Below are 72,089 nucleotides of genomic sequence, written 5' to 3'. Positions count from 1 at the left end.
GACAGAAAATGCCTAAAGCAAGAAAGGAGAGGGAAGCGAAGCAGTCTGCTCAGGCAAGATCAGCTGGGAAATGGGAATGACTCCCCAGTGTGGGAAAAGAGTAAGTAATAGACCTGCAGTGGGCCACATTCCAACTGTGGACTCCTGCAGTCCCAAGCACGGGAGATCCCCAATCCCTATGCAAGCCCTGAAACTAATACATGGAGCTGCCTGGAGATTACACAATGAAACTGCTCCAGGGAATGAGTTTTTACTAGGTCCCCCACTTCCCCCAACTCCTAAGCATCGACAGCAAGGTGCCATTTTAAGAGCACAGCACATAACAGGCTGTGAACTATCCTGGGCCCAGCAGTAGTAGGGCTAAGTCATGAGCAAAGTGCAGGCTGCTGCTACTGCTGTGATTAAAATGCAGTGAAGGCAACGGCTGCTTCCAATGGGGCTGAGGCAAGAGCAGGGCCTGTGTTCCCTAGCCGCCAGCCTAGGTTGCCGTCACTGAAGGTGGCCCTATCCTCCTCAGTGACAGAAATGTAGTATGGCTGCTGCCACCCCCTACTTGAGCATTCTCCTGGAGGCCTGGGAATCTCCTCACCCCTACTTACCATAGCAAGTACCCGCACGCACCACTGTGGGGCCCTAAGTCAAGCCTGCTGAGCTAAGCTTGAACCCCCAGCATGCCAAAGCATGCAGTCCGGAGGCCTGGAGATTAACAAGCTCAGTCCATCAACACTGGCACCTGAGTATTTCTCCCATCGCCTTGAGGTTGAACCTACCCACCCTGTCACTACCACCACAGCTGGCACCTGCCTGCACATGCCATCTACGGGCACGGAGACTGGTCTGCCCAGCCCATTTCAGCCCCCATTAACAACAGCACATAGCCCTTGGGAACCAGAGTGGTACCATCATGCACACCATGCCAGCTACTGCCATCATGCATGCCATGCCAGCTAGCCAGTGGACAGAGAACACACCCACCTCCCCAGACCACTGCAGTTACTATTGTCATCCAAGTAAGCCATCTGGAGGCCCAAAAGTTGGCCTACCTGGACCCACCGACACTGGTGCCAGCATACTCCACCCTGGGGACCAATGAAGGGTCCAATTAACCCACTGCTGTTACCACTGGTAAATTCTTGTCTTAAAATAAATTAACTGATTGTTTAAAGAAAGGGATGTTTACAAGTCAGAAAGTTGAGGCAAGTCGAAGATTGTGAAAGTTGTGAAAAATGTTATAAAAGGGAATGTATGCAAGAAATGTTGTATAATTTAAAAGTAATTGGGCCTCTTGAATGTAAAACTACTGAAGAAACAGTTTATGTGCAAGCTGTGTAAGGAAAGTAAAATATACTTTTGGTAAAAGAATTATGAGGCATAAGAATATGGATTTTTATCTACATTAAAAGGTTAATATATATATTGTTTTGAAGGTATATATATTGTATATAGATATATATTTGAAGGTATATATATTGTTTTGAATATATATATTGTTTTGAAGGTGTAAGCAAGTTTTGAAACATTAATTGTAAAGGAAATGTTGTGTGTAAGCATACTGACTAAAGTTAAAAAGGTATCATCCCGTTTTTCTGTGAACTGGACATTAAAATAAAAGCATGACAGGTTTTTCTAAAGCACTAACCTGCTCTTTAAGAAAAATTATAAAGGGTTAAACAGAGTCTATAAAAATCTTACCTTATGGTCAGACATTAAAACTGGATAATGTCTACAAGGTTTTATTAAAATTGAGTTGAACATTAATAGCACACTAATATAAAGGTAAAATTTAGCTTATCTGGTATAAAATCACACAGGAAGCATTGTCAAATATAAAATGGCATTTGGCTTTATTTGGTCTAAAAATTAATAAAAATAGGTGCTAAAGAAAATTCAGAAGGAAAATGGAGAAATGTTATCCAAACCCCTTATGAGGGAAATCTTGTTCCAACTGCATCAAGGGACCCATTGGGGGCCCCAAGCCATGTGTGACGCAGTCCTCAGAGTTGATGGGTGCATAGAAATTTATACCCTAACCAATCAGGTTACAGACAGTTGCTTACTAAAAGATTACCCCTTAGGGGAAGGAGTCTAGGCTTAAGGCCATTTCAAAGTATCCAGATTGATTATACACAGATGCCTCCCATTGGTCATCTGAAGTATTTATTAGTGGTAGTAGATCACCTTACTCATTGGGTAGAATCTATTTCCTTTTCAAGTACAACTGCTAATAATGTAGTCAAGGCATTAGTTGAAAATATTATACCCAAGTTTAGATTAATAGAAAACATTGATTCAGATAATAGGACTCATTTCATTGCACATGTCATTAAGAAATTAGCCCAGATACTGGAGATAGCATGGGAATATCATACTCCCTGGCACTTCCCTTCATCAGGGAAAGTAGGAAGGCCTATTACCCTGTTGAAAGTCCAAACTGCTCCCTGAAAAGACATACACCTGTCCCTTTATGGGATGCTTTATGGATTGCCTTATCTACATTCTACTGCTGATCTCCTACATTTGAAACAAAAGGTCAGTTTCTAAGAAATTATATACTTGGTTTATCTCCCACTTTCCCCTCCCTTAGAACTAAAGTTCTTTTAGCACAGGTGCCACCCCTAGAGTTTCCAGCACACCAACATCAGCCTGGGGACCATGTCCTTGTCAAAAGTTGGAGAGAAGGAAAAACTTGAACCGGCCTGGGAAGGACCTTGCCTAGTGCTCCTATCTACTAAAATCGCAGTCCAGACAGCAGAAAAAGGATGGACCCATCACACCTGAGTCAAGAAAGTGCCACCCCCTCCACACTCTTGGGTCACAGTCCCAGGGGAAAACTCTACCAAACTAAAGCTAAGAAAAATTTAACTCTCTTTCACCTATACTATTACTCCTTCTTTCCTTGCTCTATTGCTGACCACCTAGTTATTAATGTAACCAAGCCAATTTTGCCTCAAACTATTACATTTGATGCTCACCTGGTTATACCCTGTGGAGACTTGACAAGTCAGAGGCAACTCTCCACTTCAGAAAAGTATCTTTATCCTTCCTAGTTCTCCTCAGACTAAAAATCTGTTAACTGGGATAAGTTAGTTTGAGAAGAGTTTGACAAATATTCCAGTACAAACTGGAAATCTTGTCCTCCTAGAGCAGAGCTTCTCTGCCAAAGTTGGTCCAATGCTCTATAAAATACTAAAAAGCAAAGAGAACCTCACATGGGTCCTTTGACCCCCATGTTTACATAAACGCTGTTGGAGTTCCATGAGGAGTACCAAATGAATTTAAAGCCCGAGATCAAATAGCTGCAGGATTTAAGTCAATAATTTCGTGGGTGACAATTAATAAAAATGTAGTTTAGATAAATTTTATCTATTATGATCAGCAGTAGTTTATTAATTACACCAGGGATGCTGTCAAAGGGATAGCAGAACAATTGGGGGCCACTAGCCAGATGGCCTGGAAAAACAGAATGGCCCTAGATATAATATTAGCTGCAAAAGGCAGTGTTTGTGTTATGATTAAAACTCAGTGTTGTACCTTTATCCCAAACAACACTGCCCGTACTAGGAGCATAACAAGGGCCTTACAAAGACTTACCACTTTATCCAATGAATTAGCTACAATTGTGGAGTCGATGACCCTTTCTCAGGGTGGCTAGAAAGGTGGTTCAGTAAATGGAAAGAAATCATAGCCTCAGTTCTTACTTACCTTTTAGCTGTAATAGGTATACTCATTCTTGTTAGATGTTGTGTCATACCATGCATCCGTGGGCTAGTGTAAAGACTGATAAAAACAGCACTTACTAAAACCTTCCTTAATTCTCCTCCACTTTATTCAGAGAAGCTTTTTCTTTTAGAGAATCAAGCAGAACTAAGCCAAGACATGTTAAGGAAGGTTGAAGAGAAAAACTGTAAATATTCAAGATGGAGGATTGTTAGATATAGTGAACTCCAAGTTTCTCTTCAAAGAATCAGTATGTCATTATGTTCATCTCTCTTATTCTTTGATTCTCCAGTTCTCTTCACCCCCTTGCCTCTAGTTTCAGTAAACAACTTTCCTGCCAGTTCTAATCACTAGTTCCCCTGGTCACCTGCTTTGACCTGAGTTAACCCTGGCTACCTGCTCTGTCTTGAGTCACCCCTGGTCACCTGCTCTTACCTGAATTATCCTGGGTCACCTGTTCTGTCACCACCCTTCCCATCAAACTACTCTGGCTTGTACCCTTGCTCTCTTTAAAATAGCCAGTCAAAATTAACTTAGACTGTGTGGGCCAACCCTAGCCAATAGGGGAATAACACAGCAGTAGGGGCAACCTGTGTCAGGAATAAGAAACCCTTCCCCTCCCTTGTCCAAGTGTGTTCTCGCCATTACTCCATCCATGAGTTGCACTCTTCTATAGAAGTAAAAATTGCCTTGCTGAGAAAATTAAATTTATGTTTGAGTGCTATTTCTTTGCAGCACCGAGGAACACGCATTTGTTTCTAACACAGGGCGGGGGCTTCCAGGTCAAGGTAGGTGAGAGACAAATGATTGCATTCTTTTGAGTTTCTGATAAGCCTTTCCAAAGGAGGCAATCAGAATATGCATCTATCTCAGTGAGCAAAAGGATGATTTTGAATAGAATGGGAGGCAGATTTGCCCTGCGCAGTTCCCAGCTTGAATTTTCCCTTTTGCTCAGTGATGTGGGGGACGCAAAATATTTTCCTTTCACACCATCAAAATTATCCTTCATGAATGAAGTAGAAATATAGTATTTCCCGAATGAGTAAAAGCTGAGGGAATCCATCACCACTTGACTGGACCCTACAAGAAATGCTTAGAGTTTTATTTCTTTTTTCCAAGATGGTGGATTAGAGGCTTTCAGCATGCCTCAGCCACTTGGAAATAGCAAGACAGTACATAAAGATAAACTCTGTGAGATTTAATTCAAGAAGGAAAATGGGAACCACTGGAATCATGAAGACACCCAGATCCCAGAGAGAATGGCAGCAAATTGTCCACATTATGGCATCCAGATGATAAAAGTGAGTGAAGCCCTAGGATATTAGAGGGGCAGTCAGCCTTCCTCTGTGATTCACCTTTCCACTGGGGTTCCCACTAACCCAGGTTGAGGAAGAGCAATGGTTTCTCCCAACCCCTGGAGCTAACTTGGGGAGAGGCTTGGAGACACTGTGAGGGAAAGACACCGCGAAAAGCTGCAGACGTTTTCTCAGACCTGGGACCAGGAGCAGGATGCCATTTTTAATCTAGGTGCATAAAAAGTCAGCCATTCTTTGGTAATCCAGAAGCGTGATTCTGTGGGCATTTTCATCTCGGGCCAGAGATTAGAGCTTGTTCTGAAGTGGAGTAGCCTTTCTACAGTTCTATAGCCAGAATTGTAGAAAGCACCTCAGCAGTAGGTTCTGAATATGTGCTTTCTCCCATTGCAAGCCTAGGACAAGAGGAGAGCTGCTACAGCTGCAGTTTCTCCTGGGCAGTGAGACAGCTAGGGCCAGCTTGGTGAACTAGAAGTAATCTGTGTGTGCCACTGCTGGGTACCCTAGCCTGATCCCCTGAGGTCATATACAGAAGGGCTCTCTGCACTCTATGCCCAGGCAGACCTCCAGTCATATGGAGCACTCATTCATTTGCTTCAGCAGCCTGAGCAATCCCATTCTTCCTGGGCATAGGTCATAGTGCAACAAGGCCCTCACTGTTCCACAGCCAGGCAGATCTCCAGGCATTTGAAGCACCAACCAGCTCACCTAGATTGGCAGCCTGAACTACCCTATCCTTCCTGAATAGAGATCCTGGTGCATAGAGGCCCTTTCTGTTTCACACCCAAGCAGATCTCCAGGCATTTGGAACACCAGCTTACCTACCTAGATCAGTAGCCTGAGCTGCCCCAAGCTTCCTGGACTGAGGTCTTGCTGCAGAGAGGCCCTGTCTGCTACACACCCAGACAAATAACAAGGCCTTCAGAGCATCTGCTTGCCTAGTTCAGCAGCTTGAGTCACCCCATTCCTGCTATGCAGAGATCATGGTGTAGAAGCCAGCCCAGGCAGATCTCCAGGCATCTGGAGCACCCACTGTCCTGGATTAGGAGTTTAGGCCACCCCGATTCCATGCAGAAAACATGGGGCTGAAGAGGTTTCCTAGCTCCACACCTAGGCACATCTATGGGCACTTGGTAGTTGCCAACTGGATTCTTCTTTAGCTCTGGTCCAGCTCCACCTTTCATTGCCCCTGATCCCCCAGGGCAGAACAGAAAGTTCAGAACAATGTGCATGTCCTGAATCAGCCCATTGCCTGAGGCAATAGATAGCCTCAGCCAGTAAATAAAGCATCGTGAAGCAGCCCATTGCCTGAGGCAATAGATAGCTTCAGCCAGTAAATAAAGCATCAAGTATATACCTACCATGTTGGCTGCAGCCAGCTCTTACTTATAAACACCATCTACTGGCTTGTAGATTGAACTGCACAGCCCAATGTAAAATCTGCCAGGAGAAGTTCATGGGGCTATAGAAGCAAAGCAAAAGGACCTTACCTATAATTCTCTACAATCATACTCTCAAGAGAGGAGCAAAAAGGGAAAGAAAAAGAATACAACAAGAATAATACTATAGGGAAAGAAGGAAAAAGAAAATTCCTACCCACACGAAAATAATTATGAAAATTAGAAGTGCTGGTCTCCAGATGAGAAGAAACCAGTGCAAGAATTCTGACACCATGAAAAATCTGAATGTAGTAACACCCCCCAAAGGATCACACTAGCAACCCAGCACTGGTCCATAACCAAAAATGGAAACCTAGAAATGACAAAGAATTCAAAAGCATGAATGGCAAGGAAGCTCAATGAGATCTAAGACAAGATTGAAAGTCAACATGAAGAAACTTCTAAAGCAATCTAGGAAATGAAGGAGGAGATGGCCTGGCACGGTGGCTCACACCTGTAATCCCAGCACTTTGGAAGACTGAGGCAGGCAGATCACGAGGTCAAGAGATCAAGATCATCCTGGCCAACAGGATGAAAACCCCATCTCTACTAAAAATACAAAAATTAGCTAGGCGTGGGTAGCACATGCCTACAGTCCCAGCTACTTGGGAGGTTGAGGCAGGAGAATTGCTTGAACCCTGGATGGGGAAGTGGAGGTTGCAATGAGTTACAATCACACCACTGCACTGCAGTCTGGTGACACAGCAAGACTCCATCTCAAAAAAAAAAAAAAAAAAGGAAATGAAGAAGGAAGATATAAGATCTTGAAAAGAAATCAATTAGAACTTTTTTTTAAATGAAAATATCCATAATTTATTGAGAACCTAATGAAGCTCAATGTTATCTTACTTGATTTTTTATTTATGTATTTGTTTAAGTAGCATTAGACAAATCATTGATGCAGAAGATTAACAAAGAAAACATAACTCCATCAAAAAGTGGGCAAAGGATATGAACAGACACTTTTCAAAAGAAGACATTTATGTGACCAACAAACATATGAAAAAAAGCTCATCACTGGTCATTAGAGAAGTGCAAATCAAAACCACAATGAGATACCATCTCATGCCAGTTAGAATGACGATCATTAAAAAGTCAGGAAACAATGGATGCTGGCGAGGCTGTGGGGAAATAGGAATGGTTTACATTGTTGATAGGAGTGTAAATTAGTACAAACATTGTGGAGGACAGTGTGGCAATTCCTCAAGGACCTCAAACCAGAAATACCATTTGACCCAGCAATCTCATTACTGGGTATATATCCAAAGGATTATAAATCATTTTACTATAAAAACACATGCACACATATGTCTACTGCAGCACTATTTACAACAGCAAAGACATGGAACTAACCCAAATGCCCATCAATGATAGACTGTATATGGAAAATGTGGCACATATACACCATGGAACACTATGTAGCCATAAAAAAGGATGAGTTCATGTCCTTTGCAGGGACATGGATGAAGCTAGAAACCATCATTCTCAGCAAACAAACACAGGGATAGAAAACCAAACAGCATGTTCTCACTCATAAGTGGGAGCTGAATAATGAGAACACACGGACACAGGGAGGGGAACATCATACACCAGGGCCTGTTGGGGGGTGGGGGGCAAAAGGAGGGAGAGCATTAGGACAAATTCCCAATGCATGTGGGGCTTAAAACCTAGATGACAGGTTGATAGGTGCAGCAAACCACCACGGCACAGGTATACCTATGTAACAAACCTGCATATTCTGCACATGTACCCAAAACAAAGTAAAATGTAAAAAAAAATTAAAACTGGAAATCAACTCCCAAGGGAACCTTCAAAACCATGCGAATACATAGAAATTAAATAACCTGCTCCTGAATGATCATTGGGTCAAAAGCAAAATCAACATGGAAATTAAAAAATTCTTCAAACTCAACAACAATAGTGACAAAACCTATCAAAACCTCTGGGATACAGCAAAGGTGGTGCTAAGAGGAAAGTTCATACCCCTAAATGCCTACATCAAAGAGACTGAAAAAGCACAAACTGACATTCTAAGGTTACACCTCAAGGAACCAGAGAAACAAGACCAAACCAAACCCAAACCCAGCAGAAGAAAGGAAATAACCAAGATCAGAGAAAAACTAAATGAAATTGAAGCAAAAAACATACAAAAGATAAATAAAACAAAAGTCTTGTTCTTTGAAAAGATAAATAAAATTGATAGATCATTAACAAAACTAACCAAGAAAAGAAGACACAATATCCAAATAACCTCAGTAAGAAACAAAACAGGAGATATTAAAATCGACACCACTCAAATACAAAAGATAATTCAAGGCTACTGTGAACACCTTTATATGCATAAACTAGAAAACCTAGAAGAGATGGATAAATTCCTGAAAAATACAACCCTCCTAACTTAAATATGGAAAAATTAGATACCCTGAACAGACCAATAACAAGCAGCAAGATTGAAATGGCAATTAAAAAATTACCAACAAATAAAAGTCCAAGACCAGATAGATTCACAGCAAAATTCTACCAGACATTCAAGTAATAATTGGTACCAATCTTATTGACACTATTCCATAAGATAGAGAAATAGGGAACCCTCCTTAATTCATTCTATGAAGCCAGCATCACCCTAATACCGAAACCAGGAAAGGACATAATCAAAATGGAAAACTATAGACCAATATCCCTGATGAACATAGATGCTAAAATCCTTAACAAAATACTAGCTAACTGAATCCAACAACATATCAAAAGGATAATCCGCTATAACCAAGTGGGTTTCATACCAGCGATTAGGGATGGTTTAACATATGCAAGTCAATAAATGTGATATAACACATAAACAGAATTAAAAGCAAAAATCACCTGATCATCTCAATAGATACAGAAAAAGCATTTGACAAAATCCAGCATTCCTTTTATTAAAACTCAGCAAAATTGGCATACAAGAGACATGCGTCAATGTAATAAAAGCCATCTATGACAAACCCACACCCAACATAATACTGAATGGGGAAAAATTAAAAGCATTACCTCTGGGAATGGGAACAAGACAAGGATGCCCACTCTCACCACTCCTTTTCAACACAGTACTGGAAGTCCTAGCCAGAACAATCAGATAAGAGAAAAAAATAAAGGGCATCCAAATCAGTAAAGAGGAATCAAACTGTCACTGTTTGTTGCTGACGATTGTTTACCTTGAAAACCCTAAAGACTCCTCCAGAAAGCTCCTAGTACTGATAAAAGCATTCAGCAAAGATTCTATATACAATATTAATGTACACAAATCAGTAGCTCTTCTATACACCAACAGTGACCAAGTTGACAATCAAATCAAGAACTCAACCCCTTTTCCAATAACTGCAAAAAATAAATAAATAAAGTACTTAGGAATATCCATAAGCAAGGAGTCAAAAGACCTCTACAAGGAAAACTATAAAATGCTGCTGGAAAAAATCATAGACAACACCAACAAATGGAAACACATCCCATGTTCATGGATGGGTAGAATCAATATTGTGAAAATTACCATAATGGCAAAAGCAATCTACAAATTTAATACAATCCTCATCAAAATACCATCATCATTCTTCAGAGAATTAGAAAAAAGCAATTATAAAATTTATATGGAACCAAAAAAGAGCCCACATAGCCAATGCAAGACTAAGCAAAAAACAAATCTGGAAGCATCACACTGCCTGATTTTGATTTTAAACTGTACTATAAGGCCATAGTCACCAAAACAGTGTAGTACTGGTATGAAAATAGGCACATATACCAACGGAACAGAATAGAGAACCCAGAAATAAACCCAAATACTTACACCCAACTGATCTTTGACAAAGCAAACAAAAATATAAAGTGGGGAAAGAACACTCTTTTCAACAAATGATGCTAGGATAATTGGCTAGCCACATGTAGGATAATGAAACCGAATCCTCATCTCTCACCTTATACAAAAATCAACTAAAGATGGATTAAGGACTTAAATCTAAAACTTGAAACTATAAACATTCTAGAAGATAACATTGGAAAAACCCTTCTAGACATTGGCTTAAGCAAGGATTTTATGACCAAGAACCCAAAGGCAAATCCAATAAAAACAAAGATAAATAGCTGGGACTTCAACTAAAGAGCTTTTATATGGCAAAAAGAAGGTAGCAAAATAAACAGACAACCCACAGAGTGGAAGAAAATCTTCACAATCTATACGTCTGACAAAACACTAATATCCAGAATCTATGACAAACTCAAACAAATCATCAAAAACAAAAACAAAAACAAAAACAAAAAACAAGCAACCCCATCAAAAAGTGGGCTAAGGACATGAATAGACAATTCTCAAAAGAAGACATACGAATGGAATGGCCAACAAACATATAAAAAATTCTCAACATCGCTATTAAGGAAATGCAAATCAAAACCACAATGTGATACCACCTTACTCCTGCGAGAATGGCCATAATTTAAAAATCAAAAAACAGTAGATACTGGCATGGATGGGGGGCATCAGGGAGCACTTCTACACTGCTGGTGAGAATGTAAACTAATACAACCACTACGGAAAACAGTGTGGAGATTCCTTAGAGAACTAAAAGTAGAACTACCATTTGATCCAGCAATCCTACTACTGGGTATCTACCCAGAGGAAAAGAAGTCATTATACGAAAAAGATACTTGCACATGCATGTTTACAGATGGACAATTCGCAATTACAAAATCGTGGAACCAACCCAAATGCCTATCAATAAATGAGTGGATAAAGAAACTGTGGTATATATATGCAATGGAATACTACTCTGTCATAAAAAGGAATAAACGAAGAACATTCACAGCCATCTGGATGAGATTGGAAACTATTATCCTAAGTGAGGTACCTGAAGAATGGAAAACCAAACATTGCATGATCTCACTGATATGTAGGAGCTAATTTATGAGGATGCAAAAGCATAAGAATGATACAATGGACTTTGGAAACTAAGGGGGAAGGGTGGGAGGAGGGTGAGGCATAAAAGACTACAAATAGGGTGCAGTGTATACTGACTGCTCAGGTGATGGGTGCACCAAAACCTCACAAAATTACCACTAAAGAATTTACTCATGTAACCAAACACTGCCTGTATCTCAACCTACAGAAAAATAAAATTTAAAAAAATTGAATCAGAAAGAAATTGAAACCCCGAAAAGACCCATAAGGAGTTCCTAAATGGAATCAGTAATAAAAAACCTTAAAAAGCCCCTGACCAGATGGATTCACAGCAGAATTCTACCAAACATATGAAAAAGAGCTGGTACCAATTCTACTGAAACTGTTCCCAAATATCAAGGAGCAAGAACTCTTCTCTAACGCATTTTATGAAGCCAGCATTACTCTGATACCAAAACTTGGCAAAGATACACACACAAAAGAAAACTACAGGCCAGTATCTCTAATGAACATAGACACAAAAATCTTTAACAAAATGAGTAAACAAAATTCAATAGGACATCAAAAAGTTAATTCACTATTATCGAGTGGGCTTCATTCCTGGGATGCAAGGTTGGTTCAACATAGGCCAATTATAAATGTGATTTATCACATAAACAAAATTAAAAACAAAAACTATATAATGTTCTCAATAGATACAGAAAAAGCTTCCGATAAAATTCAACATCCCTTCATGATAAAAAAACCCTTCAGAAATTAGGCGTTGAAGAAACATATCTCAAAATAGTAAGAGTCATCTATGACAAACCCAGAGCCAACATCCTGCTGAACCAGCAAAAACTGAAAGCCTTTCCTTTGAGAACTGGAAGAACACAAGGATGCCTACTTTCACCATTCCTATTCCACATAGTATACTGGAAATCTTAGCTAGAGCAATCAGGCAAGACAAAGATAAAAGGCATCCAAACAAGTAAAGAACTCAAAGTATGTCTCGTCATGGACAATACAGTTTTATACCTAGAAAACCCTAAAAGTCTCCTGGAACTGATAAACAACTTCAGTAAAGTCTCACAATACAATATCAATGTAGAAAATTCAGTTGCATTTCTACACACCAATATCATTCAAGCTGAGATTCAAATCAAGAATGTAATTCCATTTACAATATCAACACAAAAAAAATTCCTAGGAATACATTTAACCAAAGAGGTGGAAGTTCTTTACCAATGAGAATTATAAAACACTGTAAAAACATCATAGAGGACAGAAACAAGTAGAAAAACAATCCATGCTTACGGACTGGAAGAATCAATATCCAGAGTCTGTAAGGAACTTAAACAATTCAACAAGCAAAAATCAAATAACCCCCCTCACTCAAAAAATGGTCAAAAGACATGAACAGACGTTTCTCAAAAGGAAGCATACAAGCAACCAACAAACATTGGAAAAAATGCTCTAAATTACTAATCATAGAAAAATGCAAATCGAAATCACAGTGAGATACCATCTTACATCTGTCAGACTGACTATTATTTAAAAGTAAAACACACACACACAAACACACACATATTGGAGAGGCTATGGAGAAAAGGGAATGCTTAAACACTGTTGGTGGGAATGTAAATTAATTCAGCCACTAGAGAAAGCAGTTTGGAGATTACTCACAGAACTTAAAACGGAACTACCATTTGATACAGCAACCTCAATACCTGGTATATAGTGAAAAGAAAACAAATTATTCTCATAAAAAGACATATGCACAACAACAAAGACATGGAATTAAGCTAAGTTCCCATCAACAGTGGGTTGAGTAAAGAAAATGTGGTACATATATACCATGTAATATAACTTGGCTGTGTCCCCACCCAAATCTCAGCTTGAATTGTTGTTCCCATATTCCCCACGTGTCATGAGAGGGATCTGATGGTAGATAATTGAATCATGTGGGTGGTTTCCCCCATCCTGTTCTCATGATAGTGAGTTAGTTCTCACAAGATCTGCTGTTTTATAAGGGACTTCCCCCTTCGCTGGGCACTCATTCTTCTTCTTCCTGCTGCCATATTTGCTTCCCCTTCCACCATCATTGTAAGTTTCCTGAGGCCTCTCCAGCCATGCTGAACTCTAAGTACATTAAACCTCTTTCCTTTATAAATTACCCAGACTTGGGTATGTCTTTATTAGCAGTGTGAGAATGGACTAATACACCATGGAATACTATGCAGCCATAACAAAGAATAAAGCTGTCCTTTGCAACTGGATGCTATTATCCTAAGTTAATTAACACAGGATCAGAAAAATCAAGTACTGTAAATTCTCACTTATAAGTAAGAGCTAACCATTGGGTACTCATTGACATAAATACAAGCAATAGACACTGGTGACTCGTAGACAGGGGAGGGAGGACGGGGGAAAGGGTTGAAAAACTACGTATTGGGTACTATGCTTAGTACCTGGTTGACAGGAACGTTTGCACCCCAAACTTCAGCATCACATAACATACCCAGGTAATAAACCTGCACATAAAACCCCTGCATCTAAAATAAAAGTCAGAAACAAACAAACAAAAATATCCAGAAAACAGAAATGCTTAAGGGAGTGATACACCTGAAAGTGAAAGAAAATTATCTACTATCCATAAAAACATGAAAATATAAAAACCACTGGTAGAGCAAACACAAACAAAAAAAGAGAAAAGACTCAAATATTACCATTACAGAAAACCAGCAAGCCACGATGATAAGCAGAAAAAGAGAAAGAAACAAAGGATATACAAAACAACCAGAAAACACTGAATAAAATGACGGGAATAAAGCCTCACATATCAATAATCCTCAATGTAAATGGATTAAAACTTCTCACATAAAAGATATACACTGGCTGAATGGATTTTAAAAATGTGGCCCAACTCTATGCTAGCTACCTTTAAAGACACATATAAATTGAAAGTAAAGGGATGAAAAGAGATAGTGCATGAAAAGGAAAACCAAAAGCGAGCAGGAGTAGCTGTACTTCTATCAGAGGAAAAATAACATATTTTAAGTCAAAAACTGTAAAAAGAGACAGACAAGTTCATTATACAATGATAAAGGGATCAATTCAGCAAGGGCATATAACACTTCTAAACATAGGTGCACCCAACACCAGAGCATCCAGCTACATAAATCAAATATTAGATTTAGAGGGAGAGATAGTTTCCAATACATTGAGGATTTCAACACTGCACTCTCAGCATTAGACAGATTATCTAGACAGAAAATTAACAAATTAACAAAGAAACTCTGAATTCTGCATTAGACCAAATGGACCTAATAGACATTTGCAGAGCATTTCATCTAATAGCTACAGAACACACATTCTGCTCATCAGCCCATGGAACACTCTCTAGGATACATCATTCTCCAGGACAGAAAACAACCCTCAACAAATTTTTCAAAAATCAAAATTGTATTAAGTATATTCTCAGACCACAATGAAATAAACGTAGACTCCATTAACAAGAGGGGTTTCTGTTGTTGCTGTTTCCAAGATTGTGGATTAGAGGCTCTTAGCATACCTCAGTCACCTGGAAGTAGCAAAATAGTGCACAAAAATCAGTTTTTTGATATTTAATTCAAGAAGGAAAATGCGAATTCACCAGAATACTAGAGGACACTCCAAGCCCAGGGGAGAAGGTGGGCAATCAGACCCAGTGATAGCAATCAGCTTATAAAAGTGAGTGAAGCCCCAGTACAGGAGAGGGGCAGTCAGTCTCCCTCTGTGACTCACCTTCCACTGGCGACCTGTGTAATCAAGGCCATGAGAGAGCACAACTTTTCTCTCAAACCCTGGAACTAACTTGCATACAGTCTGAGAGACAAAGAGAGAGAGACCAGGAAAAGCTGCAGGCATTTTCCTAGATCTGAGAATGAGAGGAGGACTCCATTTATAATCCAGGCTTATACAAAGATAGTCATTGTTTGGCTACCTGGCAGCAGTAGCCATTGCAGGCACTGTGGTCTCAGCCCAGAGATTGGAGTGTCTGCTTTAGAGTAGGAGCCAGAATTGAGTGGCACATGTCACATACACTCTACCAGTAGGTGCTGGAATTAGACTCTCTCCCATTACAGGCCCACCGCAGCGGGAGCGTTGCCCAAGTTGAAGTTTCTCCTTGGTGGTGAGACTTGCAGCCACAAACAGCTTTTGCGACCTGTCTGCATGTGTCATTACTGGAACCTGTCTGCCTGTGTCATTACTGTGTTCCCCAGCCTGCTTCATTGACCAGATAGGGGACAGTGCCTCACTAGCTCTGAAGAGTAAGAGGGGGGCAGTCCCCACTTCCCCAGATATCTAAACTTCAGTGCAGACAACCCCTAAGAGAGGAGAACCACCCAACAAGGCATGCCTTGGGTCAAAGGAAGCACAAGTGTGATGCCAGTCACTGCATGGGGCACCATTAATGCCTGTGAACGAATCTGGGAAGAGGGTCATCCATCACTCAACCCTCGCTCCTCTCCCCATTCACTGCTGTGAATGTGGCAGGGCTCCTCCTATTGGGTCCTAGAGGTGATAGGCTGAAAGAGGCTACTTTTCCAGCTTCTCCAGCAGCTTCACCTCTGCCAAACGGAAGTATACACTGAGGGAGGGTGTTTTTCCTCACTTCTCTGTCACCATTGCCCAGGCCAATGGCAAGCACATGCAGAGTAAGAGTCAACCTGTTGGCTCGTAGTCTTTCTCAAGTGCCATCTACTGTACTGCAGCCTGAATTACACCACTATATATACTATATATAATAGTATATATAGAATATATAGTACACCTAATATATAGTATATATACATTAAATAGTGTATACATATTATATATAGTATATACATATTATATAGTGTATATTATATAGTATATATTATATATAGTATATATAATACATGTCATATATGATATATAGTATATATAATATATAGTATATGATATATATTTTATATATATATCTCTCTCTCACCACAAGAAAGTCACTGCACAAACCTAACTGCAGCCAAAAGACCCATACAGATATTTGGCCCTCTAAAAGCACCCAGAAACAAAACCAAGTGATTATACACACATACACCAGAGTCACACCCTCGAGGGAAAAAGAATAAAAAGTCAAAAATCCCAATCCAAATGATAGCAGCTTCCAAAAAGAAGTGTCAGCTCCCTGTGTTCAGAGGGAATCAGCACATGAACTCTGGCAATACAAAAACCCAGAGAGTTTGTCACCTCCAAAAGACTGTACTAGCTCCCTAGCAATGAATCTTTTTTTTTTTTTTTTTTTTTTTGAGACGGAGTCTCGCTCTGTCACCCAGGCTGGGGTGCAGTGGCGCGATCTTGGCTCACTGCAAGCTCCGCCTCCCGGGTTCGTGCCATTCTCCGGCCTCAGCCTCCCGAGTAGCTGGGACTACAGGCGCCCGCCACCTCGCCCGGCTAGTCTTTTGTATTTTTTAGTAGAGACGGGGTTTCACCATGTTAGCCAGGATGGTCTTGATCTCCTGACCTTGTGATCCGCCCACCTCGGCCTCCCAAAGTGCTGGGATTACAGGAGTGAGCCAACGCGCCGGGCCCCCTAGCAGTGAATCTTAACCAGAATGAAATGTCTGAAATGAGAGGTGCTGAATTCAGAATCCAACATAAAGAAAACAGGAAAATGATCCAGGATCTGAAAGACAACATAGCTATATAAGAAATAACCAAACAGAACTTCTCGAATGGCAAAATTCACTTAAGGAACTTCAAAATACAACTGAAAGCCTTAACAACAGACCAGACCAAGCAGAAGAAAGAATTTCAGAGCTCAAAGACCAGTCCTTCAAATCAGTTAAGTCAGACAAAAATAAAGAAAAAATAATTTTTTAAACGTGAGCAAAGTCTTTGAGAAATACAGAATTATGTCAAGTGACCAAATCTACAACTTGTTGGCATTTCTGAGAGAGAATAAGAGAAAGTAAGCAACTTGGAAAATATATTTGAGGATATAATTCAAAAAAATTTCCCCAGTCTTGCTAGAGAGGTCAACATGCAGATACAAGAAATCCAAGTGTATTAGTTAACTTTCATGCTGTTGATAAAGACATACCCAAAACTGGGAACAAAAAAGGTTTAATTGGACCTACAGTTCCACATGGCTGGGGAGGACTCAGAATCATGGTGGGAGGCAAAAGGCACTTCTTACATGGCGGCTGCAAGAGAAAAATGAAGAAGAAGCAAAAGCATAAACCCCTATGATATCCATCAGATCTCACGAGACTTATTCACTCCCATGAGAATAGCATGGGAAAGACTGGCCCACGATATTCAATTACCTCCCCTTGGGTCCCTTTCACAACATGTGGGAATTCTGGGAAATACAATTCAAGTTGTGATTTGGGTGGGGTCACAGCCAAACCATATCACCAAGGAACTCCAGTGAAACACTATAGATGATGACCATCCTGAAGGCACTTAATCATCAGACTATCCAAAGTCAACACAAGAGAAAAAATCTTAAAAGCAGTGAGAGAAAAGGACCATATTACCTATAAAAGAAAACCCATCAGACTAAGAGACAGGTTTCTAATTTTTAACATTCTTAATGAAAAGAAATATCAGCCAACCATTTTATATCCTGGCAATCTAAGCTTCATAAATGAAGAAGAACTAGAGTCTTTCCACACAAGCAATTGGTACCAGAAATTTTTACCACCAGATGAGTCCTATAATAGATACTTAAGGGAGTTTTAACCATGGAAGTGAAAGAATGATATTCACTACCAGAAAAGCAGATGTAAAAACATAGCACACAGATACTATAAAGCAACTATAAAATCAAGACTACAAAGCAACTAACTAACAACACTATGATAAGAACAAAACCTCACATATCAATACTAAGCTTAAATGTGAATGGCCTAAACACTCCACTTAAAAGACAGAGTGGCAAATTGGATTGAAAAACCACCCATCCTTCTGCTGTCTTCAAGACACCCATCTCACATGTAGTGACACTTACAGGCTCAAAGTAAAGGGATGAAGAAAGTTCTATCATGTAAATGAAAAACAAAAATAATAGAAATCTTTTTATTATACTTTAAGTTCTGGGATACATGTGCAGAACGTGCAGGTTTGTTACATAGGTATACACGTGCCATGGTGGTTTACTGCACCCATCAACCCATCATATACATTAGGTATTTCTCCTAATGCTATCCCTCCCCTAACCCCCCACCTGCTGAATGACCTTGGTCTGTGATGTTCCCCTCACTGTGTCCATGTGTTCTCATTGTTCCACTCCCACTTATGAGTGAGAAGACATGGTGTTTGGTTTTCTTTTCCTGTGTTAGTTTGCAGAGAATGATTTTTAGCTTCATCCATGTCCCTGCAAAGGACATGAACTTGTCCTTTTTAATAACTGCATGGTACTCCATGGTATATATGTGCCACATTTTCTTTATCCAGTCTATCATTGATGGGCATTTGCATTGGTTCCAAGACTTTGCTATTGTGAACAGTCTTGCAGTAAACATATGTGTGTATGTGTCTTTATAGCAGAATGATTTCTAATCCTTTGGGTACACACACAGTAATGGAATTGCTGGGTCAAATGGTATTTCTGGTTCTAGATCTTTGAGGAATCGCTACACTGTCTTCCACAATGACTAATTTACACTCTCACCAACACTGTAAAAGTGTTCCTATTTCTCCACATCCTCTCCGGCATTTGTTGTTTCCTGATATTTTAATGATCGCCATTCTGACTGGCATAAGATAGTATCTCATTGTGGTTTTGATTTGCATTGCTCTAATGACCAGTGATGACGAGCTTTTTGTCATATGTTTGTTGGCTGCATAAATGTCTTTTGAGAAGTGTCTGTTCATATCCTTTGCCTACTTTTTGATGGGGTTTCTTCTTGTAAATTTGTTTAAGTTCTTTGTAGATTCTGGATGTTAGCCCTTTGTCAGATGGATACATAGCAAAAATTTTCTCCCATTCTATAGTTGCCTGTTCAATCTGATGATAGTTTCTTTTACTGTGCAGAAGCTCTTTAGATTAATTAGATCCCATTTGTCAATTTTGGCTTTTGTTGCCATTGCTTTCGGTGTTTTAGTCATGAAGTCTTTGCCCATGCCTATGTCCTAAATGGTATTACCTAGATATTCTTCTAGGGTTTTTATGGTTTTAGGTCTTACCTTTAAGTCTTTAATCTATCTTGAGTTAATTTTTGTATAAGGTGTAAGGAGGGGGTCCAGTTTCAGTTTTCTACATATGGCTACCCAGTTTTCCCAACACTATTATTAAATAGGCAATCTTTTCTCCATTGCCTGTTTTTGTCAGGTTTGTCAAAGATCAGATTTTTGTAGATGTGTGACTTTATTTCTGAGGCCTCTGTTCTGTTACATTGGTCTATATATCTGTTTTGGTACCAGTACCATGCTGTTTTGGTTACTGTAGCCTTGCAGTATAGTTTGAAGTCAGGCAGCGTGATGCCTCCAGCTTTGTTCTCTTTGCTTAGCATTATCCTAGCCATACAGGCTCTTTTTTGGTTCCATATGAAATTTAAAGTAGTTTTTTCTAATTCTGTGAAGAAAGTCAATGGTAGTTTGATGGGGATAGCATTGAATCTATAAATTACTTTGGGCAGTATGGCCATTTTCACTATATTGATTCTTCTTATCCATGACCATGGATTGGTTTTCCATGGTTTGGGTCCTCTCTGATTTCCTTGAGCAGTGGTTTGTAGTCCTCCTTGAAGAGGTCCTTCACATCCCTTGTAATTTTTATTCCTAGGTATTTTATCGTCTTTGTAGCAATTGTGAATGAGAGTTCACTCATGATTTGGCTCTCTGTCTATTATGGGTGTATAGAAATCCTTGTGATTTTTGCACTTAATTTTGTCTCCTGAGACTTTGCTGAAGTTGCTTATCAGCTTAAGCAGATTTGGGGCTGAAACAATGGGGTTTTCTAAATATACAATCATGTCATCTGTAAACAGAGTCAATTTGACTTCCTCTCTTCCTATTTGAATACACTTTATTTATTTTTCTTGCATGATTCCCCTGGCCAGAACTTCCAATATTATGTTGACTGGGAGTGGTGAGAGAGGGCATCCTTGTCTTGTGCTGGTTTTCAAAAGGCATGCTTCCAGCTTTCTCCCATTTAGTATGATATACTGTGAGTTTGTCATAAATAGTTCTTATTATTTTGAGATAGGTTCCATCAATATCAAGTTTATTGAGAGTTTTTAGCATGAAACGGTGTTGAATTTTATTAAAGGCCTTTTCTGCCTGTACTGAGATAATCATAACTGATCCCAAAGAAATACAAACTACCATCAGAGAATACTAAAAACACCTCTATGCAAATAAATTTAAAAATCTAGAAGAAATGGATACATTCCTGGACACATACACCCTCCCAAGACTAAACCAGAAAGAAGTTGAATTCCTGAATAGACCAATAACAAGTTCTGAAATTGAGGCAGTAATTGTTAGCCTACCACCAAAAAAAGCCCAGGACCAGATGGATTCACAGCCAAATTCTACCAGAGCTACAAAGAGGAGCTGGTACCATTCCTTCTGAAACTATTCCAAACAATAGAAAAAGAGGAGCTCCTCTCTAACTCATTTTATGGAGACCAGCATCATCCTGATACCAAAACCTGGCAGATAACATGACAAAAAAAATTTCAGGCCAATATCCCTAATGAATATTGATGCAAAAATCCTCAATAAAATACCGGCAAACTGAATCCAGCAGCAAATCAAAAAGCTTATCCACCATGAGAAAGTCAGCTTCATCCCTGGGATGCAAGGCTGGTACAACATACACAAATCAATAAATGCAATCCATCACATAAACAGAACCAATGACAGGAGTCACTATTCCTATGTCAGATAAAACAGACTTTAAACCAACAACAGTAAAAAAGGACAATGAAGGGCATTGTGTAATGATAAAGCATTCAACTCAACAAGCAGATTTAACTATCCTAAATATATATGTACTCAACTGGAGCACCAGATCTGTAAAACAATTACTTCTAGACCCAAGAAAAGGCTTAAATTGCCACATGATAATCTTGGAAGACTTTAATACTTCACTGATAGCATTAGACAGATCATTGATGCAGAAAACAATGAAATCCTAAACTTAAATTTAACCCTTGACGTATGAGAGTTAATCGACATCTACAAAATACTCCATCCAGCAACCACAGAATATACATTCTTCTAATCTGCACATGGAACATAAACTAAGATTGACCACATCCTGAGTCTTAAAGTAAATCTCAATAAATTCAACAAAATTGAAATCATATCAAGCATCTTCTTGGACCACAGTGGAATAAACCAGAAATCAGTACCAAGTGGAACTCTCAAAACCATACAAATATATGGAAACTAAAAAACTTGCTTCCGAATAACTCTTTGGTAAATGATAAAACTAAGGCAGAAATTTAAAAATTCATTTCAACAAATGAAAATAAGACACAACATACCAAAACCTCTGGATGCAGCAAAAGTAGTGTTAAGAGGAATATTTATAGCACTAACCACCTACATCAATAATATAGAAAAATCTCAAGTTAAAAATCAAATATCACACCCAGAGGAACTAGAAAATCAAAGACAATCAAAACTCAAAGCTAGCAGAAGAAAAGAAATAATTACAATCATTGCAGAACTTAATTAAATTGGAGACCAAAAAAAAAAAAAAAATCACAAAGGGTCAATGAAATGAAAAGTTGGTGAAAAGATAAACAAATTGATGGACCTCTAGCTAGATTAATAAAGAAGAAAAGAAAGAAGAGATCTAAATAAGCACAATCAGGAATAACAAAGGTGATATTACAACCAATCCCACAGAAATACAAGAGATTTTCAGAGACTATTATGAACCCCTACATATATAAACAAATTAGAAAACCTAGAGGAAATACATCAATCCTGGGAAACACATAATCTCCCAAGATTTAATTAGTAAGAAATGGAAACCATGAACAGACCAATAATTTGTTCCAAAGTTGAACCAGTAATTTCAAAAACCTACCAATCAAGAAAAGCCCCTGATCAGATGGATTCACAGCTAAATTCCACAGGACAGGCAAAGAGGAAATGGTACCAATTCTACTGAAACTATTCCCAAAACTTGAGGAAGGATTCTTCTCATACTCATTCTATGAAACCAGTATTATCCTGATAAAAAATCTGGCAAAGACACAACACAAAAGAAACCCATAGGCCTATACTCCTGAAGAACACAGATTCAAAAATTCTAAACAAAATACTAGTAAACTGCATTCAGCTGTACATTAAAAAGTTAATTCACTGTGATCAAGTGAGCTTTATTTTGGAGATGCAAGAATGGTTCAACATATGCAAATCAATAAACATGATTCCGGGCCGGGCGCGGTGTCTCAAGCCTGTAATCCCAGCACTTTGGGAGGCCGAGACGGGCGGATCACGAGGTCAGGAGATCGAGACCATCCTGGCAAACACGGTGAAACCCCGTCTCTATTAAATACAAAGAAACTAGCCGGGCGAGGTGGCCGGCGCCTGTAGTCCCAGCTACTTGGGAGGCTGAGGCCGGAGAATGGCGTGAACCCGGGAGGCGGAGCTTGCAGTGAGCTGAGATCTGGCCACTGTACTCCAGCCTGGGTGACAGAGCGAGACTCCGTCTCAAAAATAAATAAATAAATAAATAAATAAATAAATAAATAAATATGATTCCTACTCACCGTAGCAAAGACATGGAATCAACCTAGTTTCCCATAACTGGTCAATTATAAAATGAAAATGATACACCGTAGAATACTAGGTAGTCATAAAAAAGAACAAAATCATGTCCTTTGCAGCAACATGAAAGCCATTATCCTAAGCAAATTAATGCAGGAAAAGAAAACCAATACTGCATATTCTCATTTATAAGTGAGAGCCAAACACTGGGTACTCTGGACATAGATATGGGAACAATAGACACTGGGGACTACTGTGGGGAGTGAGGAAGAGGGTAAGGGTTGAAAAACTTAACTGTTGGGTACTGTGCTCACTATCTGGGTGATGGGATCATTTGTAACCCAAACCTCATCATCATGCAATATACCCATGTAGCAACTTGCACACATACCCCTGAAACTAAAAAAGTTGAAATTATAAAAAAATTTTAATGTGATTCACCATATAAACAGAATTAAAAACCATCTCAATAAATGCAGAAACAACTTTTGATAAGATCTAACATCTCTTCATGATAAAAACTCTTAAAAAACTAGGCATTATAGGAACGTGCCTCAAAATAATAAGAGCCATCTATGACAGACCCACAGCCAATATCGTACTGAATGGACAAAGTTGGAGGCATTCCCTGTAAGAATTGAAATAAGACAAGGATGTCTACTCTCACCTCTCCTATTCAACATAGTACTGGAAGTCCTAGCCAGAGCAATCAGGCAAGATAAAGAAATAAATGGCACCCAAATAGAAAGAGAAGAAGTCAGATTACCTCTTCACTGATGATATAATCCTATATCTGAAAAAAAAAACAAAAGATCCTGCCAAAAGACGCCTAGGCCTAATAAACAACTTCAGTAAAGTTTCAGGATACAAAATCAATGTATAAAAATCAGTAGCACTTCTATCACCAATAGCCCCTGTGGAAAGGAGTTTGGAGATTTTAAATCATTCTGCTAAAAAAAAAAAAAAAAAAACCTGCACTCATATTTATCACAGTAATATTCACAATAACAAAGACATGAAATCAATGTAGGGGCCCATCAATGGTGAATTGGATAAAGAAAATGTGGTACACATACACAATGGAATACTACATAGTTATAAAAAAGAATGAAATTTCCTTTGCAGCAACATGAAGGCAGCTGGCGGCCATTATCCTTAGCAAATTAATGTAGAAACAAAAAAGCAAATACCACGTTCTCACTTATAAGTGGGAACTAAACATTGGATACACACAGATATAAAGATAGAAATAATACAATGAGGACTGCAAAGGGAAGTTGGGGGGATGGAAGGTTGAAAAACTCTTTGTTGGGTATTATATTTACTATTTGGGTAACAGGATCAATAGAAGCCCAAACCTCATCATTATGCCATGTAATAAACCTGCACATTTACCCCATGAATCTAAAATTTTTAAAAACGATAAGAGAAACTTTGGAAACTGTGCAAATAAATGGAAATCAAACAATAACAATATGCTCCTGAATGACCATTATTGGGTCAAAAAATAAATGGAGGAAATCAAAAATAAAATGAATGAAATCAAAATACAAAATGCCAAAACCTATGAGATACAGCAAAAGCAGTGCTATGAGGAAAGCTTATAGCCATAAATACCTACATCAAAAAATAGAAAGATTTAAAATAAACAATCTAATGATGCACCTCAGGTAACTAGAAAAACAAGACCAAACCAAACCAAAATTAGAAGAAAAATAAGGATCAGAGAAGAAATAAATAAAATACAGAAAAAAACCCAAAGAATTAATGGAACAAAAAGTTGTTTTTTTCAAACAAATAAAAAATTAACTACTTTCTATACTAACCAAGAAAAAAAGTGAAAAGACAAATAAACAAAATGGAAATAAAAAACATATTACACCTGGTACCACAGAAATACAATAGATCAGAGACTATTTGAACAAATATATATAAACAAACTGGAAAACCTAAAAGAAATGGATAAATTCCTAGACACATACAACCTACCAAGACTGAATAAAAAAAAATTAGAAAACCCAAACAGACCAATAACAAGTAATGAGATCAAAGCAGTAATAAAAAGTCTTCTAACAAAGAAAAGTCCAGGACCAGATGGCTTCACTGCTGAATTCTACCAAATTCAAAGAAAAACTAACACCAATTCTCCTCAAACTATTTCAGACATTGGAGAGGAAAGAATTCTTCCTAATTCATTCTACCAGGCCAGAATTACCCTCAGCCTAAAATCAGATAAGAAAGCAAAACCACCACTAAAAATACTGTAGACTAATAGCCCTGATGAACATAGATGCAAAATGCAAAAATCCTCAACAAAACACTAGCAAGGTAAATCCAACAGCACATCAAAAAAGTAATACACCATGATCCCTGGTATTTATCCCAGTGATTCATGGATAGTTCAACATATGCAAATCATTGAATGTGACACCTCACATCAACAGAATGAATAAAAACCATACAATTATTTCAATGAATGCAGAGAAAGTATTTGATAAATTTCAACATCCCTTCATGATAAAAACCTCAACAAAGTAGGCATAGAAGGGATGTACCTCAACATAATGGAAGGCACATATGACAAACCCATAGCTAAGATAATACTGAATGAAGAAAAGCTGAAATCCTTCCCTCCAAGAACTAGAATAAAACAAGAATGCCCACTTTCACCACTCCTATTCAACATAGTGCTAGAAATCCTAGCCAGAACAATCAGGCAAGAGAAAGAAATAAATGGCAGACAAATTGGAAAAGAGGAAGTCAAATTGTCTCTCTTTGACAATAATATAATTTTATGTCTAGGAAAACCTAAAGACCTAACCAAAAACGTTTTAGACATGATAAATTCAATAAAGTTTCAGGATACAAAAATCAATTACAAAAATCAGTAGCATTTGTATACACAATAATGAAGTAGCTGAGAAAGAAATTAAGAATGCAATACCACTTATAATAGCTACAAGAAAATAATGAAATACCTAGGAATAAATTTAACTGAGATAAAAGACCTGAACAAGGAAAACTAAAAAGTGCTGGTGAAAGAAATTGAAGAGGACACAAAAAATGGAAATACATTTCATGCTCATAGATCAGAAGAATTAATATTGTTAAAATGGCCATGCTGCCCAAAGCAATCAACAGTTTCAATGGAATCCCTATCAAAATATCGATGTCATTTTTCACAGAATTAGAAAAAACAATCCTAAAAGTTTCATAGAACCAAATAAGAGCCCAAAAAGTCAAAGCAACATGAGCAAAAGCGGCAAAGCTAGAGGTATCACATTACCTGATTTCAGTATATATTACAGGGCTGTAACTAAAACAGCATAGTATTAGTAAAAAAAAAAAAAAAAAAAAAAACAGTTACATAGACTAATGGAATAGAATGGAGAATCCAGGCCAGGTGCAGTGGCTAATGCCTGTAATCCCAGCAGTTTGGGAGCTCGAGGCAGGCAGATCACTTAAGGCCAAGAGTTTGAGCTCAGTCTGGCCAACATGGCAGAAACCCATCTCTAATAAGAATACAAAAAATTAGCCAGGCATGGTGGTATGTACCTGTAATCCCAGCTACTCAGGGGGATAAGGCAGGAGAATCACTTAAATCTAGGAGGTAAATGTTGCAGTGAGCCGAGATTTGCCTCTGCTCTCCAGCCTGGGCAATAGAGCAAGACTCTGTCTCAGGGAAAAAAAATAATAATAGAGAGAATCCAGAAATAAATCCATGTATTTACAGCCAACTGATTTCTGACAAAGGTGCCAAGAACACACATTAGGGAAATGACAGTATCTTCAATTAATGGCGATGGGAAATTTAGATATCTACATGCAGAAGAATATAGATATCTTCTATCTAAGCCCCTATCTTCACTACATCAAATAATAATTCAAGGTAGATTATAGACTTAAACATAACATTTATAACTATAAAACTACTAGAAGAAAACAGAGGGAAAACTCTTCAGTACATTGGTCTGGGCAAAGATTTTACAGCTAAGATCTCAAAATCACAGGCAACAAAAATTAAAATAGACAAATGGTAGCATATTAAATTAAAAAGCTTCTGCATATCAAAAGAAACAACCAAGAGAGCGAAGAGGCAACCTGTTAAATGGGAGAAAATATTTGTAAGCTATTCATCCATCAAGGCATTAATATCCAGAATAGATAAGGAACTCAAACAACTCAACAACCAAAAAACCCCCACAAATAATCATATTAAAGTGGGCAAAGGACACAAACAGATATTTCTGAAAATAAGGCATAAAAATGGCCATATACAAATGGTATACGAAAAAATACCCAACATCACTATGCATCAGAGAAATGCAAAAGGAAACCACAATGAGATATCATCTTACTCCAGTTAGAATGGCTGTCATTAAAAAGACGAAAAATACCAGATGCTGGTGAGAATGCAGACAAAAGGAAACTCTTACCTGTCGATGGGAAGGTAAATTAGTACAACCACTATGAAAAATAGTATGATGATTTCATTAAAAACTAAAAATAGAACTACCATACAATCCAGCAATTCTACTTCTGAGTATTTATCCAAAGGAAAAAGAAATCAGTACATGAATATCTGTACTTGCATGTTTGTCTCAGTCCTAGTCACAATGGCAATAGCACAATAGCACTATCCAAACATCCATTTGTCTGTTGATAGACACTTAGGTTAGAATCAATTCAGTAAACAATATAACCATGAGCACTGTCTCATGGAATTTATGGTCTAAGTGAGACGGACAATAATCAATAAATGATTCAATTATTATAAGCTATGAGTCCACCAAATGAAGTATTGCAATATGGGATGAGAGGAGTGTGAAAAGTGAGACCCCTCTGAAGAGAGGACTCACTTCTAAGGTAAGACCTGAAAGACAGGGAATAAAAGCATTCATTGAAAGAAAGATTAGAAGAACAATTCAGGAAGAAAGAACAGCACATCATACCAAAGAATGAACTGAAGAAGGCCAGAATGACTGTATTCCAATATGTGAGGGGGAGAGTGACACGAGATGTTGTGGGAGCTCATCCATTTCTCATGAATATTCTAGGAAACATAAATCACTGGGAGGGGACATACTATAAAAATAACTCTACTCACACACTGGTCTGCTTTAGATAGGCCCCCTCCTTTACACCTAAAGAAGTATTTACAATTTGAGGGAAGAAATGGAATCAGACTAAGCATAAGACATGAGGACTCAGAACCTGTTGGTTCCTCATCCTCCATGCTCCAACTAGGTGTTTCTCCCTTTGCCAAGATATCTGGAATTTCCAGACTTGCAATATTAATGCACAGCCCTGTACATGGTCTTACATACCTACGATAAGAGAGCCCAGTCATGAAGCCAGAGAAATGCAAAATAAGAAATTTTGCTACAATTATTTAGCAAAAGCTAAAGAATATGAAGACTAAATCTGACGGAAACCCTAAGGTATATTGGATTTAACCATTATTGGAGACATAAAAAGGTTTAGTCAGAAAGTTTCTGGTGCATCTCAAGGAATTATGTGACAGCTTTAGAGTTTGAAGACCACATTTCTTGAGTGTTCAGACTTAAAATTCTCTTTGTGTAAGACCTTTCAGACTGTTTGTTGAAGAAAGAGACTGTGAAATGTAAGGCCTAGAAGTCATATTGTAACGTTGCAGGCTAGCCAGGTGTTGAGGGACCCCTTGCTATTTATTTGGCCATGTTGTAATGCCCTTTCCAATCCCAAATTCATTCTTGCTTCTAGAAGATTATTGAAATGGGACTTGTGAGATATATAGTCTCTTTCAACAAACAGCAATATAATTCTTCCTTTACACGTTCCAGGGAAGAAAAAAAAATCTCCTTTCCAGTCGGTACACAGGCTGTGATGCACTGAAACTACCTGAATCCTAACTGCCAAAAGGGCACCAGGGAGGATTTTAATATATGCAGTACCAGTGTGTCAAAAGCAGCATCTTACGAGAGATTTAATCTGTTCATTTGAAAGAGTGCGACACAAATGGTCCCGTGGGGCTCACCTCCAGGGCTGCCGATGTTTTCACACTTGATGAGAATCAATATGTGTGCTTGATCTTGACTACAAATATTTCATTAGAAGCTGAGAAAAGGCCCCTGCTACCCCATTTTGCTTTCTTCCCGGCTTTACTGGTCCCAGTTTCTTCCATGTCAGAAATGCCCATCACATTTCATATAAAAGAATGCATCCAGCAAATTAAAAAGCTAGAGACCTGAAGTGGAAATTAATTACAGGGAAACAGGTGTCTCACATTTTAAAAATCCTGGCCCTGGTTTACAGCAGCATAAGGGTGCCCTTTGTGCTGTTTCCTCCTCTAGTAGAACTGCTCCAAACACAAGGACCGGGGCTGCCAGTCCCTCAAGAATGCCTAACGTGCCGTAGGGTGGCCTCCTGGAGACATGAATACTCTCTTGGGCCCGAATTAGAAAACCTTGACCAGGACAAGTAGAAGCAAATGCACTGTCAGCCATGGGCTATTCTTGTCCCTGCAGTTGTTGCCCATCTTCAAAATGGAGACAGCCAGACTCATGCTGTCTGAAGACCCTAAGACAGGCTTGACACAGGGTCCCTCTGTTTTTTATCCCACCCAATGTCATTCATTTTACCTTGGAAGGCAGTATTATTTCTTCTCCCTATCAAACTTTGTATTAAAGCATAACATACATTTGGAAAAATGCAGAAATCTTAAGTGTACAACTTGATGACTTATCACAAAGTGAACAAATTTGTGTAACCAACAGCTCCTTCACTACCCGATCCTCCTCTCCACTACCCAACACTCCTCTCCACTACTATCCTGTCTTTGAATACCATCAGGTAGTTTCTCATAGTCTTGAACTTTATATAAATGGAGCCATAACACTATGTGAGACTGATTCATCTTACTACATGTACCTGTAGTTTGTTCATTCTTATTGCTGGGTAGTGTTCCATTACAAGGATATATGATATTCTATCCATTTTACTGCTAATGGGCATTTGGGTTGTTTCCAGTTTTGTGCAATTATGAATATTATTGCTAAAGATGTTTACGTACATTTTTTGTTTTTTGAGATAGAGTTTTGCTCTTGTCACCCAGGTTGGAGTGCAATGGTGTGATCTCAGCTCACTGCAACCTCTGCCTCCCAGGTTCAAGCAATTCTCCTGCCTCAGCCTCCCAAATAACTGGGATTACAGGTGCCCACCACCACGCCTGGCTAAATTTTTGTTTTTCTAATAGAGACAGGGTTTTGCCATGTTGGTCAGGTCGACCTCAAATTCCTGACCTCAGGTGATCCACCAACCTTGGCATCCCAAAATGCTGGGATTACAGGTGTGAGCCATGCAGTGGCCAGATCTCATGCTACATCTACAAGCTCCGCCTCCCGGGTTCACGCCATTCTCCTGCCTCAGCCTCCCAAGTAGCTGGGACCACAGACGCCCGCCACCTTGCCCGGCTAGTTTTTTTTTTTTTTGTACTTTTTAGTAGAGACGGGGTTTCACCATATTAACCAGGATGGTCTCGATCTCCTGACCTCGTGATCCACCCGTCTCGGCCTCCCAAAGTGCTGGGATTACAGGCTTGAGCCACCGCGCCCGGCCTTACATCTTTATGCATATACATACACATCTGTGTGGCACATAATGACTATGAGCGAAATTGTTGACTTTTAAGATATGCACATGTTTAGTATTTATTCTTGGCCTTTTTGTCCTGGATGGTGCTTTTCACTTTATTTCCCAGAAAAATATCAGCGGCCAAAATGTCTTTTGCCAGTTTGTTCTTGGAATTATGCTAAATATTATAGGATGATGATGAGTTAATGAGCAGTCATTGCCCTTGTACATTTATACTCTCAACTCCTTCTCAGGAGGCAACCAAGAAGGATTTCTGATCACTAGTCTGACCATTTGGTTACTGTTCTCTTACTGCCACAGCCCCTTTTCTTGAGGTAGTCTCTGCATCGTGTGCCCTTCCTTGCCATGGTCTGGGATTTTCTGTCCCTTTCATACTCCCCGCCTCTTGCCAGAATCACATAGTACAGCATCAGAATTACCCAGTGAAGCAATCTCTGAGCAATTTTAATCACTATAAATGTCCTTCCTTGAGAAATCCTACACCCCCACCTCCAGGGGAAGCAGCATGTTAACCATGTAAAGAATCACGCTGACTCAATTTCTACATGACTTACTATCTGCTTCATAAAACAAGATTCCTGAGCACTAGTTCCAGGCTGGCCCTGGACACATCATGACCTCTAACAAGGTAACTCTGAAAGCAAAAGAAGAAAAATACCAGTCTTCACTTACACAAGGATTGGATTTATTAAGTGTTAAAGAAACAATACTAGTTTAAAACTTAGCGATGAAAGGAGTGTAAACATTAAAAAAAAAATCATCTTTATTATTCAGTCCCAGTCTTTTATCAAGCTTGCACTTAAACACCCATCTATTCTTAAAAGGAAACAGTTTACATTTTAGAACATTTTTGGAGTACCTCATAGTCCCCAGTTAGAAAGTTATTTATTTTTAACTGAAAATTATTTCACTCATCCCTGATAGTCACACATAAAGAACAGCTGATGACTACTCTCTTAATAGCAACATTTTATCAATTAAAATTGCTTTTAAGCCACCATTTTCTTCCTTCAACTAAATACCTCCAAAGCCATTAACTTCTCTGAATGGGTTCTAATAGTCAATTTTGTTCATCTTCATTCTTCTCTTCTAATTATTCAAATATTCAAAATTATTTCTCTGGCTCAGATTTTGGGGCTCCAAACTGTCTTGAATCATTTAAGTATATCTGGCAACACCAAAACCCATAACATTCTTTCATTCATTTATTCATCCATTCCTTTAAAAAATGTTTTGAGCTTACTATGAGTTGGGAGCTGGAGATTCATTGGAGAACCAGAAAGATGAGTCCCTGATCTGATAAAGCTCGCTTCCTAAATATATTAGAAAACAAATAAAAATTTAAAAATTATAAAGTCCATGAGAATAATAAAAACAGATGCTGGGCTAAGTAATAACTGGAGTAGGAGTAGCATGATTCCATTAGGTCTTTCAGAGAAAGTAACATTTGGATTAAAATCGAAATGATCTTGGGTAGTAGCTGTGAAAGAGTATATAGAAAAAGTGTTCTGAGAAAATGGTACAGCAATGTCAGGCACTGAGGAGAGAAAGTCAGAATGGCCAGAATATAACCAACAAGCAGGCAAGAACTCAGAGAAGTTCAGGGAGACAGGTGGGGACTAGAGCAAATCCAGCCTTGTTGGCCATTGTTAGGAGTTCATCTTGTAAGTTCCAAATGTGATGATACCATTAATGAATAATGACATACATAAACTTTTCTCAGATAAGTGCTAGGCTTATGATTACTTAGTTATTGTGCATTCTTCCAATTTGTGTACACCCAAGATCTCCCTGCCATTGGCATTGCTAACATTCCAGTAATTCTTTTGCTTCTTTGAGGCCCTCTTCTTCTAAAACATAACCTTCAATTGGATCCTTTTGTTTTTTGTTTTTTTTTTTTTTTTTTTTGAGACAGAGTCTCGCCCTGTCACCCAAGATGGAGTGCAATGGCGCAGTCTTGGCTCACTGCAACTTCTGCTTCCTGGGTTCAAATGATTTCCCTGCCTCAACCTCCAAAGTCACCCACCACCACGCCCAACTAATTTTTCATATTTTAGTAGAGACGGGGTTTCACCATGTTGGCCAGGCTGGTCTCAAACTCCTGACCTCGTGATCCGCCCACCTTGGCCTCGTAAAGTGCTGGGATTACAGGCATGAGCCACTGTGCCCAGCCGTATCATTTTTTTTTTAACAAGGCAAAATGTAATTCTACTACAACTGAATAGCTGAGGTGTGATCCTCGTTGTTTTTCACATGTCGTTATCCTTCCCTTAGTCATTATGAAGTGGTAGGGTTTAGATTTCATTAAAACTGGGTTGTACTTCTGTTTTTGACACTTTGTTTTTTGTTTTATGGGTGTTTTTATTCTGTTGCCCAGGCTAGAGTGCAGTGGCATAATCATGACTCACTGCAGACTCACTGTTAACCCTCAACAGATGGCCACTAATAATACACTTTTCAAAAAGCAAAAACCATAGAACTTTGCAGTAAAAATGAGACACTGGATTTTACCCTATCCATTCTTCTAATTTTGTATTTAAGCATCTCTGAAGCTAAAATAATTGTCAGTAGTCACACAGCTAGTAGCTAGTTAGAAATAAACCAGATCTCACTAAATCAATATTCTAATAGAAAAATAATTCAACCACCTACTATTTGCTTTAGCTTTGAGGTTGGGCTTTATGAACTCCATAATTATTCTCTGAATCAATCACAAATGCAGTCTGATTCTTAATGAGGCAAGTTGAAATTGGAAAAAACTGTGGTCCAATAAATGCTACTTATTAGGGCTTGGGAGATTCAGAACCATGAACTCTACTTTTTACTCAATTTGTTAAGGGGGGAAAAAGTCAATAAGATGATGTGGTTTCTGTATAGATTTCATCCACCAAATGTGGATTGTGACTTGTAGACAGCTCAGGAGAGGAAATAAACCTTAGTTGACCGAAGAACCTTGGTAAGCAAATTATTGGAGATAGTGGATGTGTCAACTTAGGGCCAAAATCTTGAGGAGGAACTGTGGTGTCATTAAATAATGTGAAAGCCACTTACTTCAAGTGCTTACTATTGAAAAGTTTTCAAGTAGTTATCACACACATGAACTGATTTATGTAAATGTAAGGGGAAACAATCCTGAGTCTTAATTGCAGGTTTAACAAGTTGGCTTTTACATATGGTTTTGCTTATATTTAATCATTATTGTTGACTTTTTAATTTTTTATTTTATTGTTTATTTATTGTATAAGCAAAGTGTAGTCAGAGAAGAAAAATAAAAATATAGATTAGCAAATAAAATTAACTCATAATTCTACCACTCAGAAATAACTATTAACACAAGTATGCACACACAGACACACACATGTTAATTCACACACTTAAATTCTTATTTTGCTCTATGACAAAGGGAATTAACATAAGCTTTTAAACCTAATATAGTACTTCATTATATCAAAAAAATTCATAAAAATGAAAAAGATATTTCATACTATACACTTCAAAATTTCACAATTATTGTGCTAAGTACTTAATTACCCAACAATCCCTTTTCTTCAGGAATGTATAAAGGCGTTATGACAACAAATTCAACTATAATTCAACAAGCTTTATTAAACACTTTTAATTGTTCCAATATTTAAGAAAATATAAAATAAGGACTATATTTTTAAGGAATTATTCCTGCAATGAGCACACAAAAATTTCAACTTGGGCAAAATGATTGATAGGAAGCAAGAAATACACATTGAATTTCTAATCAATGTCCCTCTTCAGTGTTTCCATTACAAAGTGGCAACAACACTTCCTAACACCTCCTTCATAACAGTATTATAAAAGCAGATAAATTTCATTATGCACTTTGCTCTCTCAATATTTTTTAACGTTTGCTGTCACCTACTTGCTATTCCAGTCCTCTGGATAGATAGAATTTCTACTATAGTTTGCAGACACAGAAGATGAATTTTTAAATTTTATATATCTATAGAGAAATCAATCTTTTTGTGGGGTAGCAGGAAGGACAATTGATGAAGCCACTTTTAACCTACTTTGTAAGTTTGGGCTCTTTTACATTTTTTTCTAACTTGGTTTAGTATCTCCTTAATACTATAAGGTGCCTTATACACTGCTGCTTCTTTTGCTTAGAGTTCTCTTCCCCTTCCCTTTACCTATAAACTCCTCTCTTCCTGTGGTTCCCAACCCAATTATCCCTTCCTTAAGGAGGCCTTTGCCAATGCCTACAAGTCAGTTTTCCCAGCTCCATGTTTGCATATTCCCAGTTTATATCCTCTTTCAAATATCTCAGTTTTCCAAGGGAACAAGAACCAAATTCATCTTGTTCAACCAGTAATACTAATGCCTATCATATAATAGGTGAGAAATATATGTGGAATGAGTGAATGCCTGTGGTTGCCTGGTCAGTGAAATGAAGGAGAAATACTGGTCGCTCTCACTTCCCAGGCCCAACATTTCCAAATAGAAAATAATTATTTTATCTTAGCCAAAAGAACCGAAAAACTTATACTATCATACAAGAAATAGATTAATAACGTGGCAAAGCTTGGCTATGTGGCAAAAGAAACACAATGGATTAGAGATAGACTACAATAGACCAACTTTAGTAATGATTTTTTTTTTTTCCTTTTGCCATTCCCTGCATTTTGGTATCTAAAAAAACTTAAGCAAATGGTACAGTTAAGTATGAGGAATACTTGGAAGATCTGGACACACAGCATGTCAGCTGTCACCAAGAACATGAATCCTCAGCTGTTGCCCTTTTTTTCTCCTTAGAAGTAAGTCCTGTCACACAGCACTATAAAAAGGAGGGGGCATGTCAAGAGAAATTTCATTTTGTTCTGATTATCATATTAAGTTACTCATGATCATTGTTTCAGAACACCTCTAAATTTGTTCTCCACGTGTAATTTCTATGAAACTAATAATGCCTATGTGACATACATATACATTGTGCCCAATAGGATCAACCATTTCAAAAAGACCTCAGTGCTATAAATTGTGAATATTTTTAGACTTTCCTTCTATAATATACCAGACCCAAAACACAAAGAATGTTGACTAAGAATGAGATCTTACACCTCTTTTCTTTGAAGTTTCAGATTTTCTACGTTTTGTTGTTGTTGTCATTGGTTTGTTTTAGTTCTTGGTTGTTTTTTCTAAAATAAACTTTTTATTGTAGAATACTTTTAGATTAGCAAAATAGTTGAGAGGAGAGTTCAGAGAGTTCTTAAGTATCCCACACCAAGTTTTCTCTATTGTTAACATCTTACAGTATATGGTACATTTGTCATAACTAATGAGCCAATATTGATGCATCATTATTAGCAAAAGTCTATGTTTTATTCAGATATGCTTAGTTTTCACCTATGTCTTTTTTGAGATGGAGTTTCACTCTGGTCACCCAGGCTGGAGTGCAGTGGCATGATTTCAGCTTACGGCAACCTCCGCCTCCCGGGTTCAAGCGACTCTCCTGACTCAGCCTCCCAAGTAGCTGGGACTACAGGCATGCCACCATACTCAGCTAATTTTTGTATTTTTAGTAGAGACGGAGTTTGGCAATGTTGGCCAAGATGTTCTCCATCTCCTGACCTTGTGATCCGCCCTCCTCGGCCTCCCAAAGTCCTGGGATTACAGGAGTGAGCCACAGTGCCCGGCCACTAATGCCCCTTTCTTTTCAGGATTCCATCTAGGATACTACATTACGCTTACTCACGATGTTTCCTTAAGCTTTTCAAGGCAGTAAAAGCTTCTCAAACAGTCCTTATTTTGGTAACATTGACAATTTTAAGAAGTTATTGTCAGAAATTTTGTAGAATATTCCCATAATTTGGATTTGATGGGTGCTTTTCCTCATGATTAGACTGGGCTATGGGTTTTTGGTGGTCAAAGACTACCTCAACCACACAGTCAAGGTTAACATCAAAGTAATGTCATGCTATGCTAAGAGCAGATATCCTTGATATGATAAGAATGGTACTTTGTGATTTCTACTTTGAGGGAAAAATTCTACACCAACATATATTCCTCTGTGCATTCACAAATCAGTAATATATGTAGTTAATAACACAAAGGGATTTAGATATATAGTAGAATCAAGCAATTTCCCTTCATATTATGAAATAAAGTGCTCCTATTTCAAATTTGGGGTATTTGAGTTTTTAAGACCAAGATCATTGGTGACATTACTAATGTAAAGCATATTTGGAGTGAGTGGATAAAACATATGGATTAATATATTTTATATTGTTTTAATTTCTTTTCTGAATGCAAGGAAGATCAAAATATTTTTGCCCAGAACACATAAATCTCCTTTATCTGTTTAACTTTGTCATAGATTTTAAGGGGTTTGTGCACATGAAACAAAGTATTGATGCAAACTATGAGTTAAAGCAAAATATATCTATCTATCAGTAATTGCAGAAAATCCCAGTCTATCTTTGAATGATCCAAAGGAAAACTGGTGAACAAATTTCTGCTATTTATGAAGGTATTTCTGTTATAAACATAGCATTATTTTTAAAATCTATTCTGATTATTTAAATATGAGAATATTCTAGGTAAAATATGTTCAGATTCTTCTGTCTTGTGTGTAAAAAATGAGCACCAGCAGCTAAATTTAGGTAATGATTGAGTCCTTGGTATGGGGAAACAAGGGAAGGAGCTATCAAAATGTTTTTCCTGTAACATACATGGATAAAATAATCCAGTAGTTCATGCCACCATGTGAAATAGGAGACTGATTAATTGTGGGTCAATTGTAACTAAGGTGAATTATTTCTGCTCTGAGAGTCTTAATCTTGCTTAGTTGTAATATATGGCAGAAATAGTGACCTTCTCCAAGTTGGTGAATGCTTTTATATCAGACCCAAGAAAGTGGCTAATGAATCTATATCTTTAAACACAACTACATTTAACAATTAGAATATGTGTGTATTTATAATACATTTGTATACATGTATGGATGTATATATACACACATAAAGTAAATGTATATGTGATGTATATATACCCTTTATATATCTAAAATGTATAAATGTGCTTTTAAAACCCAAACTATTTTTTAAACTAGTTAATAACTACTCATTAATTAAATATTTCACAAGTTAAAACAACAGAAATGAGAGTGGGATTGAGCAATAACTGATTACTAATTGTAATCCCCTCTCTGGGCAGAATTTACCACATGCAAAGTTATAAAGTGCCCATTGGTTGTTTTATATTTCTTAATATGAGTCTAGCCTTGCAAACGGAGGAAATCAAGGACAGAAAAGGAAAAACTTTCAAGTTACCACAACTTGCACAGTGTTGATAATTAAAGCTCTTTTCTCTCTTTATGTCTCTAAAAATGTATTTTGTCTCTCTCATATGGACAAAAGATTTATGTGATAAATAATGAGACTTTGCACCATTTAGAAAATAAATATCTACTTTTATTGAAAGCTACTTTACTATTAGAAAATTTGTTTTGCAAGAAGGTAAATCTTGCTGTCATTTCCATCCATTTGATATGCTCCATTAAATTATACAAAGAAAATTAAATTATAGGAAGTCATGTTGAAGTTTTTTTAGCATAGAATTCACTACAATTAAAGGAGAGAAAGACTGCCAGAGTCTGTGCTCCCTAGAAGGGAAGCCGCTTTAAGACATGATGGGCTTTCCTTATACGTCTGCTTTTTTATTTTTAACCACCACCACCTCTTTGCTGACCAACACTTCCTTGCAAATTATGGCAATGAGGGAGGAGCATGAGCAAAGAAGCTGTGTGAAAGTTGGTGATACTCCCTGACAAAATTCCAAGTTGAAATGGAATCCTTCAGTAAAGTCTCTTAGGCAAGGAGGGAAAAAAAGATTTACAACTTCAGCAGAACTGTAATTCTACCAAGAAAAAGTACAGTCAATCTACCTCACTGTCATCAAAGGATCTGAAGCTGGCTCTGTCATATTTCTTTCTCCTTTATATATGGAGGTGGCGGGGGGGGGGGGGGGGAAGGAGAGAAGGAGAGACAGTTAAAAAAAATTGATGAAGCCCTGACCCTTTAGATTCCATTTATAGTCTGAGCCGGAATGCCATCCCCCTTGACTAGAGAACTATCCAATCCAGCCGCATGTGTCAAGATTCTATTAGGCACTAAGTGAAATATATATGCATCCCCTTATACCGTTTAACACTCTGGGTCCACCTTCAAGACACTGGGCTGTGGATCAACCGAACCACCACTCCTCTTCCAAGAATCATTTTGACAGGTTCTTTTGGAGGAACTCCTTCTCTTTTTAACCCACCCTTTAAAAAAAAAAAAAAAATGGCACCAAAGAAAGACGTGAAGAAACCTGCAGCCGCGGCTGCCCCGGCACCGGCACCGGCACCGGCACCTGCACCTGCCCCTGCCCCAGCCAAACCCAAAGAAGAAAAAATTGACCTCTCTGCCATTAAGGTAACTAAACGGATGAATTGTGTGGTCACTGAAACATCTTTCAATAGTAAAGAACTCTAGGAACTTGCAAAGGCGTGTATTTTTCATTGAGAGGAATAGCATTATTTAATGAACTGGTAGATTTTGAAGAAGAGAATTCTGCTTTAAAAAATGAATCCCAGCATATCATTTCAAAGATTATTAGAGTATGGTATCATATGTGAAGCCTGTGCTTGCTCTATTTTTTATTCTCAAGTTTCCATTTTTCCCTAAATTGCACTTTTACTATTTAGGAGAAAAGTATATATATTTAACGGTGTTGCATTTAAGAATACTTAAACCAGTGTTTGGGTTTTAAATAAAATCTCTCTGGAAACCAGATCCCTTACCTTACCACTACATCAAAAGGAAAGTTTTAGCCCCTACTTATTTCCAGAAGTTTAAAAACAGCGGATGGCCCAGTTGTCCTGTATGTATTTGACAGCTGCTCTATTTTTTGCAATTCAAGTTAATTCTCCCTTCAGCTTTGCCTAATAAAATTTGATATAACACTAAATGAGGTCTCAGTGCAGAAAATTATGCACTCAAGTGTTTCAGTGACTATAACTGTCATCTTGTTTATTTGTTCACAATATTTAATTCAGAATTTGTGAGTTTCTTCTAAATGAAACTAACAAAAATAATTATAAAACTTGTTATTGCATGGCTTTTAGCTTATGTCTTAGAGTATTTGCATACTAATCTTGAACTAAGAAAAATGTGATTAATTATTGTGTCAACACTTTGCCGTGATCAAAGTTCTCAATTGCCAAAAGATTATCTGCTTTTGGAAAATGGATACGTCTGTTAACTTCCAATGACGTGACTCATTAAATGTGCACCTTCTCTTCATTCACTGAGCTCTGATTGGCTCATATCACAATTTGAAAATTTTTATCTAAGGAAACCTGCCTTATATGGAAAACCAATAAGCAAAAGTACCCATGAGGTGATCGTTCCACTTAAACCAAAAGTTGTATACGTAATAAATCTCAATTTTGCCAATTTCCCATTGTTTACTTGTGACTCTGATGCTGACCCGTAAACAAACATTTCATTATTTAATATAACTGAAGAATTTTTTAAGACCCAAAAATATTTAGTTAGATCATCCTTAGACATTATGTAATGAAGTTAAATATATTCATAATTTGTATAACATTCCAGTTAAACATGAAATTTTGTTTAAAATATAAGTAAATTATCACAAATATTTAATCTTTAGCTTGTAGGTATTTGAAGTATTTAAAAAAATTGGTCATAGGATATAATATTGGTTAAGAACTGTTCTTAATGGATATCGATTTAGGAGGACATAAAATGCATGTCAGCTCTTCTGATAAACGTTTTTCTACCTTGAGGACTGCATGTATACAGTTCTTTAAGAGGAAACCAAATTTTTCATCTCCAGCAATCCTAGTTAATGTATCCTTTACATATGCATACTGACTACATTACACAGTGAGATCATAGCCATGATAGTAATTCTGATTGTCCCTCATCTTTAACTCTTCACTCTATAGTAACATTAGAAATATGAATCAGTGTCAAAGCTATTCCTTTTTATATTTATTGTGATTTATAAAACAATGTCATCTTTTTGTATCTGGTATTACAAACTTCTGGAAAGAAAAGAAGATGTACCTCTTTACCTAAGAAGCAAACAAAGTGTCTAATAAAAACAGGCATTAATTTTCTTCCCTGAGGACTGTGTAAGAATGAGTACATAAATAAAAATTTAGTTTGGCAGGTGAGAGATCTCCAAGAAAAGAGAAAGCATCTCTTTTCTAATCCAGAAATTAAGCCAATTACTTATTCATAGTCAGCAGAGAAACAACACTTTTCAGAATCTTGAAAAATTGTTTATTCTTCTGTCAATATGTTAAATTGAGTTGTACAAGCTCAATACTGTGTAATATTGTGAGGATACAGTATGAGTTTGTACAACTAAGCAAAAGAAGGAAATACTCCTGGAGTGTCTCTGTGAGAATGGGGCATGCTCCATCTTTATTATTTCATTGCAGAACAAGAGATGTGATGGATTCCAGTAAGGGACACAAATCAAAAAGAAGTTAAATGACTCTTGAAGAAACAAGAAAAAAAAAAAAATAACCTTTATCTTCCATTCAGAAGGCCCATTTGTAACAGACAAAAAAAAAAAAAGAGAAACAAACGGAAACTAACACACTTTTGTAAAGAAATGTAAATGTCTTCAATGCTTTGCGTTCATTAATATGAAATAAATCAGTGCATATTTAGATGTATTCTAGCACAGCCAAGAAACTGATACAACTTGAGAATTTTATAAACTTTAGTTTTATCCCAGGAGGTAACAGGCCTAATTAAAACATACATTAAAACATTTTACATTATGATGCTTTTAATCACTTAATAATGTTTCTAGATATATTACCTCATAAAAGCTATACAATTTTTTCAAGCGGAGAAAATGAACTTTAAAGAAATTAATAGAGCTGTTATATGCGTTCATTAACTTTCCAAAAATTCAACAAAGAACAAAACTTAATTGGATTATAAACTTTCTTTCATAAATCATATAAGATTAGAAACTTAGCTGTCCCTTAGACTTTGAGTAATGCTGTAGTTTAATCATAACTGCCTTTGTGTAGTACTATAGTCACAGCCATGGTAAAATTTAATTTCTCCATAGTATTTCCAGCTAATATCTATGTTTCATATTGTAACATACTATATTTAATAGCCATATATTTGATTCCTCCATAAATCTTGAATAATCTTGAATATAATTAATTAGTTTTATCACCTTCTTAAATGTGCTTTCCAACCTGATTTCCTGGTTTGTTAGTTATTAGTTTACAAAATTTCTTCAATTGTTCTGACACAAATTTTATGATACTCTCTGAAGGAATGCTTACTTGATGTCCAATCCTAATGGATTTTCTATGAGTACCCTTTTCAACAACAAAGTACTATTGATATTTAAACACTAAAGTTATTGTCCTTGGTGGTTCTAAGCACTCTTTGCCTTCAGAGAGCTAATACTTCCAGTAACAATGCCAGACCAAAAGAACACAGCCTAACAGAATCAGTTACAGGAATTAAAACCCAGCATATAAGTATGGTTGTAGGGTCAAAAACAAGAATACACATTGCTCAAAACTGCAACCAAGTAAAATAATGAAAGTAATAACATAACCATGTGCCTAGATTCTAGATCTTCAATGTGTAAGTAAATTTTCTGCATGATGCATGCATTGTATGGCAGTATTGCTGTGAGGTGATGGTATTGTGAATTATGTCTCTCACTGTGCTGTTTGAGTTTTAATTCTCATTGCATTCACCACTTAATCAGGTCAGCCCTGACTAGATATTGTGAGCGGTATTATAAAACATGGTAAATGTACAGAATGCATTGACAGAAACTATCAAATAAGAAATCTTGCTTCAACAATTGACCACATGCTTGGGAAGATTTAAACTTTCAATTTAATGTATAAGGTAGAAATCTAATGTTCCCAAATGCATCTACTTACTGATGGGGATTCAGTGGAGGTAGATAGTTGTATATGCATTGTGGCACCCAATTTGTTTTGGCCCAGGTATAGGATTACTTTTGTTCACCTGTAAGTTCTTTTTTCTTATTTCTAACAAAACTAATATAAATCCAGTTTCCTTTAGAAGAATTTCTGAGAAAAATCAAATGAAGTCATGCTCCACGAAAGGCTCTGAAGTTTATAAAGCTTTTTGTAACAATAACCAATATTCATTGTGAATTTACTCTTTGCCATGTTATCTTATTTAATCCTCACAATATTACACTGAAGTTGTGGTATCCACAATTTGCAAGTAAAGAAACTGAGCTTAAAAGAGGGTAAGGGCTATACATATGATCAAATAAGTAGTTAAGTGATGGACCTAGGGTTTAACTTAGCAAGCAAAATCCAGAGTCAACTGCGTTAACCATATCCGAAACTACCACCCTCATTTATAAAAAGTAAGTTACTGTTTCTAAGAATGTGTAAAGGAGCCCTTTTTACTCTTAAGGGTATGAGGTAGAGTGGTTTTTATATTGCCCTGCACAGTCCTGTGTAACCAGAAGAGGGGATGACAGACACATCAGAGCAAGTTCACCAAGACTTTGACCTTGACCGTTCACTACTATTCTGTTCTCCATTTCCCTGTCTTAGCACCTGACAACTTGGGTGTTCTGTTTTACAGAAGGAGGGTGCAATATCAGGAACCTAGAAATATTCCTACTCATTTTGTTCCATCTTCCTATAGGATATTGTAAATTGAAAATGCATATTTTTAAATGCTATTAGATATAATGAAACTGATTAAGATTTTTTAGTACTTTTGTTCAATTAAATACACATACATCAAATATGACCTTCAATTTTTGCCATCAGGCTAATATTCTAAGGAGGGTATGAGATCTCTATTTTGTTTACAAATAAACAGCATTATTTAAACTGGAAATCCCAACCTATATTCTTTGGGATGGTATGCAGAAATACAATGCCACATGTATAATATGATAAAATCTTAACCCTAACTACTCTGAGTAAAAGAACACATGTAGTCAATTTCTAATTAGAAAAACATAGGTAAAAATATGTATAGGTTGTTTCTAACTTTTCCTTACATAATTTTAAAAGTTTGTTTTCTTTTACTCTGGCCTTTTAATAGTTCAAATTAATTTTTAATACAACTATAATGTTAGCCAATTGCAGTATTAATCCATTTGCAATGTGAATATAACCTCAGGAACAAATCAGAAATTATTTGACACTATTACTAGGTATCAGTATCACATTTCCTCTTTCAAATATCTATGCTGTAACAGAAGAGAACAGGTGGTGAGAAGTGGGAAAATATTAAAGGGCATTTTGTAATTTTCTCTAGAATTATATTTTGAAGGATAATGTCTTTGAAAGGAAAATGTAGCTTTGAAAATAAGAGATCTGTTCACCAATTAATAGTGAATAACACTTTTAAGTAAAACTAAATATTTGCGGGATAAGGAGACCATAAAGTGACCGTGCCAAATTTGGCTCTCGGCATTTTAGTGCTGCAAATGAACCCCTGGCAAGTTGTTTTTAGAACTCAATCCATAATTACCCAGTATTAAGCACCATCTGACTCATGGTGGAAAGGATTATATTTAGTCTGCTGATACTACACTTTCTTCTGCTGCTCTTCAGACTGAAATACTTTTCATATAAAAATGAGATCTTCTGCGGTTTATTTCTATATCAACTTCAACAGTTTGTTTCTTACCTTAAATCAGAATGTGAAGGGCAAAAATTACAATATAAAAGTAGAAATGGCTTCAATTATACTAGTTAAAAGGTATATTATATGGATGATAAATTCTGGCTATTCTGGTCACAAATTAATAACAGTGAAGCCAGAGAAGAAAAGCATCCCTAAAAATGTAACTACATCTTCTCAACTTTATGCTCTTCCTTTCACTGTGATAAAGTACCTATTAAATGCCCAGTGGAGTATGACTCCTGTTTATGAAAAAAATCCAACTGGCTTGAATATGGTGTTATGAAGTTATGTTTTGCTTAATTCCTGTTTATCTAAATTACTTCAGACTAATATTACCTGTTGAATTTTTAGGCATCTTTCCTTTTCCATTAAAATGAGTGAGTTGAAGTAGATTCTACTGACAAAAGGATGGAAAACTCACAACCTTGAAGAAACATAAGAAATCCTAGAAATCGTGCAGTAGAATACTTTATGCTGACGAAACTATAGCCTAGATGAGAGAAGTTAATCAAAAGACACATGATTTATAAGAAAGCTAAAACAAAATTCCCAATCTAGTTCTCTTTCCACAAGTTCTCGAAGTCTCCAGAATCGCAATGCCAATATTCTTATCCCTGCTGTCACAAAAGGAACTTTTATTCCAAATAGGAAGAAGCAGATACTTATGTCTTAAAACACACAAAGAATTTTTTAAAATAAAAGAATGAACAAAAACACAATGTAGGTTTTTAAGAAATTACATGCAAACAAATGCACAAAGGAGACAAAAGTATGGGCAGCTCTCAAGAAACTTTAAATTTCTTTATCAATTATTAATCATGAGAAAGCTAATGAGGAAACAGAAAAAGTGTAACAGGTTGTGTTTCTAGATTTTTATTAAAATTCACCTAGACTTAGCTTAGTTCCTGTAGGTCTGAATTGTTTTATTTTAATAATTGAGTTTTTGCTCTTATGTGACTGAATTCAGTTGACTAATCTAGGACTTCATAGCACAAAATTAAATATTTTATCTCAGACCAGATCAATTTATGCAATCTAACCATCTAATCTCTCTTATATTAAACAAACTGGGCTGGTGCCATATTCTCAATACTCTTAATTTCCCCTGTTTATACCATATTATAGTAACTAGCCTAGATATATACTAGCCTAAGTATGTCCTATTTTGAAGTCAAAAATGCAAAAATATTTATTTCCTTTGACTTAAGTGAGTTATTCTGAAGCACAAAACTCCCAAGAGTTCCAAAATAGTGCTTTTCCTGGCCTTTTATGGTGGTTCCTAGAAACTCTGTGAGATTGGAGTGAAAATTAGGTAAAGTAAGTTTAAGGATTTATATACATCCAGGTCTTTGGTCTCTCTGCCAGGCGTTAAATCAGAGAGCATACAGCAGTGTTTTCTTTGATTGAAAACTGGCCCTGATTATATTAGCTTCTTTAGCCTTTCCAGTCATTAGTCCCCATTGTATGTTGCAAGGACCATCGAGTTCTTTGAAGAATGTAGTCCATGTTCCTTCCCAGGGCATTTTCTCCCAGTATTCAATATTACATGTCTCCTCAATTATCTTTAATTACAGCTCTTCTTCTTTTACTAAGGCTTACCCTACATCAATTCCAGAGCCTGTTTGATTAACAGCATTTTAATATTTTTTTCTATAATTCAATTCTTTCTGTTAGGTTGGTACAAAAGTAATGGCAAAACCGCAATTATTTTTGCACCAACCAAATAGATACATTGTATGATGTTTAATCAGTTAACTTAATCTCATTATTACTATTAGATGCTTCTCCAAGTAAAAATGAATTTGTAAACATTGTAATAAAAATTCTTTTTGGTAGCAGTATGTTGTAGACTACTATTACCTAAATCCAACATCAAATGATAGCACGAATCATAAAAATATGGAATGTAACTAGTTTACTAAGAGTCTAAGATAAATATGTAGGCTAGAATTTAAAAGAGCCTTAAAAAAAATTGGGGATTGGAAAATTAGAAGTCCAGGTCAAAAACATTTATATAAAATCCAAAGGAAGGTGCTAGAAATATAAAGGTACATATATCAATAATTCAAAATGAGCATGCTAACTTTGAGCAGGTGAAGTCTTTTCCCTCATGGTACACAACCTTCTAGAGGAGAAGTTTATATCTGAAGGGGGAGCTTAGGATATACATATTCTAATGATTTTAACTTAATGAAAATCTACTGAGCTTCAAATATAGGCAAGTTATTCTACAGAGAGTTATGGAGGGATAAATCCTAAGAATAAGGCAAGCATACAGCGGACACCAGGACTCCAAGATGGCGTCAGTCCTACCAGTGAAGGACAAGAAACTTCTGGAGGTCAAACTAGGGGAGCTGCCAAGCTGGATCTTGATGCGAGACTTCAGCCCTAGTGGCATTCTCGGAGCATTTCGAAGAGGTTACTACCGGTACTACAACAAGTACATTAACGTGAGGAAGGGGAGCATCTCGGGGATTACCATGGTGCTGGCATGCTACGTGCTCTTCAACTACTGCCTTTCCTACAAGCATCTCAAGCACGAGCGGCTCCGCAAATACCACTGAAGGGGACACACTCTCACCACCCCCTGACCCCATGACCTTGTCCCCAGCCCCTCCGTGAGGAACACAATCTCGATCTTGCTGAATCCTTGCATGTCCTAATGGGAATTAACCTCCAAATAAAAGATGACTGGTACGTGTAAAAATAAAATAAAATAAAAAACAAGGCAAGCAAAGTGCTCTATTGGAGACAGGTTGGGGTAGGCTCACATCCAGGTCTACATCAAGAACAAATGACTTCGGGAATGGCCTAAGCTTCCCAGAAGCTTACAATCAAGAAGGTTAAAAAATTTTCAGTGGGATGAAGACCTGGGTGATGTTGAATACTGGGGAAAACAGAGGAAACGTTTCTCTCAAGGGAAACAAATGTTACCAGGGCTTGTCGCATATTTAATTTCTAAAAAGAAGCAATGAGAGAACATTCCAGAGAGAAGAAAGGTAAATCTGATTTTTAAAAGTTTTTGATGACAGCGAACTCAAGCGAAAACCAGCCGACATTGTGTATTCACATTACACAATTAATTTGCCTTTGTTCAAAGGACTGATTACCCCATCGTTATAACCCCAAGGAAGAGAGAGAAGATAAGTTGTGCCATTTATGAAAGTAAACCAGACAGAAGAATCGCTTGAGCCTGGGAGGCGGAGGTTGCAGTGAGCCAAGATCGCGCCATAGCACTCCAGCCTGGGCAACAAGAGTGAAACTCCGTCTCAAAAAAAAAAAAAAGTGTGCCAGAGAAAAAAATTGGATTTCCCGTCTATTCTATGAGCACAGAATCTAGTCTTCTAGTTTTTAAACTACAGTTTTTTTTTTTTCTCTAGACCATACTGTAGCCTTCCCTACTGTTGTCAAATAAAATGCTCAAATATTTATGTTGATTCTCAGTAAGTACCCCCAAAAATCTAAATGCATTCTCTATGTGACAAAGGTATGAAGAAAAACTAGGGTGAAACAGTTAACAACTGCATATCACTTAACTGCTTCTATTTTAATAACAAACTTTATAGTATCCAAGTCATTAGGAATAGCTTATTCATAACATAAATACAAGGTTTCTTTTTTTTTTTTTTTGAGATGAAGTCTCACTCTGTAGCCCAGGCTGGGGTACAATGTCGCGATCTCAGCTCACTGCAACCTCCTCCTCCCAGATTCAAGTGTTTCTCCTGCCTCAGCCTCCTGTGTAGCTGCGACTACGGGCATATGCCACCAGGCTCGGATAATTCTCGTATTGTTAGTAGAGGCGGGGTTTCACCATGTTGGCCAGGCTGGTCTCAAACTACTGGTCTCAAGTAATCTGCCCACCTAGGCCTCCCAAAATGCTGAGATTACATGCATGAGCCACCACACCTGGCATAAATAAAACGTTTTATTTTATTTTATTTTATTTTATTTTTTTATTTTATTTTATTTATTTTGAGACGGAGTTTCACTCTTGCTGCCCAGGCTGGAGTGCACGATCTCGGCTCACCGCAACCTCTGCCTCCGGAGTTCAAGCAATTCTCCTTCCTCAGCCTCCCGAGTAGCTGAGATTACAGTCATGCGCCACCACTCCCAGTTAATTTTGTATTTTTAGTAGAGACAGGGTTTACTCCATGTTAGTCAGGCTGGTCTTGAACTCCCAACCTCAGATGATCCGCTTGCCTTGGCCTCCAAAGGTACTAGGATTACAGGTGTGAGCCACCACACCCAGCCCTAAATACAAATTTTAAACTTACTTTCCAGTTTACTCAATAGATTTTACACAGATTAACCATATTTTATATCTAGGCAAGGACACTTTTTTACCTGAAAAAAATTATTAAATATGAAAATAATTATGTTTAGTAGGGCAATTTTGATGGTTAATTTTGTATTATTTATAGTTATTAGCTCAACTAATGATATATGCTAGTTCTCAATAAGACAATTCAAATTTAATAATGTAATTACATAAATATAATTAGAAAACTAAAAAAGAACACAAAGATAACATGGTAGGCTCTGATGCTTTCATTTATGCCAAAAATTGTAAGATTCCAAATCTTGTAATATTCAAAGCTTACACATTTCCACCTTTATCTTTCCCTTCCATTTGCCCCTAATGATTCAAAGCATTTTTAATTTTTCTATTAAATTTCAGTTCCCAATAACCTTTCAAAAGGTCAAGCTATTTATGAAAATGTTTACCTGGGTACTAATAATTTTAAAATTATATTTTCAATCTTCATTTTGGGACTCAAGATTCTATGAGATTTTTTTCACTACTTATAAACTTAGAGCCAGAAGAGATGTGTATATTAAATGCTGATTTCTTCTGAAATGGTTTGAGGAGAAGCTACAAAGTATATGTCTTTCTAGAAGGGAAGACTTCATGCTTTTTATGACCATCCCCTTAAAAACAGTTGCTGAAGCAGTACTCAAGTTACAATTAATCTCCAATATACATTATGCCTGTGAGCTGCTTTAAACATGTAGAAAACTGATAAATATTTTGTCTGAACTTTAGCGGACATCCTAGGAGGATCTTTCCCTGTACCACTTTTCCCAGTACCATTTCCAGAAAGGAGTTGCCCGCTATTTTCAGGTAAGCTACCATGAAAACCCATTGCTGGCCAATCCCCTAGATTACCTTTAAAATTCTAAAATACAGTTTTAGCTAGGCAAGGTGACTCATGCCTGTAATCTCTACACTTTGGGCAGGATGATGGCTGGAGGCTAGGAGTTCAAATTAGCCTGGGCAACATAACGAGACCCTGTCTCTACAAAAAATCAAAATAAAAATTAATCGGGTGCAGCGGCACATGCCTGTAGTCCTAGCTACTAAGGAGTCTGGGGTGGGAAGATCACTTGAGCCCAGGAGCTCAAGGCCGCAGTGAGCTGTGATTGTGCCATTGCACTCCAGCCAGAGTGACAGAGCAAGACTCTGTCTCAAAAATAATAAAATAAAGTACAATTTTGCATTCCACAAGCTCTGCCTTGCATTCTTTTGCCTTCTTGGTCTAGGGGCTGAGCCATAGAGTATTTGCCAAGGCAGAAGCAGAAACAGAAACAGCATGTTCTAGTAAGAACTTATGCGTAGTTTAAAAAAAAAATGTATAGGATGAGAGAAAAAGAATGTAAAAATGATCTATCAGCTTTTCTGCTCAGAAAAACTTCTGAAAATAAAAAAATATGACTACTCAGCCATTATAAAGATAACAAGCAGGGAGGAAAATAACCAGACCTAACGTCAGGAGACTAAAGGAGAATGGTGAAAAGCAGAGATCAAAACTATTCCTGGTTTAGATTATGCTTGCAAAAGAGTGATCTTTAATTGGAGATTGCAGGACCCGACCAGATTGTCACTTGGGTGCACCCTAAGAAACATGCAGAATGTGCATGGCCTTTTCAAGCCCTCTGAACTTTACCATAAAGGATAGCACTTCAGAGGATGTTCCTTCTATTATAGCAGTTGCCATTTGAAACCCCAAACCAGTCCCATTCAAAAACTTGCATTAATACCAAAACTTGCTGACTAGAAGTTTTCAAAATCCACGCTCATCAAGAGAAGGGTCTGGCCCAAGACCTTAAAGAACTTCTAAGCTCTTCTGCCATCGAACAAATAGGAAGCTTCTTAAAAGAAGATGCTCCAAGAGAACTTCTTGGAAATAAAGACCATAAAAGTACTGACAGGCTTCCATCTCACTATGGCTGTCCACTCCCAGGTTCTAGTCACCTAAAAATAGCTCTCAGGGTACAGATCCATCTTTCCCTTTGCCCTAAGAAAGCTAAAGAACTCTCCAAGGGGTGTGGCAACTTATCTCTGAAACCTGATGCTAGCTGTGAGGTCAAAGCTTGCCCAGAAATAAAAGGAAGCCTCAGCCAGGGAGGACCCCACTCAGGGACCGGAGCAACCCTCAACTCACTCTTCGGCTTTCCTGCTGTGTTGCAGCCCAGCCACTCCATCATGGTGGGTCCTATGAGACAATGATTTGTCATTTATAGGAGAAAATAGATAGAGGATATGATCTTACTGAGAAGAAAGATAGGCAAAGAATGGAACTGAGGAGAGAACATACTCAATATGAGTCTTTAGTATCTACTTTTGGGTTTTGTTGAGATCCATTAAAGATAGAAGAAAATAATTAGAGCTGTTTATCAACTGGAAAAATACATGTTACTTCCAAGAGCTGTGCTTTATGCTTCACCAACTCTTGCTGTATCACATAAGATTCATTATACCTAAATTTAGAAGAAAAAAACCTGTAGCTACAGCAAAATATTATACCTTAAAATACAATCCAGTGATGCTGATAGCTAAAACTAAGTAAACAGCTTTTGATGCATTGGGTTTTGTATACTTTTCTTTAAGCACTGGCTAAATAGAAGACGGACTTAAGGTAGTCTTTTTAATGGGTATATCTGTACTCAAACACTGTGTATCTTATTAGACATATCTTAAATATACTATAGATTTTCCTAGGAAGTATTAAATGTAGCATTTGTTAAATCATTAAGATATAGAAAGATATTCCCTAATTATCTTTTGCAATAGCTTTTTATGTTCCTAGATTCAAAAGTGTCCTAAGGCAACCTTCTTATGCCAAGACACCTACATAGCTTCCTAAAAATCTCAGAGCAACCAGCACTCATTCTTCTGTCAATGCATTTGAAAGAGTACTTGTTTTTTCTTTCTCTTCCTCGCCACTGCAGTCCTTCAGTGCTGACCAGATTGCTGGTAAGTGAATTGAGTTTCTCTGCTACAGATGTAGGCACAGCACTGCCTAGTTTCTGCAATATTACTTATCTTCAAGGCATGTTTCATTGCAGCTCAACCTATTAGTGTCCAAGCTATGCCTGAACTCTGAAAAGTAGGCTGACTTTTGGAGCTTACTTTGAAGATTACTCAGGGAATGAGCTGGATACAACTAAAAATCAGAACATTTTTGTTTGGTTAAAACATTCTTTGTGGTCAATTTCTTTCTAACAGATCGAGTTCTCTAAGCAACAGCAGGATGGTAAGTTTAAAAGCTATGGTTGTTAAATGTGCACACTCATAAAGATGGCATGTGTGAAAACCAACTCCCTTGGGATGAGATTAGCTCTTCCTAATTATCCCCACTGGTGTTCCATTCTAAATATAAATTGCTCTCGATCACTCTAAATATAAATTAGCTCAACCTGAAACCCTCGCTGATACTCAGTAATCAAAGGTTTAACAAGATAAGCACCACAGAATAGGCCCTTATATTTACTGATACCTAAATAAAACCAATTTGATACAATAGATACTATATATATATAGATTTTATATATATATATAGTAGATGTTAGATGGCTAAATTGCTAATATAATCCCTAAAGAGAGATTTGACAAGTCTGAATTGTCAATTTGAAAAATAAAATTGATTATAAAACTGCCCAATTACTAAAACTATATCATTTCAATGGATAACATAGTGAGTTGTAGAATAAAAATGAATTCAGAAACAAAGAAGGATTAATTTATCATAGAACTATAGAAGGAACATTAAATGTATCCTGGTTGAACCCCTCCCTGAGACATGCAAGACAGAGTCCAGAGATGTCACAAGACTTTGTCAATGACTCAAAGAATTAGTGCTAGGATCAAAATCTGACATTAGTTTAAGTTGATTAAAAATTTATTTTATTAAAAACAATTACTAGCTAGGAGACTCGAAACTCTTAAGATTCAAGAGAATCTGAATAGTTTCCCTAACAAGTCAACTTTTTCACCTTTGGGTCTTTGGATCCAACAGATCCCATTAGTCCACAGGAGCTTGATGTTTTCTGGGAAGTACAGTGAGGAATGTTTTATGGAGTGAAAGAGTCACATATCTAAATGAACTGAGACATAAATAAACTTATAGATGGAAGGAGGAGAAAAAATTAGCTTCAAAATATTGTATAAATTAGAATATCAGTCATAAGTAGTATGTCTATATTACATATATTATGATATGCAAAATATAAATAATTATCATTATAGGTGATTAATAAGAATCTATTCAAATACTCAGTTCTCTACCTAAAGGATTCCTATTCTTAAAGTCTGTTTCTGTGTCTGAAATAGTTCATATTTGAACACAAATTGAGAAAAAAGGGATATTTACTGTAGTTCAGACTCACATGCATCTGCATCATGGTTGATGGCCTCATGTAGACAGATTAGATGATTGAGTGACTCATAACTCAAGATTATTTGAAATTATAGCATGAAGGACTATTTTCTCATTGAAAACAGTTGGTGATTCTACTATAATTTGTTTGATTTTTAATGCATTTTACTAGTGATGCTGCTACATTGTCACCCGCTGCATCCCAGTCCTCTCAAATAGCTCATTTACAGTTGTTGTGACCAAACTATTGTAGGATCAAGCAAGGGAAGACTTAAAAACCCTTGCAAGGATGCGAGGATTTAATGTTGAACATTAAACCTTTTATTCCGTCTGTGAAATAGATTTCAGACACAGAAGTTCAGTAAACATGGGTGTAGCGTACTGTTTTCTTTGTGGCAGGAAAACAAATGTCAGCATTTTAAATGATGTGGAAAACCTATAGTTTCTTAAATGAAAGTATTCTTTAGTTTGTTTCCTTGTTTAGCAGTTAAAGAATTGTGTTCATGGCTGCTCTATTGGAATCTATCACAGGATTGAAGGAAAAGGGGCAAAAACTGGAAAATTACAGCATTCTAAAGGTCTAAGTCTTGTGCTGTCCAGTAGACACTAGGCACATGTGGCTATTTAAACTTTAATTAATTAAAAATAAAATTTTAAATCCATTTTCCTCACTTGCACTAGTCACATTTTAGTGTTCAAGAGCAACAGTTAATAGTCACCTTTTTGGGCAGCCCAGAATGACAACAATTCCATTATTACCAAAAAGTTCTAGAACAATACTGTTATACACCAGAAGTTAGCAAACTTTTTCTTAAAAGGGCCAAATAGTAAATAAGTTAGGCTTTGCTGCCAGTATAGTCTCTGTAAAAGCAACTCCACTCTGTCACTGAGGTGTGAAGAAAGCCATAGACTATTCATAAAATGGGAATGGCTGTATCCGAATCAAATTTTATTAAAAAGAAACAGGCAACCAGCCCCTGGAAAATAGTATAACCAGCCCTGGTATTAATTCTTCAAGAGAATAACTAAAGTTTGGGTTAAAAATCTGGAGTAAGAAAAATAGTGTCTTTCTGGTCTCCGCCTTTAAATCACCAAAAGTGTTAATGTCAGAGTGATTCTATTACAGCCCATAAAATCCTATTTCCACTTCGGCATCTGACCAGGGTAATAGTGAACCTGCTGAGCAGTCTGTTCATGAAAGCCTGAAGCCAGTAACAAGAATAGTTCAGTTTCACATGTCCCTTAGAAAGATGAAAAATAATATTTGACTAATGACTTCTTAGTGCCTGCAGCAAGTTTTTTAGCGTAGGGAATTGATCTGTAGCCAAACTGCATAGAATTTGAGGGGGAAGTTTTAACAAATAATGGTAACATGATCTGCAGTGAATTGTGAATATAATGTCAGTGCGATGTTAGATTAGGATATGGAGGAATAGTAAGATGGAATATTTTGCTCAGTAATCTATCTAGACAGCACCTTTTGATCTGAAACCACTGATAGCCTAAAAAATGCTTTCACTTTTACCAATTTATTCAAAAATGATTTTTTGAGTATTGTTGATATTAACTCCAAGTCACCGTCAGTACTTTTGGGTTTCCCAGAAAATGTAATCTAGTTTATAAGTCCTAATTAAAACGGTTTTCCTGGCCCCCAAATTCATAGTAGCACCCCTTTCTGTCTTTGATATACATTTCTAAATTCTTTGTCACTATAATTTTGAAAGTCAAACCAGTTCTATCAAAAGAGAATGATGAAATTTAGAGAAAGTAAGCAATGCAATTATTATAATTAGAATAGAGAACACTTTAAAATATGTATTCAGAAAAGAATGGGAATGGTTGTGTATACTTAATATACACACATGCACACAAAATGAATCAAGCAAACTGGGAAAATGTGACTAAAATTGATGGAGTCTACCAATGTGAATATCTTGGTTGTGATAATATAATTTTGCAAAATGTTACTACTGGAAGATACTGGGCAGAGCATACAGGAGATCTTTCTGTATCATTTCTTACAACTGCATGTGAATCTACAATTTTCTCCATAAAATTGTAATTACAAGGCATATCGAAATTCTGAAGTAGATATAGCAACATATGTCATATGTATTATTTGAAAAAACAGTAAAGTATAAAGAGATTCTCACAGCAACAATGGTATTATCATACCAAAACAAATATTTTTCCTTCTGAATTGATTACACCTGGAGACTAATAGAGTCACACATTAGTTAATCAACTATAGAATGTATAGATTTGTCTCACCTTTCTAAATTTTTCCTGAAAAATAAAGGTATTCCTAGAGAAAACTGGTTAAAGGGATAACCTAGGAAATTTGTACCTCAAGAGGAGGTTTTTGTATATAATTTGAAAAGTTTGAGTTAACCTCACATACCATGAGCCTGATTGAAAATTTGTTCTTTTTGAAATTTTGTTAATCTTGTTAATTATATGAGAGATTATTAAAATTTCTCAGGGCCTTAGAATGTTTTTTAACCCAATCCTGCTTTCCAGGCAGGTAAAGAAAATATGAATATGACTAGAAGCCCCAATTTCCATATCTGATTAACAACAACAGGCAACTTAAAGTTGGAAATGCTGCTTTAAAATAATCCCAAAAAGAAATGCTAAGTTTTTGCCAATGATAGTTGGAGATACAAAAAGAGAATCCAGGAAAACAACTTGCACAGTTGGCAAAAGTTGTAAAACAGAAGAGTTTGAACTGAATTTTTGATTGAGTTAGATTTAATTAATAGGTTAGAGGAAGAAAAAAAGCACTCTAATGCTTCTTGCTTTTTGCAGAATTCAAGGAGGCATTTCTCCTGTTTGACAGAACAGGTGATTCCAAGATCACCTTAAGCCAGGTTGGTGATGTCCTTCGAGCTCTGGGCACAAATCCCACCAATGCAGAGGTCAGGAAAGTTCTGGGAAACCCCAGCAATGAAGGTAACCCATCAATTTTTCCAAGAAGTGTTGAAGTATAGGGAAGTGTGCAGCAGTGTGTGTGTGTGGTATGTGTGGTATGTGTGTGTGTGTGTGTGAGAGAGAGAGAGAGAGAGAGATTGATTTAAAAATGTTTCACGTAATAGGGCTCAGTTTATTCCTGATTGTGGTAAGTGCGCCTCTTAGCCATATAGTCTCAGCCCTTTTCTTTACAAAATAAGTTAAACTTCATTTGAGAATTTTCAAGCATGATAAAATGTCAATGTTTAACATTAGATATTAGAAATAATATCTAATGTCAAATGTCAATGTTTAACTTTAGATATTAGAAATAATACCTAATGCTATCATCATTTCAAATGTTCATAATTAAAAGCTAATGAAATAATATCCAAATCTGCACATTTTTTCAGACTTCAAATCTTCAAAGGCAAAAACACATTTTGGCAAAGATGTTAAATATGACTTAAAATACTTTATAAACAATTCTGAGTAAATTCCAGTGGCACAGTTCTAGAGAACTTCTCCTCTGATAAAAGCTATGGAAATGAAATTGCAACTTTGTCAAGCAACTGGAAAATACATGCTGACTGCCATGTGCTCTGTCCTTTGACACACTGCTTCTATGAGCGGACAGAAGCAGGGTGTCAAAAGAGCACAGGGATAATCCTAGGAAAAAAATCAGTGAGAAATATAAGTGGCAAAATTGCAGAAGTCATTTACTCCATCCAGAAATCCAGTCATTATTCTAGAATAAGGAAATTACTTTTAATTCCAATGGTTTTACTGAAAAGTATAATAGTCTAACAGAAAATGACACTCAAAACAAACAAAACAGACAAGACACATTTGCAAATTGTTTGACAAGGGATTAATATCCAAAATGTATAAGAAACTCAACAGCCAAAAAAAAAAAAAAAAAAAAAAAAAAAAAAACCCACAAATAATCCAATCAAAAAATGGGCAAATGAACTGAATAGACATCCTTCAAAAAAAGATATACAAATGGCCAACAGGTATATTTTAAAATGCTCAACATCACTAATCACCAGGGAAATGTGAATTAAAAACCACAATGAAACACCACCTTACCCACTTAGAATAGTCATTGTTAAAAAGACAAAAAATAAATGCTGGGGAAGATGCAGAGAAAGGGGAGCTTTTATACACTGTTGCTGAGAATGTAAGTGCAACCATTGTGGAAAATAGCATGGTTTATCACAAAACTAAAAATAGAACTGTTATATGATCCAGCAATCCCACTACTGGGTATATTTCTAGAGAAAAGGAAATCAGTATGTCAAAAAAAAAAATCTGTATTCCCATGCTTATTGCAACACTATTTATGATGCCCAAGATATGGAATCAACTTAAATGTCCATCAACAGATGAATGGATAAAGAAAATATGATATATATATATATATATATATATATATACATAATGGAATACTATTTAACCATAAAAAATGAAATTTTATCATTTGCTGCAATATGGATGAGCTTGGAAGACAACATGTTAAGTAAAATGAGCCAGGGACAGAAAGATAAGTCTACATGTTCTCACTCATATGTAGAATCTAAAAATTTTATTTTAGAGAAGTAGAAAGTAGTGCTTTCTAGAGACAGGGAAGGGTGGAAGGAATAAGAGACAGCCAGAGGTTGGTTAATAGATACCAAAGTATAGCTACATTGGAGGAATAAATTCTAGTGTTCTGAATAAATTCTCGTGCTCTAGTCCCTCCCAAGTAGCTAAGACTACAGATGTGTACCACCACACCCAGCTACTTTTTGTTTTGTTTTGTTTTGTAGAGACAGGGTCTCGCCATGTTGCCCAGGCTGGTCTCAAGCTCCTGAGCTCAGGTATCTGCCCTCCTTGGCCTCCCAAAGTGCTGGGTTTATAAGCGTGAGTCACTGCACCCAACAGAAACCTTATTTTTAAATGCCACTTCCCAACTTACCAAACATCTATCTTTAATGAAGAGAGGAGGGAATAAGAGACAGCCAGAGGTCAGTTAGTGAATACAAAATTACAACTAGATTGGAGGAATAGCTCTAGTGTTCTAAAGCATTATAGGATGACTATGCTAGCAGCAATTCATTTTCAGATAGCTAAAAGAGTTGATCTTGAATGTTCCTAATACAAAGAAATGATAAGTGTTTGAGGTGATCGGTATGCTAATTATCCTGATTTGGTCATTACACATTGTACATATGTATCCAAATATCACACTTTACCCCATAAACACGTACAATAAGTATGTGTCAATAAAAAATAATTTTTGAAAGAGATACAAAACTGAAGTTTTTCAAATAGATATTCAAGCTGTTTATCTTTGCCATTAGGAAACAGAGAGGGGCGTGAGATAACAATCTTTTTCTTTCCCTTGACAACTGAAAATTCTTTGGAGACCTTCCTTTGTTAGAAAAGGAAAACTTGATTTCAACAAAACTCAAAATCAGCCTGCTGACTTCATTTTCTTTGGAAGGAAATATCCAATTATACCGTGCAGAAAAGCCGAGAGCATGAGATCAAGTGAGCAAGCAATAGGACAAACCCTATTTTTATTTTTTCTTTCTTTCCTTCTTTTCCTGAGGCAGAGTCTCACTCTGTCACCCAGGTGGGAATAAGTGGCATGATCATAGTTCATTGCAGCCTCAACCTCCCGGGCTCAAGAAATCCTGCCTCAGCCTCCCAAAGTGCCAGGATTACAGGTGTGAGCTACCACACCCAGCCAAATCTAATTTTAATTTTTATTTATTTGAGATGGAGTCTCATACTGTCATCTAGGCTAGAGTGCAGTGGCGTGATCTTGGCTCACAGCAACCTCCACCTCCCAGGCTTAAGCAATTCTCCCACCTCAGCCTCCCAAGTAGCTGGAGACTACAGGCATGTATCAGCATGCTGGCCTTTTTTTTTTTTTTTTTTTTTGTAGATATGGAGTCTTGCCATGTTGCCCAGGCTGGTCTCAAACTCCTGAGCTCAAGGAGTCCACCTGCCTCAGCTTCCCAAAGTGGTGATGTTACAGGTGTGAGCCACTGCAACCTGGCTGAAACCCTTAAATGTCACTTTCCAACTTAGCAAACATCCATCTTTCATAAAATTATTTGGTAAAATACTCATTTATTCAACATTCAAATTTAATTTTTTAAATATTACTCAATATAATTTCAATGTAAAAATATAAATAATGTATAATAGAAATATAGAAAAGTAGTAAAAAGATTTGATTTGGTGAATATATAACTTTACCCATTTGCATACATCCGGATAGTATAAAATAGACTGTCTAGATTTTCCATGAATAAGATTTACCTTGTCAGAAGACAATAAAGGCCTATCATCCCCAGGCTTCTAAGGTACAAAGAAGTCGGGAGATCACAGAATATTTGACACACACTCTCTCCTTGTAAACTTCTTAAATTACTTAAAATTTAAAGAAAGGGAAGGCCCTCCAAAAGCTGGGGACAAAGGTGGAATATGTACTAAAGTTAAGTTTTACTGTCTTAATCCACTAGTGAGTTTGTTGTATCTCAGTGCATTTTTCTATGGCTTGCAAGTATTTATGGGAAATATTAAATGGACAATACTAAAAATAAGCTACCACTTATTAAGCACTCAGTTTATCCTAGATATTATATTAAACTTTGTATTCATTACCTCATTTAGTTCTCACAATAACCCTATTAGTTATCTATTTTACAGATAACTTGAGGCACAAAAGGGTTAACTTGTGCACTGTCAGAGTTGCAAATGGTAGACTAGGAATAAAAGTTCAGGCACTGGAATTCCAACCCTCATGCTATTAACTATTACCATATTCTTGATATTTTAGCAATTTACCAGCTGAAATTTAAGCTGTGTCAAGGTTTTTCAGATAACCTAGAATAACTTTTGAAGTTTAAATTGTGACTCAGAGTTAGTTTTATGGTAGCTAATAACCCTCAAAATTGCAATTTCTTACAGAGCTGAATGCCAAGAAAATTGAGTTTGAACAATTTCTGCCTATGATGCAAGCCATTTCCAACAACAAGGACCAGGGCACCTACGAAGACTTTGTTGAGGGTCTGCGTGTCTTTGACAAGGAAGGCAATGGCACAGTCATGGGTGCTGAACTCCGCCATGTTCTAGCCACCCTGGGTAAGGGAATTTATTTCAGTGGACTTAGTGAGACAGAATATATAGAAAAGAACATGACAGGAGAATCATGTCATCACCAAAATAGGAGGAAATACTACAAAGGGAAAATGGGGGGGAAAAAATAGTCAAAAGTTAATGACCATTTCAATTGGCCTCAGTGGCAGTGAGTTTGGTGAAAATGTTAACTTAAAATATTGGTAATGAATAAGTAAAGGAAAGCATAGTAGTTCTTATAGGATACAGTTTATATGACAAGGGATAATTTGTATTTAATTAACTCATTCAAAAACCAATTAGTTGACAATATATTAAGTACCAAAAGAATGGGAAAGTCACAATTCCTATATGCCAAGAGTTTAGTCTCCAGAAGCCCTTGGCTGATGACCTATGGTGGATTTTGAAAATACCACGTGGACTTCTTTCTAAAAGGAGAGTTTTGTTTCATCAGGTGAAAAGATGAAAGAGGAAGAAGTGGAAGCTCTGATGGCAGGTCAAGAAGACTCCAATGGCTGCATCAACTATGAAGGTAGAATCAATGCTCACTGGTGGTTACAGCAACTCTTAACTGATCAGATTGATGATGGGCTCCTTTTGAACTTCTTTTCCTCTTCCTTCCTAATTGACATACATATGACAACCAATGGCATAACTCTAAAAAGATATGTGAGGATCTGAACATATAAATAACACTTATTCCAGTGTGTTTTAGCAATACAGTGCATTGTTTTTAAGCTTAACATGTGTTTTCACATATATTTTTTGTTAGCTCTTCAGAACATCCCTATGAGATAGACAGGGCTGATGTCAGAATCAAATTTAATAGAATATTAAACTTGAAGAAATCTCAATGTCTTTTACTAGTATGAAGCAATTATGAAAATGAAACTTCAGGCCAAAGAGGTTTAGTTACTTGGTGAAGGTCAAACAACTGATGGCCAGGCTGGTACTAAAATTTCTTCTCCTTGTCTAGTGTTCTTGCTTTAATGAAAGTCATCCCACAGTTGCCAATTGTTTAAATCCTACCACCAAGTTATAGCAGCTTCACCCAGAGGGTGTGAAAGCAATGCACTACACAAAACAAAGATGCATAATATAATTTACAAATTTAATTTTTTTACATTTTTTTAAGAAAATGTAAAAATTTTTCTGTCCCCAAAGAGAATGAACCCAGTTACATATAAATAAAGACAAAAAGAGAAAAACATAGAAGAGAAGAGAACAAGAGGGGAAGAAAGGAGAAGAAAGGAAAGGAGGGAGAAGAGGACAAAAAGAAAGGGTTTAGCCAAGCTTATCTTCACTGACAATCTTGATTAAACTTCACTTTTAATTCTTAATGTGACAATTCTTCACATTTGGCTATTACCATAAATACACTCCATAGAGAATCATTCAATAAATATTGTTTGAACAAGTGGACAGTCATCTAGAAAATAAAGTCAAATCTGAATTTTATGCCAGGACAAATTTCAAATAATTTACATGTGAGACGTAAAAGCTAAAAACAAAGAGCACAAAAATCACGGAAGAATTCATTTTATAACTTTGGAATGATTAAGTTTTTTCTTTCTAACAGTGACACAAAAACCAGAAGGCATTGAAAATGCTGACAAATTTAAACACATACTTTTAAAAGTCTATATGGCAAAAGCCACTAAAGCAGTCAAAAGACGGATAGCAAACCAGAAAAAAAAAAATTGCAATTAATATCAGAAAGAGCTAATTTTCCTAATAAAAAAGAACTACTACAAATAAAACATCATATCCAATAGAAAATTAGCAAGTACATGAACAGACAATTCATAGGAAACAAAATGAAAAAAATGAAAAACTACATTAATAATTTTTTAAAATGCAAATTAAAACTACACTGACGGCTGGTTGCAGTGGCTCATGCCTGTAATCCCAGCACTTTGGGAGGCCCAGGCAGGCAGATCACTTGAAGTCAGGAGTTCCAGACCAGCCTGGCCAGCATGGTGAAACCCTGACACTACTAAAAATACAAAAATTAGCTGGGCGTGATGGCGCACGCCTGTAGTCCCAGCTACTCAGGAGGCTGAGGCACGAGAATCGCTTGAACCCAGGAGGCAGAGATCACATTACTGCACTCCAGCCTGGGCAACAGAGCAAGACTCCATCTCAAATAATAATAATAATATAAAACTACACTGCGACATCATTTTTCAATAAGCTGATTGCCAAAGATTAAATGATAGGGCACACTTTGCGCTGAGTAGAGGGTATGGAAACAGGCAATTTCGTGTATTACTGATGGGAATGCATATTGTTAAAACCCCTAGGTGATGATGTGTTACTACTAATAGCAGCAAATCTACTTCTGGAGAGACTTAGTCTCTAGATATTCTTTCACTCAAGTGAGATGACCATATATAGATGGTTATTCATTACCGTGCTGTTCATAATGGCCAATTTTTTTTTAACAATTTAATGTCCATCAATGTATAATTTTACCAACATATCAATGTGAAAACAATCGAATGTCCATCCATGTATCAACGTGAAATTCTCTGCAGCCCTAAAAAACAGGGACACTCTTGTGTACAGTTATAATATCTGTAAGATAAATTATTAATTGAAAAAAGAAATACAAAACAGTATATAGAGTATGCCATTTTGTGTTAAAAGATTTTTAGAAACATATTTATGTGTTCTTGTATGTGCATAAACAGCTCTGTCAATTTAGCTATAAAAAGGGGAACCAGTTGCCTGGCAGACAGTGATGGGAAACACTTTGTTGTTATATATCCTTTCATATGTTAAAAAAAAATTTTAACCCTAGCTGGGCACAGTGACATGTGCCTGGAGTCCCAGCTGCTTGGGAGGTAAAGCAGGATCGCTTGAGCCCAGGAGTTTGAGTCAAGCCTTGACAACACAAGACCCCATGTTAAAAAATAAAAATGTATGTGAACGTACCACTTATTCAAAAAATTAATTTGCAAAATCTGGGCAAAGGTCATAAATCCACTACTAAGAATTATGAGCTATACACCTTAAATACAAAAGAAAAGAAACTACTGTTACAGCTAAAAATAGGATTGAGCTAACTCATTAAACCTTTCTTTTATTACATTTGACTGTTTCCTAACTCTAAGTTGTCTATTTTGTCTATTTTGCCCCTACAGCTTTTGTCAAGCACATCATGTCTATCTGAATGGAGCTCTCAAGGTATATACCTGTTCCCTCTTTAATATTTAAGGCTTTCTTGATACTGTGTTTTTTAAAACTTGACAGCTTCAGTTTATATGCTGTAGATTAATATTAGTTCTTAATTAAGAGATGTTTATTTAATTAGAAAATACTAACACCTTGAGATGGGTTATTTAGAAATAAAGCATTTTTGCATGAGTGTATAAGCAAAACTTATGAGGTTTTTGTTTCCATTCATAAATTCTATCTTTGTGACTGTAATACAATTATGCAGTGGACTACCAGAGACTAGTTGATTAATTTAATTGGAACAAAACACTAATAAAAGCACAGGCAAATGTTTTTTGGATAACTAAAGTAGTTTTTAACAGTTTCTGCTCTAGAAAACCATGTTATAACAGTCCAAATTCAAGCACTTGCAACCAGGTTCTTACAACTAGGAAATGGCTCATCTTTTAAGTGCTGGTTCGCTTTGTGCTTTTTATTCTCTTACACTTCACATTATTTCCTCGGGGGTTTTATTCCTGAAAAGATGCAATCAATATCTAATTCGTTTTCCAGTTTTCTTTACAGAACAAGCATTGTTTAGGAAGACTGGCTGGAAGCTTATTTTAATCACACCCATGACAAACTCTCCAGATCTGTTTACCATCATTCAGAAAAACAAAGCAATCTGGACTGTTCGAGACTGAGCAACTCCCTGAATTTTTATACATCTTCAGTTTTTCTCTGAATTGTATTCATACCACACAAAGTGTCTGCTGCTCTAGACGAGAAGAATAAAATATTGACAATCTCAAATCCAAGCACCATTCTTTATTATCTACCATGAATCAACAAACATTCTTAAAACGATAAATCAATAAACAATTTTGGTCAGTCTGGAATGTTAAAGTCACATTGCATTTTTATTTTCTTAATGAAAATAATTTTTAAAACTTCAATTATTTTGTTAAATGTAGAGAATATTGACAATTTCTAAACTTAAAAGAAGAAATCACTGCAGTCTACATAGCAATAACAAATTGAATAATAAAGATAATCGTATGTTATTGAAAAAGTGAAATAGAAATCTGAGGAAATTCAAACTGGATAAGAGATATTTTTCTAAAAACTATGCAGGTAATTTAAAGCGAAAACAGTTTTCGTCAGATTTGTGTAAATCATTTTGTTCATGGCTTGATCTATTTCACTTCCAGTGACAATCTGGCCTATTAGAAAAGTCTAGCAAGACCTTGATCCTTCTCACTTAATGTCTTCAAGGATAAGATTTAGAGTGACCTTTCAGCTGTAACTTTTAAAAAAAAACCCTCTGGGATGGGACTGTTGCTTAAGAACTCAAGATCCTGTTTATCAATATTCTCTCTCCGACTATAATTCCCTCCCCTTTGCATGCCCATGTCCCAAAATATCAGTTCAATCTTTTAATAGATGTCAAAAGTGGTAAGACAAATTAGCAGAAAAGTTCATAGTATAAACTTTATTTAAGAATGCTATCACCTATCATTTTTTCTTTAGGACACAATCAGAGGGTTAAAAATTGACTATTTAGAAGAGATGAGTGGTCAATAGTTCTCCATACCACCCTCAAAAGATAATTGTAATATACAGGATTATAAAGTATTTGAAAAGTACCTGCCTGCCTATAGATCTTTGGAAGCTGAAACAACTTTCTCCTGATATTGGGAGCTTCACATCAACGTGTTCCTTCTGTCTAGCAAAGGTCACTCAGATTTCAGTGGCAGAACTTTGATTTCAGCCTCTGTTTTGTAGTTGATATGATGATGTTGTGACACTGCAATCACTCTTAAGGAAAGTGCACTATAGTCTCATGATCTTTAAGGCCAAGTTTCCCTAAGACCAGGAACTGGAAATATCACACAGCATCATCCCGTAGAACTTTCTGTGAAAATGAAGATCTATATCTGCTCTGTCTTATATGGTAACCACTAGCCACATGCAGCAATTAAAATTTGAAACGTGGCCCATGTGACGGAGGAATTGAATTTTTAATTGCTTTCTTTTAATTAATTCAAATTTGAATTTAAATAGTAACATGTGGCTCTTGACTACTATATTGAACCACTGTTCACAGCTCTCAATATATATTTATCTGCAGGTGTTATACCATGCAATTAAAATTGTTTGTTTTAATTACAAATGACACTATGTAGAGAAGTTGACTGGTACAAATAATTCAATCATAAAAGGCTCATTTTTGTTTTGGGATATGTGGCTAAATGTCATTTCTTCTATACTCCTTTAAAAAGTTTTAATTAGAAAAATGTGATGTCTGCAAGGTATTACATTTTTAACCTCAAGTTTTATATTTAGTGATTCTCCCTCAAGACCTTATAAAACCACTTTAACCCTCAATGGGATAATATCTAGTACATTGTCATGGGAACTAACCTTATTAAATTACCATGTGTGAAATGCCTGTAACTCAAGTAGCAGCAGGTGCAAAATAAAGTAGCAGGCGGAAGAGTGACAGTAATTTTTAACATCTACACCAGCTGGCAAAAATGACAGGTGCCTAATTCCTCAGTCTTTAAAAATAACTTTTGAGAAGCCTATGCAGCATAAGCAAATATTTTCAAGCTTATTTTTTAGTTATCTTCAAGTTACCTTTCTGACAAAATGTAATACTATACACAAATTTTTGCTGAAAATTTGAAACTTAAAGAGTGCACAGGAACTTAATTTATTCTCTATGGACAAAATAAACTATTATTATATTGGGGAAATAAAATTTAATTTTTAGATTTCACAGGAAAAATTCAAGAAACATTGTCTCACGTGTCCATGTGAAGAGACCCCCAAACAGGCTTTGTGTGAGCAACATGGCTGTTTATTTCACCTGGGTGCAGGCAGGCCAAGTCTGAAAAAGGAGTCAGCAAAGGGTGGTGGATTATCATTAGTTCTTATACGTGTTGGGATAGGCGGTGGAGTTTCCAGCAATGTTTTGCAGGCAGCGGCTGGATCTCACAAAGTACATTCTCAAGGGTGGGGAGAATTACAAAGAACCTTCTTAAGGGTGGCGGAGATTACAAAGTACATTGATCAGTTAGGTTGGGGCAGAAATAAATCACAATGGTGGAATGTCATCAGTTAAGGCTATTTTCACTTCTTTTGTGGATCTTCAGTTGCTTCAGGCCATCTGGATGTATATGTGCAGGTCACTGGGGATATGATGACTTCGCTTGGGCTCAGAGACCTGACAAACATTATATAGGAAAGAATTCATAATGTGTCTTTCTTGAATTCTATCTACACTTCTTTTCCCGTGGTGGCAAATATAACTTGAAATTTAAGAGAACAGAGAAAAAATATCTTCATTTAAGTTCTAAGTCTAGAGGAAGTCCTGAATCTATAGATATATTCTATAAACCACCTCTATATTCCAAAAGGAAAGAGGAGATTAAACAACAATTATTTGGAGTCCAAAGAATTATGCTCGCTTGAATTATCAAGATAACTGAAGCTAATGAGAACAAAATGAAGAAATAAATTCATAAATGATCTTAACTTTACAGTTCCATGAGTGAGCCCCAAGCTAAGAGAAGTCAGTGCAAAAGGGAAGGGTGATGAGGTTCCAAAGACCTGCTGGGAATCTTTTCAGAAATTTCACACCAAGATAGATTTTTTTTTTAGTTGATTATTAATAATTGGTAAGAAAGAATACTAGCTATACCTTGCGCTAGCCTTCATCTGCCAGCAATGAGATTATCCAGAGCTACTCTGCCTCCACCATGGCCATGCAAAACCAAAAGGCAGTACCATTCTCAGACAAGGGCAAATGTGGCTGATGCCCTGGATCTTATATTTTAGAGGGAGCCACTCCAGCCCTCCTCCAGCCACATACCCACAAAGCCAAGGAATCTATGCAGAAATAGAGCATGCCGCTCCAGAGCTGGTGGCCCCATTTCTAGACCACAATGTGAATTCCCAGGATTCCAGACTACCTTGCTTGAATGGCTGGCTTTAAGCTTTCTTCCAGGACATGGGTGGGATTCTTCTTAGGTCCATCCCCCTAAGGGAAGATTGCCACTAGTGTTTTCAACCCTAAGATCAAGATGTGCTAAAGCCAGCTGTTTTTGTTTTGTTTTGTTTAAAGTAAGGATGAGTTGCCTACAAGATCCCTACAGTGCAGGATGGAGCTAAAGATGGGAATTGAAAGAGGTCAGGCCACTGTATTCTGGGGAAGATGACCAAGGAGGTCAGAAGTTCTAACCTGGTCATCTAAGTTATTATAAAGCTATATTTGTCAAGGGAAGACATAAGAGTATTATTTAACAATTTGATAACAAATATTTAAATTTATGGTGTGTATCTCAGTTTGTACTTTTGACAAAGGCCTAATAAATGTAGGGGTGAACCTTCTGGGAAGGAATAAAGTTCAGACTTTTCAGGGACAGATATTGAAATTGCCCAGAAATACTCAGTTTCTTTCAACTTTTAAAAAATGATAGCAAATTCCTTAGTCAGTAATCATGTAGTTAGCAAGAGGAATTTTAGTAGCATGAAGGTTAGATTTTTCTTTCTATCCTTGAAAAGACAAAAAAGATTGTCCTTTCCTATTGTCTTCTTTCAACATGTGAAAGAGAAAAAATCAACTTATCTCATAATAGTCTGTATAAGATGAGAATAAGTACAATGCTATTAGCATAGTAGTAAGTAATCAATAATGCTTGGTGGTACAATAAAAAAGTATAACTTTAAAGTAATAAGTAAAAGTGTATTTGGGGAAAAATATTTTTTATACTTTTTAAAAACTATGTTAGAGGTTCAACACATAATATTTACGAAAGTATACTTCATGGTAATCATTTGATGACAACTGGTGAAGTTCAGTTTGAACTATAATTCAGCAAAAATGTCCAAATGTCAAACATATTTTCTTCTGTTTACTTTTCCACCTTCATCTGTTAGACTTCTTGAGAGGAATCAATGCATGCCCTAAAGAGTGGATGATTCAGGGTCAGGCTTAGGTTTGAATTCTACTGCTATCACTTCTCAGCTGTTTGACCACAGGAAATTACTTGTAGTCAATTTCAAGGTCATCTTTTACAAAATGGAATTTAAAAGAGTTGTTTTGTGAATTAAAATAAATTAAGAATGTAAAGCAAGATGGCTTACTAGAAGACCCTAACACTCATCCCCCTCATAAAGACAGCCAGAACAACAAATAAACTGCATTTAGTGAAAATAACTGAGGGAGAGGACCCAAGTGCATCAGAGGAGCAACAGAAATCCTGGTGAGCACAAAAACTCAGGACAGTCACATGGAAAACAGAAGGAAACACCAGGTTTCCACCACCCCATCCCCAACTGCAATCAGCTTGGAACCAGGTGCAACTTCCTACAGAAAGAAGGTAAAGTCTCAGGACCCCAACAACCCCAATCAACACCTTGGACACCTACAGACCTCACAACTGGGGCCCCCTGCAGCCCTCACAGGCACTAAGCTCCACTGAGAGAGCCAACTGGAGTCCACATAGTTGTGTGCTCCCTCAGAGAAGAAGCTGACACTGTGCTCTATTCCCTATGGCTCAAGTAGCTACTGTGCTACACCATTTTGGAACTGGGACTATGACTGGAGTGTGTCTTCTTTCCCACTGGGGCCATTTGAGGTGGACCTGCTCCACCTACCCCTACCCCCAACTCCTAGGCCAGAGTTGAAGCAGTACCCTGTCTCCTGGTAACAGTATTTTGACCATTCAGAATGGTCATGCCTTCCCAGTGCTAAGGGTGAAGCAGTGCCTTGCATCCCACAAAACAGTGCCTTGGCCACCCAGAGAGGACATTCACTAGTACCTAAGTGGAAGTGGCACTCCACATCCCAGGGAAATAGTGTTCAAACCACCCAGAACAGTCATGGCCTCCAGGCCTGGGCTGAAGCGGCACATCACCCCTGGGGAATAATTGCCCTGGCCATGTTGAGCATCTGTGCATCCTAGGGCTGAGATGACGTAGTACCTCACATCACAGGGAAACAGAGCAGTGGCTAGGCTGAGGCATACTGCAGTATAAGCCAAACAACTCTAATATCTTGTTTCTCTGGAGCTGGTCACCTAGAGTCTGAGATGCTGAGACACCTCTTTCCCTGTGAAGTGGAATCATTGCTGTGCTGGGTCCTTGTCCCCTGGGGGCCCAAAAGACAACTTAGCTCTGCCATTCTGGGGTACTTGCTGCTGATGCTGCATCTGGCTTCACAGGGTCTGAGATACTGCCAAGCCCAACCATCCATCCCAGGGTCATCTCTGAACCAACCTATTGGCTCAGGTACCTAAATTTCAGTCATACCTTGCTCCATGGGTACAAACCTCCAGACTACCCTTTCTTCCCTAGAGTTGGGCCAGCACTATGCCTTGCCCTCCAGGCATAGAGTCATAGCTACAAAACTGGCCCTCCGGGCCCAAGCTGCTAGGGGGTTCCTGAGTCACAGATCCTGGCTCTGGACAACCTCCATTCAACTCTGTCACAGAGTACAAACATGTACCCCAAGACTCAGCTACTACAATAGACTTGTAAGACCTTGAACCTAGGACCCCATCCCCACAGCCACTCTGAAAACCTGCATCTGGAACCTGATGCCACTACACCTGCCTGTAGGCTGGCTCAGACCTGATACCAAGATGGATCTCCTCAGTTATGTCTCCCCACTGTGGAGAAAATGAGAATAGGAGGTCTCCAAAAACCCTTGACACCTATGACATTAACAATTTATGCCATCACTGTCGCTACCACAAACCTCTACAGCCTAGGCCACTGAGGCACTCACAGTTATTCCTGATATTGAATGCAACTGAAGCAGCTGCACGGAGACTGTACCACTGCACCTATCCAGAAACAATCACAATACCCTTCTCAACCGGTACAATAAAACCCACCTACAGATGAAAGCTTTTCTTTATAAAAGTTACCCTAGAAAGTTTGACTATATTGTGCTTGTTCCAAATTGTCAAAAGACAAAGCGAAAATTCCAAAAACATCAAGAGAAAAGCATCAAGTCACATATAAGGGAATCCCCATTACACTAACAGCAGATTTCTCCACAGAAATTTTACAGGCCAGGACAGAATGGGATGATATATTCAAAGTGCTGAAAGAAGAAAATTTCTAAACAAGAATATTATATCTAGTAAAGCTATCTTTCAGAAATGAGGAAGAAATAAAGTCTTTCTTAAGGAACTAATGAAGGAATTCGTCAACACTAGACTGTCCTTACAAGAAGTGCTCAAGAATGTCCTACATCTGGAAGCAAAAAAATGATAATTATTATCATGAAAACATGCAAAAGTATGAAACTCACTGGTAGATCAGATACACAAAGAATAAAGAGAAAAGAATCAAAGTTTGTCACTACAGAAAACCACCCAATGACAATGATAAACAATAAGAGAGGCAGAAACAATGGATATACAAAACAACCGCAAAACAAAATGACAAGACTAAGTCCTCACTTATCCATAATAACCTTGAATGTAAACAGATTAAATTTCCCACTTGAAAAACAGACTGGTTGACTGGATTACAAACATAACCCAACTACATGCTACCTACAAGAAACTCACTTTACCTGTAAAGACTGAATTGAAAGTGAAGGGATGAAAAAAGGTATTCTATGCACACAGAAACCAAAAGCAAGCATGAGTAGCTATATTTATATTAGATAATACAGTTTACATCAAAAACTTTGGGGAAGAAAAAGACAAGAAAGATCATTATATAATAAATGTTCAGCAAAAAAAATAATAATAACAATTATAAATATATATGGACCCAACCCTGGAACATCCAGATATAAAAAGCAATTATTATTAGAGTTAAAGGGAGAGATAGACCCCAATACAATAATACTTAGAAACTTCAACTTCCCTCTCTCATCATTGGACAAATTATATATACAGAAATCAACAAATAAACATTGCATTTAAACTGCAGTTTAGACTAAATGGACCTACCAGACACTTAAAGAACATTTCACCCAATTGTTCAAAATATACATTCTTCTTTCCATCAGCACACAGAATATTTTCAAGGATAGACCACATTATATGACAGAGAACAAGTCTCAACAAATTTAAGAATTAAAATCATGTCAATTATCTTTTCTGACCTCAATGGAATAAAACTAGAAATCAATAACAAGTGAAACTTTCAAAATTGTACAAATACATGGAAATTAAACAACATGCTTCTAAATAACCCATGGGTCAATGAAGAATTTAAGAAGAAAATTTAAAAATTTCTTGAGGCAAATGAAAATAGAAATACAACATACAAAAACTTATGGGATGCAGCAAAAGCAGTATTAAGAGGGATGTTTATAGCAATAAGAACCAAATCAAAAAAGTACAAAGAAGACAAGCATGATGGCTCATGTCTGTAATCCCAACACTTTGAGAGGCAAAGGCAGGAGGATCACTTGAGCTCAGGAGTTTAAGACCAGCCTGAGCAGCCCAGGGAGACCTTGTCTCTACTCAAAATTTTAAAAATGCTAGCTAGGAGTGGTGGTGTGCACCTTTAGTGCCAGCTACTTGGAAGGCTGAGGTGGGAGGATCTCTTCAGCCTGGGAGATCAAGGCTGCAGTGAGCTATGATCATGCTGCTGCACTCCAGCCTGGGTTACAGAAAAGGTCCTGTCTCATAAGGAAAAAAAAAAATAGAAAGGTTTCAAATTTTAAAAAAATCTAACAATGTGTCTCAAAT

At 37.0% G+C, this 72,089-nt stretch overlaps 1 protein-coding gene and 1 pseudogene across 5 annotated transcripts; both read left to right on the top strand.

Moving 5' to 3' along the window:
- The first annotated feature begins 38,892 nt into the window (after positions 1–38,892).
- Positions 38,893–64,262, top strand: MYL1 (myosin light chain 1). 4 transcript variants are annotated; one of them, XM_021923953.2, is made up of 7 exons: positions 38,893–39,187; positions 51,972–51,999; positions 55,930–56,073; positions 60,037–60,210; positions 60,659–60,736; positions 63,351–63,393; positions 63,949–64,262. In XM_021923953.2, exons 1-6 carry the CDS (start codon positions 39,056–39,058, stop codon positions 63,377–63,379), a joined length of 585 nt encoding a protein of 194 aa, XP_021779645.1. In that variant the 5' UTR covers positions 38,893–39,055; the 3' UTR covers positions 63,380–63,393; positions 63,949–64,262. The 4 variants fall into 4 exon arrangements, with proteins under 4 accessions (XP_021779645.1, XP_021779643.1, XP_021779647.1 ...); XM_021923951.2 differs by having other exon boundaries at positions 38,900–39,187; positions 63,937–64,262; XM_021923955.1 differs by lacking the exons at positions 38,893–39,187; positions 51,972–51,999 and adding exons at positions 50,863–50,951; positions 51,695–51,719.
- LOC110740938 lies at positions 39,194–47,160 on the top strand (annotated as a pseudogene). The gene has a single exon (XR_002516261.2). The product of XR_002516261.2 is annotated as an ATP synthase subunit f, mitochondrial pseudogene (transcript).
- Positions 64,263–72,089: the final 7,827 nt, after the last annotated feature.

This window comes from Papio anubis, chromosome 10, assembly GCF_008728515.1.
Source record: "Papio anubis isolate 15944 chromosome 10, Panubis1.0, whole genome shotgun sequence".
Taxonomy (NCBI): Eukaryota; Metazoa; Chordata; class Mammalia; order Primates; family Cercopithecidae; genus Papio; species Papio anubis.
This window is presented reverse-complemented; position numbering and strand designations above follow the sequence as displayed.

Excerpts from the sequence above, each read along its gene's own strand:
- MYL1 (XM_021923953.2), top strand. The coding sequence starts at position 39,056 with ATGGCACCAAAGAAAGACGTGAAGAAACCTGCAGCCGCGGCTGCCCCG. Across the intron at positions 56,074-60,036 it reads GGGAAACCCCAGCAATGAAG|AGCTGAATGCCAAGAAAATT; the intron begins GTAACCCATCAA and ends AATTTCTTACAG. Across the intron at positions 60,211-60,658 it reads CCATGTTCTAGCCACCCTGG|GTGAAAAGATGAAAGAGGAA; the intron begins GTAAGGGAATTT and ends TTGTTTCATCAG.